Source organism: Herpailurus yagouaroundi, unplaced genomic scaffold, assembly GCF_014898765.1.
Source record: "Herpailurus yagouaroundi ecotype Mexico unplaced genomic scaffold, PumYag 160, whole genome shotgun sequence".
Taxonomy (NCBI): Eukaryota; Metazoa; Chordata; class Mammalia; order Carnivora; family Felidae; genus Herpailurus; species Herpailurus yagouaroundi.
Window position 1 is genome coordinate 32,535,054 of NW_024412401.1, and position 72,089 is coordinate 32,607,142.

General features: G+C 44.0%; 1 long non-coding RNA gene across 1 annotated transcript; it reads left to right on the forward strand.

Annotated features, from left to right (window-relative positions):
- Positions 1–5,437: 5,437 nt before the first annotated feature.
- LOC121034800 (uncharacterized) lies at positions 5,438–30,768 on the forward strand. Its single transcript, XR_005792622.1, has 3 exons — positions 5,438–5,844; positions 24,842–29,523; positions 30,318–30,768. It is a non-coding gene; the product is annotated as an uncharacterized LOC121034800 (long non-coding RNA).
- The last annotated feature ends 41,321 nt before the right edge of the window (positions 30,769–72,089 follow it).

Below are 72,089 nucleotides of genomic sequence, written 5' to 3' on the forward strand. Positions count from 1 at the left end.
GACAAAGTGCTTGTTCTATATCACAGTTTCTCACTCCAAGGTTCTGCCCCTATTTTAATAAAGCACAGAAAGAAAAGGGCCGAAACATCCCAGGACAGTCTCAGTAACATAAAAGTGCAATTGCTCAATAGTTATGCTACCATTTATTAAGATTTTTCAACATGTCATCCTGTATTTGACACTGTATATATTATTTCTTCCTCTCTTTGTTCTTCCCCACCCTTCTTCTTCTTCTTTCCTCTCCTTCTCCCTTTCCCCTTCACCTTCTTATTCTTATTTTTGGCAGGAAAACACATTGTCACATCAATTTGTGTTTTCTATTTGGCAGGAGATTGGAAACCTGTCTGAAGTACACATTCCCTCACCTTGGCAAATTTATTAAAAGCTTTTGTGTTGCATCTCTGCAGAGAGAGGGCTTCTAAAAGATACCCTCATATCTATTCACACCCTCAAGGCTTTGTTTGAGATACTTACTGAGGGGGGTTAATATTTGGGGTGGAGAAGGAGGCAGAACTAGAGCTAGCCCCACAAGGTGAACAAAGGTTATCATCTCCAAGTTGGGGGGATGGGGGGAGATGCTGTGGCATCTCATGTGGCATCCTGAGAAGCGCCAGAGTCTCTGATGGGGTGGTGCATGGATGCCACAGAATTGACCACTGAGAGTTAACACCTCGGGATCCTCGCAAAACAGCCCAGTGCTCATGCTTAGCATGATGGCAGAGAGTCTCCGGTTTGAAAATGGATACATTTTCATTTTTACATCTCAGTGAAGAGCTATAGAGTTGAGAACAGAGGACATTCTGCCATTTTTCAGGCTCCATGAAAGACCCCTCAATCTTTATACATTGCCTAGAAAGAAGCTAAGAGTTCCCCCCTCAATTCCAGCTTACCAGAGTAGTGGCTTGCTTCTTTCAACTCAGTGTTAGGGAGAAAATTCCTGTCTTCTACCTATACAACTCTCATTCAAACCTCAGGAACTATTTTGGGTTTAAAAAAAAAATCATTATTCCCATTTGCAGGTAAAGAAACTAATACCCAGAGAGGTTAAGTAACTTGTCTAAGGTCCTGATATCATTTTAAGTTGTCTGGAGTTCAGAAACCATGGCTCAATAATTGCACTAGTTTGCCTTACTTTAAAAAAAAAAAAAGATATTTCTTACTGAAGGGACTACTTTGTGCCAGCAAAATGCTAAATGCCATATCTATGTACCTAGAGTACATACCCATAAATGGATATATAAATATCTACATTGATTAATTAATGTATATAATCTCCAATCCCTACAAGAAGATCTTCCTATTATATTAGTCATCTCATCTTATCATAAGGCAAAAGGTGGAGAATCATGCTGGTAGTGTCCAGCTCCAGTTCTGCTGCTGACTTTGCACTCTCGTTTCTTCATTTATGAACGTGAGAATAGCAAAACTTGCCTTTCCATGAATATTATGGGCACTGAGTGAGGTATTGGAAATAGTAGATCTTGTTAACTGTAAAAAGATGTGCACACGTGGACCTCGCCTTCTATCGAGATTGCAGCCTGTGTTGCTCATCTTGACTGAGAGCCTCTCTCAGCAGTTACCAGGATACTGAGACATACATTACAATGCAGAGGGGACCAAGACACCGGGAGTTGGACACCGGCCTTGGAAACTGATTGTTTACATTTGTTTGCAGTCTCCCTGAAGCAGAGGTTAGGTCATAGTTCTTTGGGCCTGGCAAAGTCAGCTGGAAACTGCTCGTGGTCCGGCACCCCTTCTGATCGCTTCTTTCCAGTCCTTCCCTGCATTCAAGGAAGACAGACAGCAAGATGCGCTCTCATCACCACACCGAGGAATCTCCTCTTGGCGGCCTTTCTAAACAGCAGAGGTGCTGAAGATCCGATGTATGCAGTCCATCCACAGGGCCCAGAAGGTGATCTTCCAGTAGAAATCAAGCCGTCACGACGAAGGTCTAAAGAGACTTGCTACGCAGGTGTCTGCACTCAGGATGACATCAAGGCACACGTCTATGCTCTGAGGTTGCTGCTTAGTGTTGGCTCCAGTGAGTCGCTCAGGACAAGCGGTCAATCCTGGGTAGTGAGGGAGGGGTCTAAAGTGTCTGTGAAAGAATTACTACAGTCAGCCTCATTGGGGTGAGAGCTCTGAGGCACCCCAAAAAGGCAGCCGTACTATGTCAAAGGCAAAGGGGGGTTCCAGGAGAAAAGCAGTAGAACACCACTGGGAAAGAAGGCATCTGGGAGACAACAATAACCACCCTGAGGATACAGACCCATGATTCGCTCTGCTCATGCTGCACTCCAAGGGACCTGACAATGCCCGGGTCGTACTGGATATGCTATCAATATTGGTCGGTCACTGAGTGAATGAGTATGTTGGCAGTGAGTGGGGTTGGCCCCACTTACCGTATGTCTTTTTATAAATTAACAATTTCTACTTGTGGAGGAATAAATTCTGCATGAACCCACAGTTTCTTTCTCATCAAGAATTATAATGCGAGGTATGAAAGGAGAAACAGTCCTAGGCGCAGAATCAAAAGTTCTGGGCCTGAATCTTGACTCTTCCTCTGACCAGCTGGGGGGCCATGGAGAAGTCACAGAAAGATTTTAAACTTCAATTTCCTTATCTGAGAGTTGAATGTAATGATTCCTACCTCATGAGGCCCCCACCGCCCCCCCCCCCTTTAAATAATTCGGTGACAAAATGTGTGTCATCTGCCAGTACGGTCTCTGGGAAGTGGCACTTAAGAGTAAGTGCTCTGGTATGAGCATGTACTTGGCCGCTTATCAGCTGAGTGTCCTTGGGCTGGCTATTTCACTTTTCTGTCTCCTCTTCTTCATCTCTAAGAAGAGGACAGTGATATCGTTCCATGGGGTTGAAGGGATAATTAATGCAAAGTAGTTAACATGCTGCCTAGACTATGACAAGCATACTATTATTATTAATATTATTATTATTACTACCTCTATTGGAAAAAGAAGCAATTTTCATTTGCAGATCAGCTTTTGATACGATAAAGATGCTTATTGTTTCTAAGGATTTTTCTTGAAAAAAATATATACTTTCAGGGGCGCCTGGGTGGCTCAGTTGGTTAAGCGTCCTACTTTGGCTCAGGTCATGATCTCATGGTTCCTGAGTTCGAGCCCTGCTCTGTGCTGACTGCTCTATGCTGATGGCTCAGAGCCTGGAGCCTGCCTCAGATTCTGTGTGTCCCTTGCTCTCTGCCCCTCCCGTACTTGTGCTCTCTCTCCTTCTCTCTCTCTCTCTCTCTCTCTCTCTCTCTCTCTCTCTCTCTCAAAAATAAACATTAATATATATACACTTTCAGGGGCACCCGGGTAGCTCAGTCAGTTAAGCAACGACTTTTGATTTCAGCTCAGGTCATGATCCCAGTGTTGTGGGATCAAGCCCTGCCTGGGGCTCCATGCTGAGCGCGGAGCCTTCTTGGGATTCTCTCCTTCCCGCTCTCTCTCTGTCCCTGTACCTGCTCATTCTCCCTCCCTCCCTCCCTCTCTCTCTCTCAAAAATAAAATTAAAATAAAAATATATCAAATATAATAAAAAATAAAAAAAATTTTTAAATATGTACTTTAAGAACATGGCCACCTCATACTTCTGAGTTTCAATGCAGCGTGTCATTTTTTGCATTTTTATTCTTTTGGAATAGAACCATGAAAACATGCAAGGACTTTACAAAGTGGACAACATCCTCTGCCTTTCCCCAGATCTTCAGGATATAATCCAAGTTTGTGATGCAATTAAGAAAGAAGTATAAACCAGGGGACACATATCACACTGAGACAGCACGTGGCTGTTTTCCAGCGTGATCTCACAGAGAATCCCTAGGTCATACCTGGTTTCTGCGCCCTAAGTCTCATCTCTCAAATGGGGATCCCTGATCCACAGTGTTAGGGAGTGGCTCAGAATATACCTTTGTATGGAAAAGCTCTTTAACCGGCAGAAGACTGATGTAAGTGCTATGATGTGGTCCTCGGGGCAAACCCCTCCTGCTCCCTCCTTCTGGGTCCCTGCTGGTTGAAACACCCCCTAAGGACCCTCCTCTTTCCTACTCACTGACTCTTCCACAGCCCTCAGAAAACATGATTTCTCTTTCTACCGTGGTCTCTGCCCAGGGGGAAATGGTAGCATTTTCATGACAGCTTCCTGATAGCTAACATCTTCCTTCTTTCTAATGCAAAGGGGCTGCTCACAGAAATTCTGAAGGTCAGAATCCTCAGTCACACAGTCCTGCTGCTTTGCAATCTTAATGACTTACAAATGGCATTCCCATAGGGAAGACTGTTCTTGCAAGAGCTGGCTGGAACCCCAGAGCCACCTCCCTTCCCTACCTTTTTTTCATTTTCCTCTCGCTTCCTGAGAGGCCCTGGGTGTTTGAATCAACCTTCAGGTTAAGGGGTTCGGGAGAGGAGGACGACCCGGAGGACCCAGAACTAGAGCAGGTTCCTGTCTGGGCCACACAGAGCTCAAGACCCAGAGGCTTCGGCAAGCCAGGCTCCGTACCCTACTGTTTTACCGGATGCTATGCTTTAGCTAACTTGATTCTCACAACATTGTAAGGTAGGAATAATCTGCCAAGTTTTCCAGATTAGAGAACGGAGAGACAGAGAGGTTGAGCAACTTATCTGAAATCACACAGCTGGTAAGTGGCAGAGCTGGAATTCAAATGCGAATCTGCCAGACACTCGACCTCAGGTTTTTTGCCCCCATGACAAACTACCTCCTGACGGTAAGACAAGGTAAGTCTGTGGGCTGAATCCCAGGAGTATTTTGCCTTGGTAGCAAAGACTTTTTCCAAATGCAAGTAGAGTATTAATGAATGATTTCCCAAGGAGATCTGCATACAGGGAGGGCTGGAATACCAGTGAGGGCACTCATGAATATCAGCAATTGCATCAGCTGGGCAGTGTTCCTCCTGAACCTTCTGGTCTCAAAGACCCAGAGGTTATTTCTGATTACATCAGCAGCTGCACAGATCCAGTTTAGGAATCTTGAAACCACATATGTGACTCACATGTCGTTGTTATAACAGTAGGAAACACATTAACTCAGCTTTAAAGAGCGTTCAATGAAAATCTGGGCTTCCAGAAACCAGTTTCTCGGTTTGCGAAGCACGCAATCTGAGCCTGTCTCCTGATGACAGTGTCATAGTGTTAGCCTGTACATTATGTGACCTGACAGCTTAACAAGACTATATTTGCTTTTGGAGACTCTGTGTTCCAGAACATTCCACTGAACTTATAGCAGGTGACTAATGAGTATTTCACCACCATGACATTTTGAGTTGCAAGCCATAGGGATGGTCATTCGATTGAATAATATATTAAAAATGTTTCTAAAAACTTGTCTTACAAAATCATTCTGTGGAAACCATAAACAAAGGCTCTTTCAGTCTCGTTCAAGACCAACGATACTGCTGGTCTGTCACAGACATTTCTGAATGAAGGAAGGTGTCACTTCTGTTTTCCAAGTAAATGCTGTTGATTCTTTTCATAGACTTTGTGTGCTTAAAATCAGAGTTTTTCCATAGTCGGATCACCAGTGTGGGGTCTCAGAAATACTTGACATTCTGAAGTGTTCGCGTGGGAGTTAAAGACCCGAAGCATATTCTAGGGAACAGGAACTGAGGCAGGACAGAAATGATTAGATACAGCCCAACACGAGTTCACCGTCAAGTTCTGCTCCTGTCCCGGCTGTGTGATCTTAGAAGGGTCACTGGACTTCTTTGTACCTCAGTTTCCTTGAATCTAAAATGAGGAAACTAATTTTACTTCACGGGGAGCCCTGTGAGGATGGATGGAAAGTGCCTGGTATATAGGAAGTGCTCAGGTATGTGGTTTTATTCATTTCTTTTCTCTGTGGGAGGAGGGGACAACCGGATAAATAGTGAAACTACGTCTCAAGTCACGACATAGGGGCTGCTACAGGAGGGGAAGGAGGGAGGAACCAGCAGCACACCCGTACTGAATGACTGCCACCATGCGCCAGGGATTAGAGTGGGTGTCAGACGAAACAGGGTAAGTTCTGTTAAAAGACATGAGAGTCTAACTTGTGCAGACTGGTTTGACTTAAGAGCTTTGCTCTTTGGGGTTTTCTGTCTCCTGCTTTTTTAGGTGATGTAGAGAGAAGGGCAAAGGAACATATGCTTTTATTTACTTGAGAAGGGGAAAAAAAGGGAGAGAGAGAAAACAGAAACTAATGTTGGGCCATTAAAACTCTGGTAAAAACTGAAATCGTGGTGCGTTGAGATTTCCTTGTCATGTTAATAGGTTCTTGGGTATAAATGATGGAGCACCAGGGGTCTAGTAGTTATTATTGGAAAATTAAATAAAAATATATCCACAAAGATAAAGACCTGATGTGATAGTTCTCTAGATTTTTGGTTTGTTTACTGTAAAGAAAGTAAAAGCAGCTTGATTTGAGTTTGTATTTGGCTTTGTAAGGAGTTTTATGTGGGTGATTTTGCATATACGCATGCACTGCCTTCCAAGAAACGTCAGCATCTGCACAACTGGGAGACAAGCTTTGGTTTGCTCATAAAAGTCTTTATCGTCTTTTGGGAAGTGATTCAACTGGACTTGATGGGCAGCTGGATAGAAATTCTAGTGAAAAAGGGGACAAGACCAAGCTCATATGCACACAGAGGCTCAGCAAACATGGCTTTGCAACAGCCTCTATAAAGCGGCTTCAAAAGATTTATTTGAGCAGTGTCCATCAAAATGTGAATGCATGCCAAAGAACCCGTGTGGACCTAGACTGCATTATATCTACTCGGTGGGGTGTATGGTGAGGCAGAACTTTTTCAGTCCCACCCTACCCTGAGAACTCCATTAAAAGTTTGTTGAGCATTTTCTCACCGTAGAGATACCACATTAGACATACATAAAGCCTAGGGCCAATCAAACTCACTGGTGGTGACATGAATGAATGAGTGGACATGTCGATGCTCTGTCCAGATCCCCTCAGATTCCTTTTACGTTTTTACGTCCTTTCTCTGGCTTCTGGTGCCTTTGTTTCTAACAGATGGCACCCTTGGGATGCTGGAGCCATTTTGCCCAACAGCACAGAGAACTGGATATACTCAGGATTTTACAATGTGCTGGGTGGCCCTCTGCCAATGATGAATTGTAGTGAAGAATTTGAACACTTAGCTCCATTGCCTTGAATCTGAATGAACTCAGGTGTCATTTCTACTTCAGAGCCTCCTGTGAGATCAGGCTGACATTGGACTTTCCCTGGAATCGTACCCTTGTTTGCCTTCTTCCCCTTCACTCACTCTTTTTCTTTAGGTTCTTCTGGGGACATTTCCCTGATAAATCACTTACATTTGAATTGTGCATCTGCATCTAGGCAAACTGACTTAAGGCAATTTATTAATCCAAATGCTTCATGTTGAAATGATGTGTCTGTATGTGTCTGAGTGTGCAATTTTAACTCTTTTAAGTTCTTCTCCTTGCATAAAAGGGGTCTGGCTGGTAGGGGGATGTTATGGCTCCCCCATGAAGGAAAAAGTTTATTCTTGCATCCATATGTTGGGAGTGAGACAGAGATCCCTAGAATGGGATTACGGACTGTGGGTGCTGAGAATAATCTCTACTAGGAGCTATGAAGAAGGTGGTACTTTGACTCACAGTGAATCAGGAGATTGCAAGAGAGAGAGAGAGAGATTTTGAAAGAGAGAGAGTGAGAGCGTGTGTGAGCACGCCAGCAGTGTGGAGTAGCACAGGTGATGTAAAGTGTCCTGAGACCCCGACAGCAGCTACTGTTTCAAGCAGTGATGGATGGAAGAATTCACATGTGTCTACCTTCACAAATGTGTGGAGCATACAGTTTTCCTTGGGAATTCTGAGGAAATAACGGGGACCATGAGATCCTGATATTTTCCGAGAGATAGCTACCAGCTCAAAAGGCATTCAGGCCATATCATCACAGGTTTCTAATAATACAAATGGTCCAAAGGAATATCATGCATGTCTATAGACTCAGCTGCCTCTGGGAGTCAGGGGCTCACTATCAGGGGAAACCCCCAAACAGAGATGGAAAGAGCAGCCGATAGGCACATTATAGCCGGGATTCCAGTGTCAACGGGGTGACAGGGGGAATCAATGAGGTGGTCCAGTCCCCTCCCTCACTTTTTTAACTCCCCGACTGATGACTGAATCTTTGAAAGAAGAATGCCTATTTGGGCCCAGATCTTACTCAAGAAAATGAAACTTCACATACATGATTCATTTTCTTTTAATATGAATGCTCACTCTGGGCTCTGAGCTGAGGTATCCGGTGCCTCCTCATAGTGTAGTGACTGGGACCCATTCTTTCTTTTGGAAATTGCCAAAAAAGCTAAGAACTCAGGGAGAGGTGGAAGGTAGGGAAGACATCGCTCCTCACTTGGCTAGTACTGTCAAAATTGAAGAAAGGATAACTCTTTCTTTAATTTTTTACAAATGTTTGTTTTGGGGGAGGGGGGAGGGGCAAAGAGAGAAGGGGATATAGAAACCCAAGCAGGCTCCAGGCTCTGAGCTGGAGCCCAACATGGGGCTCGAACCCACAAACCGTAAGATCATGACCTAAGCCGAAGTCGGAGGCTTAACCGACTGAGCCACCCAGGCACCCCAAGAAAAGGATACTCTTGACGGAGGTGATAAATGGTCCAGGAGACAGCAAGCAAATAGTTTCATGGAAAATGCCCAGCTCTAAACTGCGGTAACTTTTCACAAAACAGGGTGGTTACAGGAAGGAGAAAAAGACGGGTCCATGCCCTTGACCTTCCCTCGTAGACAATGTGGTCTGGAGAAGAGAGGGTTATACTGTGTGCAGAGGACTCACTGCTTTCCCTCTCCATTCACCCAAAATCCCACTGGGATATTCTAATCTCCTTGGAACATGCTGCATTATCTGTACTTTCAGCACAGCTCACGTTTCAAATGGCAGGCTGCGGAGCGATCTGATTGTTTTATAGGCACAGCCAAGAGGGGAGCTCCGATTCCTGTCTCTTGGCCAGGTGCCCTCTTTGAGGGAGAAGACCTGTGGTGTATAGAGACCAGCCAAGTGCTTAAAGATTTCAGGAACTTCAAAGGCAGGGGAGGGGCCAGAAACAATAAAATGGAAAATGATAAACATTCAGCTTCAAGACGAGCCGAGTTAAAATCCCTGAGAAATTACTCTGAGCAGAGTGAGGGGCTGATTCTCGGAGGCCCGTGGCAACATTCCACAGCATTACACAACGTTCCAAGAAGCAATTATTAGCTTTGTTTTAGTAGTGATTAGCACAGTTAATGACTCGTAGAGGCGGAAAGACAATGCAAGTGGGAAGGTGAGCCCAGAAAGGGGTTTCTGCTCCGGTCCCACACTTTCCAAATATGGGGAGCTCATCTCACCTTTCAGGGGTCTATGATACCTTCACCCATTTTGAAATTTCAGTTCTGAAACTATTGTATAAGGAGAACTCATATAAATATAACATATATTTTAGGTCAAAAGCCATTGCTGTAGAATAGCTGGATGAGATATGCACTATTAAAGGACTCAGCACTTCCTGTGAGCAAAGCTATGCCTCAGGACTCTATGTCATTAGATCTGGGGAGAGTCAAAGTGATCAGCTGAATGTTTAGGTCCAAAACATTGGAAGAACTCAGCCTGACTGTCCTGAGGGACTTCAAATAGCTCAAGCAGCAGCAAAAAAAAAAAAAAAAAAAAAAAAAAAAAGTCGATAGATGTAATTCAATTAAGCAACTCTATGTGAACATTTATTATGTGCCTGCCATTTATCAAGGAACACGGGGTACACCAGTGACCAGAACATAGAGCCCTTCTCTCATGCTGCTTACATTCTAGGGAAGGAGACAGACAATAATGAACGTCACAGTCATGAACAGTGTGCTCTAAGTTGATAGCGCTGTGGGAGAGAAGAAATGGTGAGCACGGGTAGGAGTATCGGCAGGGCTCAGACGTAGGCTGCAAAATTAAGCAGGTGGTCAATTTGGAGTCATTAAGATGGTGAGATCGGAGCAAAGACAAGAAGGAGGTGATGAAGTTAGCCTACAGGCTTCTGCAGGAGGAGCATTCCAGAAAAAAGAGAAGAGTTCCTTCAAAGAGCCAGGCCAGGAATTGTGGTCTGTGTGTGCTGGAATGGAGGGGAAGCCTACGGGGCTACCATGGAATGAGTGATGTGGAGAGAGGAGGGAGACTCAGAGAGGTGAGGGAGCAAGGGAGGTCCTGCCACGTCTTTGAGACCATTATGAAGATACTGTTAAGGTACAATGTTGCAAACACTAAGTCTGAATGCCTAGGGGACTTGAATAGCTCAGACAGAAAAATAGAGACAAAAAATCCTGCAGTCTGTCCCTGCCTTCAAGAAGTCGAGTAGGAGAGATAGATAAGTAAAAATATAATAGTAACAATCCATGAGATAAGCAGATAATGCAGTCAATAAAGTCTATGATGTAGGGATACAGAGCAAGGTCCATGACCCTGTTTGGAAGAGGCAGGGAGGATTTCTTAGAGGAGAAGATTGGTTGAAGAAGGGGAAACATTGGAAGTCCAGGTTAAAATCAAGGCTAAGTTTGTCAGGCCTCACTTTACAGATGTGCCCATGGGGACACTGAGACTTAGGTGGCTTGCCCGGAGGTGGCCAGCTAAAGTTGGCCTTCAGTCCAGGCTACTTTGTACCAAGGTAGCTGCCTCGCCCATGCATGGAGCCAGTGGGAGTTCTGTCTGAACTGATTCTTTTCCAGCTTCCTGCTGAGGTCCCAGGATGCAGAGCTTTTGCTTGGCTTGTTGTTGGTGACGTTACCAGCGGCATTCCATAACGGTGTCTCTCTCTTCTCCTTCAATAAAGGCTAGACAGGGGATATTGTTAAGATGATCCTGTGCAAGTGAATCTTCCATGGTGGTAAATCTTAGAGCAGAACAAGGAAGAACTAATCAAACAGAAAATATGTGGGTACTTTAGTTAAGGATTCACTAGAAACTTACAGTCTTCAAAGGTCAGCAACCAGAAATTGAAATGTATTCTTCTTGGTGGAGTAGACAGTTAGCAAAAGTAGATGTTAAGAAGACCTGGGTTCATGTGCACGTTCAATCACTGGCTAGCTGTGTGACCATGGGACCGTTCTCCTTCTTTGTGACATGGGATCATAATACTTGCCTTCCCCACCTCCCAGGACTATTCTGAGGATCATGGATATGAAAGCTTGTGGTAAACTGTAACATGCTATACTCACGTTGCATGCGTTCATTTCTAGAGGTGACACTTTTACAAATTTTATTGGCTTATTTGGATGATATGACACGCTCCTGCAATCTTTTGAATCCACAGCACCTTTGTACTAGGAATTTAAAATCTCACAAAGATTCTCTTCTAAACCCTTCCTGTCACAGATGGACAAATGGGCACCCATTTAAATTGCACAGCAAATTTGAGGCAAAGGCAGGCCTGAGTCCCCTGACTCATCCTTCAGTGTTCTTTCAGATAGGTTACAGAATGTAGCTGGTAGAGCATGTGAATGAATGTTCTTCCTGCTTCTGGCTGAGTCAGAGAGACAGGAAGTACCATTTCCTCCTGGGGCTCTTCCACTGGAAGCACCTTGCATTTCCTTCCCTAACAAGCACTTTCACTGGTTTTAAAAGCATGCGTTTTAAACTAAAAGACTATTTATCACACATCTGTTGAGCACTAGACTGATGTAGATGCTTGTGTGAAAAGTGTTCTCTCTCTCTCTTTCTTAATTGTTTAATGTTTATTTATTTTTGATAGAGAGACAGACAGAGCATGAGTGGGGAAGGAGCAGAGGGAGAAGGAGACACAGAATCTGAAGCAGGTTCCAGGCTCTGAGCTGTCAGCACAGAACCCAACGCGGGGCTCGAACTCATGAACCATGAGATCATGGGCTGAGCCGAAGTTGGATGCTTGACTGACAGCCACCCAGGCACCTCGAAAAGCATTCTCTTTAATCCCAGTAACCCAGTGAGTTATTTGTAACCAATCCCAGTTTGTAGAAGAAGAAACTGAGGCTCTGAGCTGGTGTGACTTTTCCAAGGCCACATGGTTAAGATGCAACAAAGCTAGAGCTGGAGACCGCCTTTGAAGGCACAGTGCCCAATATCTTTCCACTTTACCAAGACTGTAGATGCTACTTTCTCTTTTCTGTGGCAGAAGTGAGGAGTCTGGATTAGAAAGAACCTACGTAAAGGAAGCAACTGAAAAAGTGAAATTGTCTTCATGGACAGACCTCATTAGTAGAACTAACATCACAAATTAGACTTTGGGGATGACCTGAGGGTTTTTTTTTTCTTTATGAAGATGCAAAAAACAGAGTTAACAATATATTCCACGTACACAGTGACTTATCCAAAGCAGTTGCATAAACACAATGTAGATGAATCATAGGTAGAATTTACGAGTGAGTCCAACATGTAGCAATGTGGGAGGCCTATTAGAGACTGTGTCTATGTAATAACAGAAGCACTGAAATCACAACTGCTTAAGTCACAGACACATGGCAGATAGGATAAATTCATTGCTATTGTAAATACATCTACCTATAAAGAAAAGAGTGAAAATTACCCCAATTTAGTTATCTAGAAGCAATCACTTGTGACATTGCAATATATTTTTTTCCTTTCTGTCCCTGAATGTTGCTTTTCAAAAACACTAGCTGGAATTAGACTGTATGTGAATTTGTGTTTATGCTTTTTTTTACTTGGTGTTATTATTATTATTTACTGTGATAGAAAACATGCTTCAAAAGTAATGTTTAGTGGATAAATCATACTCTGTTACTAGAATGGAAGAAAAAAATATTGAAGAAATACTTTGGAGAGGTGAAAAATGAGGATAAAAACCAAATGTGGGAAAAGAAAAGGTTCGATGAGTTCCAGGTTTTTGAAGCAAAAGATAATAAGGTCTTTATGAGAGAAGACAGAAGGGACTCTCTCATTTCAGTGACAGACTGGGCTGCCTAATTCTAGTTAACATTCGTGTGGCAACATTTTGACTGACTTTGTTAAACTGGCTGGGTGTCACAGTGCAGGGCAGGTAAGTTTTCTGTCAAGGGCCAGATAGTGAATAGTTTAGGTTTTGAGGGTCATATGTTCTCTCTTAACTCTGCCCTTGTAGCAGGAAAGCAGCCATAGATAATACATAAACAAACGAGCATGACTGCATACCAATAAAACTTTATTTACAAAAGGAGCGGAAGCGATTCAGCCCTCCATAGGGACTTTATTTTATTTCACTTTGGGGGAAAATGGGTGATGGGCATTGAGGAGGGCACTTGTTGAGATGACCACTGGGTGTCGTATGTGAGGGATGAACCACGGGAATCTACCCCCAAGACCAACAGCACACTGTATACACTGTATGTTAGCCAATTTGACAATAAATTGTGTTTCAAAAAAAAATCAGTTTTTGTCTGGGCTGGGCTCTGTGCTAGACTCTGAATAGATACAGAGAAAGATAAACTTTTTGTCTTTGCCTTCAAGGAATGGGGAGAGATAAGAAAAGGGATCGTTACAACGCGGTATACTAAGAGAAATAAACAAGGTGCATAGGAAATGCGGTGAGATCAAAGGGAAGAAGCCAAGTGGCCTTCTCTGAGCGGTAAGGAAGCTTCACCGACAGCATGATGTGCCTCCTGGATTCCAAAAGCAGAGTGGGAACGCGCCTATGTGTGCCCATTCACTTGCCTGGGTTTTAGGTGTGGGGGTGTCTCTATGAAAATGCCTAAGTCCTGGCCCTGGCCCAGACCAGTAAAATTTCCCAAGAAACTGGTGGGCACTTTCCAGAGAAAACTTTACTAAACCATCGCCCTGGCTTATTTTCCACCCTTGTTTGATCAACCTACAAAAAAGTAAACACCAGTGCCTCTTTGAAATCCTTCTGTGTTGTGTTTGTTTGGTGTGCATACATGTTCTACAAGGTACTAAAGATTAAATCATGGGGAGTTGTTTCAGGATACAAATTCCACCCCCAGGTATGGAGCAACTATGGCCTCCATTCAATCCCATAGTGAGTGCCTACTATGTGCAAAAGGTGGTTTTCCAGGGCTCCTGTCCAAGGTAATTATCAGCTCTCAATTTCCAGTACTCCATCCACCAGCAGCTGAAGGACAATTGTCAAGGAGACAGTGGGTCCCACCATGCTTGGAGAGAGAGCACAAGGAATGAGGAAGTAGAAGGAAAGGGCAGTTGTGTTGGGGTTGGGTGATGACTGTTTCTCTTTTACCAGGAATTCAGCTGCGGTGAGTGTTAATGCTTCTATTTCTAGTCTTGTTAAGAATAACCAATCTCTCCAGAGATTCTTGAAACAACAGTGCTATCTAAATAGCCAGTGTTTTTCAGATACTTGCACATGAACCCCTGCCACCCCCCCCCCCCCCCCAGCTCTGCCTAAACAAGCTGCTAAGAAAAACTTAGCACAACCCCAACAGATAATCTGTGAGGGCACCGATGAGGGAAAGACACAAAGTTGGAGAATGAGTCGGTGTGCTGGAAATCCTTCTTCTCAGGGGTTAGGGAAATTTTTAAATTTATGTATAACTAAAACACAATTAAAATATAAAAAGACATTTAATTAAGTGTTCAGGTCTTCTGCTTTGAAAATTAATAGGGGACATAATGTTTAAAAAAAAAAAAAGTGAATATTAGATATGTACTGAGAAGTTGAGAGAGACCTATGGAGAGGTAGAGAAGACGACCATGATCCAGAGAGGAGTTGAAAGGAAAGCAGGGAGTGGAATCCATAATAAAAGAGCTAAATTTTCTGTAGATGGTGAAGGGAAGAGGGTTAAGCTTGAGCAGACAGAATCAACTCGTAGTAAAGAAAGAAAAAGAGGTAGAAGGAAGAGCAAATGATAGGAAAAGAATTACAGACATATAAAATGCTACAGGAAATTTCCATCTGGAATCTCCATGGGTAGAATGAAGGCCCAATGTTTTCAGCTCTTTACCTTCTTATCCTGCCTGAATACTCCAGAGGCTCTAATCTTGACAGAATTGCCACAGCAGCCCGTCCAGGGTTTATTCTGGGTCACTGTGGCATTTCTCAGAACAATATCATTTCAGATGCTGATGTGGACGTGGCTCTCTCAAGTGGACTGGTGATGAGCTTGTACCCAAGGTTACTGGCTATCAGCTTAACATCCTTCATGTGACTCATACACAAAAAAAAAAAAAAAAAAAAAAGGAGCAAGATGCTAAGTCCTAGAATTTAGGTTGAGCTGAAGAATGGGCATTTTAAAGCATTTTTCTGCACAGATAAAAGCCTCTCTTTGAATCAAGAAAAACTATATTGGAGCGATGAGGATACTTACATCTAAGTCCCCACATATTTACTGAGCAACTGTAGCGTGTCAAGCACTGCATTTGTCTTCTCACACACATGTTATCTCATCTAATCTCCAAAACAATCCTATGAAGTAGTCATCATTACCTTCATTTTCTTGGAAAGGACACTGACACTGAGCAAGCTTGTATGTGATTTGTCCAAGGGTCTGAAGCTAATAAGTAGCGGGGTTGGGTTGCTGCCCAACGCTGAAGTCCAAGAGCTGTCCACCATCTCAACATCACTAACCTCTCAGGCCTGCCACCGGTCCACTAAGAGAGAGAGAGCTTGGCTCAAGGGCCCACTAGACAAGGGACTCTCCAGGGATTCTCAGATATTCTTAGTAGTATCTGAAAACATGTTTGGTGTCACCACTGGTTGGAGGATGCTAGTGGCATCTAGTTCATGGAGGCCAGGGATGCTACTGTACATCATTGCACAGGACAGCCTCCACAACCAAGAACTATCTGGCCCCAGATGTCAATAGTGCCAACGCTGAGAACCCTGAATAAGACAGAGGCCATGGCCAGTACTACTCTCCTCTTTAGAAGACTGTCTGTTGCAAGAACACTCAGACTGCACAAATTATAGCACTTGCAGTACCTTGGAGGCCTCTCATGGGAGAAACAAGTGGGAAAGTTGCCTTTTGTTCTTTGTTGCATAAATATAAGACGTTTGGCCCTGCAATCCCCAATACATTCCTTGTAATATGGTGTATTAGGAACAAAAGAGAAAATGCTGACCAAAATAGTTCTGAAGCTTTCCTTTGACTACCACCTCCCTATGCCTATTAATCTTCTGCTGAAAATCTCTGCCACAGTGACTTGACTGTTCTCCCTGTCTCCCTGTCTGGCTTTCCTGGAATCAACTCCCCACTCATCATCATTCTAAAATCCAGGCAAGGTCATGCCATGGCTAATGCCTTCCAGGGCTCCTTCCTATGCCCAGAATCAAGATAGTCCATCCTGGCTAACCCAACATTTGGGGATTCTATGATGCTGACCCAATCTGATTCTCTCAACGTTATTCCATTATCTTTCCTTTCCAAATGTTCTTTATTAAAAAAAAAAAAAATTTTAACACTTATTTATTTTTGAGAGACAGAGAAAGAGCATGAGCAGGAGAGGGGGGAAAGAAACAGGGAGATACAGAATCTGAAGCAGGCTCCAGGCTCTGGGCTGTCAGCACAGAGCCCGACGCGGGGATCAAACCCATGATCCACGAGATCATGACCTGAGCTGAAGTCAGACACCTAACCGACAGAGCCATCCAGGTGCCCCTCAAACATTCTTTATATTCTGATCAGGTTACAACACTTACTCTTATGGGTTGGTGATGGATGAGTCATAACCTGTATTTTCTTGTCTCTGTCATTTGGCTAAAGCAATTCTTTTTTCTTGGAATGCACTCTGATTTGTCATTCATGACCAATCCTACCTCAGGACCAGCTCAAATGCCACCTCCTCATCAAATTGTTCTCTGATTTCCCAAACTACAAATAAATTCTTTTACCTCTGAAATCCCATCACCTTTTCTCAGTACCTCCAAATTTGAATGTGTGTGCAGGTATGTGGATTACATGTGAAATATATAATATGTAATATATATATAATATTATACAATATATCACATATGTTATAGTAATTAAGATAGTTTTTGGTACTGATGCAAGAACATCTATTTAACTCAATGGAAAAGAGAACCAAAAAATAACTCAAGTGTAGAATCTAGTAAGAATTTAGTATATAGTAAGAGGGACATTTTAAATCAGCAACTGACTATTTATTAAATGTGTACAGCACTTTCTACTGGTTCAAAACTAAATTCAGATGGATTGGCAGCCCAAATATTTAAAAACTGCTATAATAATATTTAGGAAAATATATTCTTGGGATAGGTAAGCCTTAAAGTACAAAAAAGAAACACACACACAAAAAACAAACAAACAAACAAACAAACAAAAACAAAAAGGAAAAGGGGAAAAATGACAAATGTGACTTAATTCAAAATAAAAAAAATTTTTCATTTGAAAAAGAACCTGAATAAGATTAAAAGATAGGAGACACACTGGTAAAAACAAAACAAAACAAGACAAAAAAAAAAAAAAACATTTGTTGCTCAGGACACAAAGGGTTAGTATGAGTTATACATAAAGAGCTTCAATAGTTCGATGAATAAAAAATGTTCCAATCAAAATAACAGGTAAATGACATAAGAAGGTAGTTAGTTCACAGACTAGAAAAGACAAATGGCTATTGAACACAAGAAAAGATAGTGATCCTCACTAGTAATTAACAAAACAGAAAACCATCTACTACATCCTCTTTTAGTCCATATGGTTTGCAAAACATGAAAAAGGCTAATCACATCAAGTTATGGTAAGGGTGTGGAGAAGTAGCAAACTCATATACCATGGATATGAATATAATTGATAGTTCTTGTTTTCAATAAACAGTAATTTATTAAGATTTACTACAATGTAAAATGTGTAGACTCTGGTCTAGCAATATCATCCTAGGAGCGAATCATTCAGAAGTTTATATGCATGTACATAACTAGATAAAGTATAACTTTTGTAATTTTGTAAATGATAAAATCAATACTTAAAAAGACAATTACAACAGCTACCATCTGTCAATCACCTAGTTCAAAGTATCATGACAATTTTCTTAAACCCATTATACCATGCAATTTATAAGCAGCCTGCTAAAGGTATGCATTATGTCATATTATGGATCAAGAAACTGAGTTTCAGAGAGTTAAAGCATTTGCTCTCTGGAAACATGAAGAGTAAGCCTTGGAGCCAGGTTGGAACAAGATCTATCTAATGGCAAAGCCAACAGCCACGATGAAAGAAAGAATGAGAGTATTTGGGGAGAAGGGTGCCCTGGCAGCAGTACTGGGAGAGGTGGGCTGAAGTTCATGAACCAGTCAAGGGTGGGAGAGCCAGGGAGAAATACAGGTACAAACCTTAGAAAGCACCAAAAAGCCACAAGTGTAGGGGTATGTGTGGGCAGCAGTGTGAGTCCTGCCCAGTGAGAGGCATTGTACCTGTAGTGGCCACGTGGTGGGGAGAGATGGGTCAGGTAGTTTGAAAGGCATCAAGTCAAGGCTCAGAGATTGTCCTATGGAAGAAACTAACTTGTTCCAGGATGGGGAGGGGAGTTGAAACGGGTAGAAGCTTTTGGAAGGCAGATTTCAATTCTATAAAAAGAACAGATAGATCAAGAATAGATTGCTAGATGGACAGATGGATGGATAGATGATAGATAGATAGATAGATAGATAGATAGATAGATAGATAGATAAAGATACATAGATACATAGATACATAGGTATTTTTAACATCCAGAGGATATGGAGAAAAAATGAAAAGGCTGGGCTGACTGGGTAAGGAAGGCAATCCCTGTTACTGGAGAAATCCTATCTTGGTCAGAGATGCTGTATGAAAACTGAAGCATGACCTTGCAGAATACCTCCAGGTGTCCAAAGTCTATATAAATAGAACAGTGGGATATACTTTCTCATGAAAATGAGCTGGTGTAAAAAGCTGCTTTGCTTTTTCCTGCCTAGCAGTCCTCTGTCCACTTCCCTTTTTTGTTTGGGGAACTACTTTTACTCCACTGGCTGCAGTCCTGGTAAGTCTATCAAGATGTCCCCACGTCTCCTAAAGTCCATGAAGCCAATCCTTCATTTTCCCTGGAATTTGAATCTTAAACAGAGTCACCAAAGGACTGAATAAAGAGGTTAAGAGTCACCCAAAAGACAGTGACTTGACCAGGCTATCTAGTTATCTAGCCTGTTCCCTGGAGTCTCTCAAAGTCACCCAATTGCAGTTCTCTGAGAAATTCTCTCATTCCAATAAATCTCATGTTTGACTTAGGGTGGCCTCAGTTGGTTTCCATAGCATCTTACCAAAGAATTTAATACAAGAGGATTTATAAGTTACTAGTGCCTGGAATGGGTCATTCATTCATCCAGAATCTGAGAGATATTAGGTTCTGTTCTTGGCAGTGGGGATATGGCACCCAAGGATCCTAGACTGATGAGAAAAACCACCTCAAGAAGCTGAAGGAGTCCACCAATGAGGTCCATAACCCATCCTGGGAGGTATGAGGAAATATCTCCTAGATGAGGTGACACTTGAATTAAGTCAAGGAATAAACCTGCTCTGTCTCTGCTTCTTTCTCCACCCGGCTGCCATTTCTATATTAGCAAGCATGTTTCCATCAGCTACTCAGTGCCACTCAACGTGTGTCCCTAAAAGCCCTGGTGAGAATAAAGGAGTTAAGTAGATTTTCACAGGAAAGTTTGGGAAGCTACTCATTTGAAAAGTTTCTTTGGGTTTGAGTTTCAAAAAAATAACCAGAAAATGAACTCCTGGAGTCCAGCCCAATTCTGATTTAGTGAGGCAAAGGTCACTACTCTTTTATTACAAAGATAACTGAATCATAAACTATAAATCACACTGGTAAAAGATACAGATATGACCCAAATGTGTCCACAAGGAGTAGCGTTGTGTCAATGACATGGAGAGGGGTGTGGTACCTCCCTGACTTCAAGGTTGTCCATCCTGCATGTTTTATACATTGTATATTTGTGTCTCATTAATGATGACTTTATGAAATTCCATGACACAGTGGAAGATATAAGTGCGAATTTGTGTTTATACATACAGTCATTGAAGGTAAGCAGGGTTCAGGGCAGGCCTTTGGAATGATAATGTTAAACTATAATATAAGTTATTTGAGCAAACATCTATTAAACACCTTCTTTGGGTGCCTGGATGGCTGTCGGTTACGTGTCTGACTTTGGCTCAGGTCATGATCTCACGATTCGTGGGTTTGAGCCCCACACTGAGCTCTCTGCCCTCAGCTGGAGCCCACTTCAGATCCTCTGTCTCCCTTTCGCAGCTCCTCTCCTGTTCATGTGTGCAGGTGTGTGTGCACTCTCTCTCTCAAAAATAACTTAAGAAAAACCACACTTTCTTTATGTCATGCTCTATTGCTACCATCAGAGAATTCAAAAATGAGAAGGGCATTCTGCCTTTGAGAAACTCTCTGTCTAGTGGGGAAGACAGAATCAAAAAGAGCTAACAATGTGATGGAAATGAGCTCAGGACTATAAGATCAAAGCAGTTTATTTCACCGAGGCTACCAAGAAGGCTTTACAGAGGAAGTAACATTTGAGGAAAGGCAAAGATCCTTGAAAGTGAATGAGCTCAGAGGACTTGCCTGTCACTGTGTGAGATGCAGAGAGGGAGTCAGGGGGCTTTACGTGCACCTGTGATGGTTTTCCCTGTCCTATTCTTTATTATGAGATTGTCACCGTTATGCTCAGCACTGTGTGAGTGCTTTGCTTCAATGCTTCATTCCTTTCTTACATAAGAGCACATCTTCACCTAACAGTGTCTATAAATTGGTGGGTTGAAAATGTTTAGGTTTTAGGGGCACCTGCATGGCTCAGTCGGTTGGGCTTCCGACTTGGGCTCAGGTCATGATCTCACGGTCCATGAGTGTGCTGACAGCTCAGAGCCTGGAGCCTGCTTGGGATTCCGTGTCTCCCTCTCTCTGCCCCTCCCCCACTCATGCTCCATTTCTCTCAAAAATAAATAAAAATTAAAAAAATTATTTACAAAAAAATGTTTAGTCTTTAAATAAACATCCTCCATATACACCACCGCATGGGTTTTCAGAATATTGTTCTTCAGGCCCAGTTACAGTTTTATATTAAGCAGATCACTTAGGTGATCACTGAAAGATAGTCATTAGAACCCAGAGGAAACAATGTGTGCAAAACATCGTTCATTTGAGGGCCACTGTTTTGAAATTTCCTGTTACAGTCAGTGACTGAAGATTTTATTTTGCCTTATCCATGAGAAAAAATTATGAAGAAGCAAATAATGATAACATGCACAATTATTAGATTGGTCTTCCATCTGATTGAGGGAAGAAGCTTTTTGAATGGCCAAAGGAACTATCTCCAAATAATTATACAAAAAAAAATTTATTCCCTTTCACTTCTTATCCACTCCTGAAGCAGGTACATGAAAGACTTTTTATAACATGTGTTCTAGTTCCTCCAGCTAGACTTGCATAGTCATTTAAGCACACACAGACCCACATCATGCCTCATTATGGCACATCACACACTACCTTGGGCTGTGGATGCTCAAATGCATCTGAACTTTTCTATTCTCCTATGATTTCTAATAGAGAAGAACTTAGATCTGGTTTGGCTGTGCGAGAGCTTTAAGTTATTCTATAATTTAATAATTTTTCATACATAGAGCTCTCTGAAACAGACGCATTATTTTTGTAATTATTTTAAGTTTTTATTCTTTCAGTTAGTTATTATAATTATTATTATTTTTTACTACCCCCATCATCCAATTGCTCCAAATTAATGGGTCTTTAGCCAGAAGAGGTTCCAACTGCAAAGTGTCTCCTGGTATAAATACCCCAGGAGTATTTATCTGCCTAAAAAATCCCGACGTGGTTTATAATTTAGATTTGAAGATTCTCCAATTTGCCAAAAAACAGCTGTATGAAAGACTTTGGACGAGGTATTTGACCTGTCTGAGGTTCAGTCTTTCTAACGGCTAAGTGGCAACCTATTTGCCTTCTTTGCAGGGCTGTAGTAGAGACGAAGACAAGGATGGATATGAAGAGTCTGACAGAGGAAACTTACGAGTTACTGTCACGAAATAGTAAACCAGATCGTATGCTTCAAGTTTGGGTAGTATTTCCATGGGCAGAGACGCACTAGGTCTTAAGACTGAAGTTCCTTCGATTTAACAAGCATCACCGAGGCTCCTGTCAGGCGTTGGGAACAAAACAGTGTGAACAAAACCCAGTCTCTGCTCTTAAAATTCTGTGGGCTCAGCAATTATCTAAGCCAATTACTGCAAAATATTGTGGTAAGACCTACAGAAGCAGCATATTTTCAAAGTACTAGGAGCACAAACAAAGCCCTTGTTCTGCCTGAGAAATTGGAAAATGCTCAGAGAGGTGATGTTTGAGATGAGGCCTGAAAATGTGAGGATTTAATAGGGGTTGCAGGCAGAATAATGCTCTCCCCCCCAAAAGATGTCGTTCATGTCCTAATCCCTAACCTCACATAGAAGAAAAGGGAATTTGCACTGTGACTAAGATTAAGGACCCCAGGTGGGGAGATTGGCCTGGATTGCCTGGGTGAACCCTGTCTAGTCACGGGAGTCCTTAAAAATGGGGAACCTCCTTTTCCTCGATACTGTCCAGGGGAGATGCGATGAAAGAAGTATGGTCAGAGGGATGCGGTGTGAGGACTCAAAGCCACTGCTGCTGCCTCTGAAGATGGAGGAAGGGGCTGGGAGCCAAGGACTGCAGATGGCTTAGGAAAAAGGTAAGGAAGGATTGCGCCCTAGAGCCCCCAGAAAGGAACGCAGCCCTATGTTGGACTTCTGACCTCCAGAACTATAACGTAATACATTTGTGTTTTTTCCACCCACTAAGCTTGTGGGAATTTGTTACAACAATAGAAAACTTACAAAATGGGGAAGGTTTACCAAAATGGAAGCGTGATCAACTGCCCAGAGGCACACAAGAGAACGGTAACTTCCAACAACTGCAAGTAGTCCACACGGCTTGAATGCAAACCGTATGTAGGGGGAAAAGACAGGAGAAGGGCTGGGAAGAATCAGACCCTTGGTGATAACAGCAGCAGTAACAAATAGCAGCAACAACATAGTTATGGGAACATTGGCTGGGCACCTGATGCGTGCCACATACACGTCCAATGTTACGTGTATTAACTCTAAAACTCAAAACCATCCTATAACACAGTGACTATCATTATCTGTCTGAAACCGAGTCATCGAGAAGGCTAATGTCTCACTCAAGCCAACACAATACCGCAGGGCCAAGCTAGGATTCAAACCCGGGTTCCAGCCGCCTCCCTAAACACAGCACCCTAAGGGGCAGGACGGAGGCCCGGAGGAGTTTAGGCAGGCAACAGACCATTAGAACTGAGGCTTGGGGAGTGCAGGGGAGAGAAATCAGACCTTCATTTCCGTATTATTAGTACGCACTCTCTGTGTGTTTATTGTAGATCCTTGAGAGTCAGCAACCCATGAGCAGAGAGGAAACTAGCAAAAGCTACGGGAGAAAAAGGGAGTTGAGGAAAATGAAACAGGGCCAGAGAGATATTTCTCAAGGATGGACAAATCTGCTGCAGATATTTCCAGTGAAATTTGCTGTTTATTTCACAACTCCCAGGACCTCTGTCCTTCCTGCTTTTTGACAAGAATCAGGAACTACTTCCTTTGTCCACACTTCCTGTCACTCAGGCAGTTGGAGAGAGAGAGAGAGTGTGTGTGTGTGTGTGTGTGTGTGCGCGCGCACGCGCCTGCACACTTAATTCTTAAAGACTAAAATGTCTGCAGATATATATTGCAACACCGTTAGATTATTTTAAAAGGAGCAGTATTGGGGCACCTGGGTGGCTCAGTCAGTTGGGCGTCTGGCTCTTGATTTCTGCTCGGGTCACGATCTTGCGGTTTGTGGGTTCAAGCCCCGCTTTGGGGTTTGCACTGACAACACGGATCCTGCTTGGGATTCTGTCCTCCTCTCCCTCTGCCCCTCCCTGGCTCTCTTTCTCTCTCACTCTCTCTCCAAATAAATAAACACTAAAAATATTTTTTAAAGAAGCAGTATCATTTTCTTGTCTAGTGGGCCCCATTAGATGTCCTATTTGGACATCCATCGTGCCACATGTGCAGACGAATTACCACAGGTCAAGGGTCTTCCACTTGCTTCTGACCCTTGTCTGCTCAGTGGTACTTTCAATGAGGAAGTGAATAAATGAATGAATGAATCCTTCTGGAAGCAGACTTTATGCTAGCTCCAGATGAACTAGGAACTCCTCTGAGCACTGTAACAAAACCAAACCAAATAAATAGGATCCATCTTAGAATCATCTGGAGATTTTAAGGTATTTCAGTGCCCACGCCCCATTCCAGACCCATGAAAACAGAGCCGTTGGGGTGGGGCTTGAGTATGGTTACTTTTTATTTTTTTAACATTTATTTATTTTTGAGAGACAGGGAGAGACAGAGCACGAGCAGGGGAGGGGCAGAAAGGGAGGGAGACACAGAATCCGAGGCAGGCTCCAAGGCTCTGAGCTCTCAGCACAGAGCCCAGCATAGGGCTCGAACCCACGGATGGTGAGATCATGGTCTCCATCAAAGCCAGACGCTTAACCAACTAAGCCACCCAGGGGCCCTGAGTGTGGATACTTTTTAAATGTCCTACTCCCCAGGTGATTCCAATATTCTCTATGATCAGGAAACCACCTCTCTAAGCCTGTGAGAGGTCTTTTACCTTCACGAAGAAACACTATGCCTTTCGAATCAGAAACACAGGTTAGATTTCTTTCTCTCTCCTTCAAGTAATTTGAGGAAGTTGTTCAGTCTTCCTGAGCTTCAGACCTTCATCTCTAAATTGTCATTTAATACTTCTCCTACAGAGTTTGCAGAAGAATTAAATGCCATCAAATATGGGAGGCCACTGGCACAGCCTGACACACAGTAGGTGCTTAGTACGTTGGAATTCTCACCTGCTTTCCTCACATTTCCTCCCAGATATCCAGGTAGGACGTCTGTGGGGAAACAAACAGTGATGGCTCTGATCATCTCAGTGCCTCCCTCCAGCCAGAAGACCTGTGCACCAACTCTGTTATTCACCACATCTCCAAGGGAGGTTCCCAGCACTGGCCCACACCTTTCCCGGGCAGCTGGTGCCCAGACTTGGACACACTGTCCCTCGTCTTGTAAGGGTATGCTCCCTCTGACCCTGTAACAGAGGGGAACAATGGAGGTTGGGTCCAATCACCTGGGGCCAATGATCTAATTACTCTGTTGGAATGCAATTCCACGGTATGTTTAACTGTGTCCCTGTCCAGATCACCTCTGCACTGGGCATTCGTGCAGCTTGCTGAGCCTTCTGCCCGTGAGTTCCAGCCTGTACCAAGTGATGCTACCGGGCATTTGCCAGAACCCTTTACTCAATACCATCTTCTCCAAGAGCTTGCCAGAGGCCACTGTTTGAAAATCTGGGCTACACAGATGAGCTCTGAGGCACACCTGTTCAACAGCTCTCACTACTCCAGTCTCCTGTGGACATCACGCCTCTCGTTTTCTGCCACATGCCCTATCTGTAAAAACTGCTGGAGACGCTCTATTTCTACTCCCAATTCCCTGGTGTGGGTTTCTCTCCATACTGAGCAATTCTCCGACACCAGCTGGGTGTCCTAAACTTCAACTCAATTCTGACACCGTCTCCCTGGCAATGTCATCCCAGGCTTCAGGCAATGCATTGTGCGTTTTGTTTATATACAGGCATGTTGACGGACTTTTACTCTCAACGCAAATGAGACAGGAAACATCACTCAGCGGACAGGTGTCATCATTGCTCTTGGAAAATGAAAAGTGCCAAACTCTGCATTGATGCAACTGGAAGGCAAGTGAAGCAAGGTCCTAGACCCATTTGTTGACAAAAGTTCCAGAAAACTGATGGACACAGTCATTCTTTATTTGCATGACAGAAAGAATACCTTTTCTGCAGTAACTCCTTCCCTGGCTGGACTCTGGGGCTCAAATCGCCTCCCATTCAGAGCTGCCCAGTGGCTTTCCTGGGATATATCTGTGTCTGGCGTGGTGGAGCGGATCAGGGCTTTCTTCCCTAAGCCCCAGCTTTGCATGCCCAAAACCACAGACTTCTTTTCGGTAAGACCAATGAGCAGGAATTCCTAGGGCCCTGAGAAGTACTTCTTTTTCCAGTTCTAACTACTGGTGGATTTGGGCTGGCTCTCTGGGTCACGCATTAGCCAAAAGAGAGAGACAGAGACAGAGACAGAGACAGAGACAATCCATCCCTTTGGGGAGTCCTGAACACCCGCCCGATTAGCTGTTTGCTGACAGTAGATCCTTCAGAGGAACCATTCAGATCTGAGAGATGCCCAGCTTCCCCGTGTCCCCATGCCACAGCCCACCTAGAAAGCCAGGTCTGACAGGTGAGGGAATCAATGACACTCCAGCTGCCTCCGAGGTAATCCTCGAGGAGAGACTTGCCAGGTGGACACTGATAAAGAAGACAGATGACTGAGTGCCTGACTCCACAGTCATCAATAAACGCTGACAGTTGGTGCAGAAGAACCAAGTTGCCAGAGAAAGAGGGGGAGGTCTGCAGCTAACTGTGCAGGCACAGGCCAGTCACTTGCGTGTTCACCTGGTGTCACTGACGTCACGCGTCCTCAGAAGGAGGGCATGGCGTCCCCACGCCTCCAATACTGACCAGGAAGTCAAAACTAAGCAAAATAAAACTTGCTTCATATTTTTAGCTCCCAAAGCCACTGAAGGCTGGAACATTGAAATGACTCCAGTTTATACCCCTTGGCAAAAAGTGTGCTGCATATTTTAGAAAATCCCTTATTGTTTGCAGAAATTTTGAAAGAACACCCAATTTGTGGCTATTTCTAAATGTGCTCCTATGCCATAGTTAGAGGCATCCTCCGGAGTAAGCTGCCCGATGCCAATCAGGAGTAGACCTGAAGCATTTTTCTTAATTTTAGCAATAACTGATACAAAAGCTCAAACCACACTCTCAATATTTTATCATCAGTTGGTAAAGCATCCACAAGACAAGGCATTCTTGTTATCTCTTCTCCCACTCACGGTCGTCGGTTCCCTGCCTCCTGGTCTGTGGGGAAACGTATGGCAGGAGGAAAGTGAGGGGCCTCGCTGAATGTGCTTCCCAGGCTGTGGTGTGCATCGAACAAGGTGACAGATTGACACTGGAGGCCATAAGCTCCAGTGTCCTACCCATGCTGTTCGTTAGCAGTAGGAGTGCTTTTTCTATCATGCCAAAACTGGAATGTCTTTCCTGAGCTCCCCAGCCTGGGTGAACCTATTCTAGAATGTTCTGTGTGCCCTTCCATCAGAGCACTGTTCTCACTGCATTATCATTGTCCACCCCCACCCCCACCCCGAAGGAAAACAACATAACTTACAGATCCTTTGAGCCACAGTGCCAGGAAAGGGTGGGTGTTTTAAGTGCTTTAGATAAAGACAGACTGGAGGAATGAGCAAAGGAAACATACAAATGTGAAGAGACCCTCCTGTTTCCTAGTCCAGGGGGGCAAGCGGGCAGACTGTTGTTCTCATCAGACTTGGTCAGTGGAGATTCAGCTGCCCTTCCCTGCGGAAGGCCCTCCCATATCAACATCACTGTGGGAAAGGGACTTGCTCGTTCCTGCAGATTCCCTCACATGCACAGCACAGGGGAGGATTACTCTCTCGGGGTATCCCTTACTGCTTTAGTCAATCCGGGTGCTCTGTTTGAAATCCAGCACGTGAGAAGGTCTGGGTAAAGTTGCTGGGATGGAAGAAAACCTTGGTATTGACTTAAGACGGTGGTGTGCCAGAGCCAGCTCATACTGGAGGGAGAGTGAGACAGAGAGAGACACAGACAGAGAGAATTGCTAAATTCCCAGGAATTTCACTAACCAGTTGATATCATGCTGATATCTTGACATTGGCAATGGTTGGCAGTACTCACCCCCTGAAAATTGGTCACTGCTGCAACTGAGACCTCTTCTTTCCTTCCAGGGTGCTTGTTGTTAAATATTTACCAACACACCCCTAACTTAAGGTTGCATTCAAGTGTGGAATTCACGATTTTGCTGGTGCTTTCTGAATTATATTCTTTTCTCCTCCTCCCAAGGTGCCTTTGAATTCCACCCCATCTGCTCTTTGTGTGTACTTCTGGAGAAATCCTAGTGTTAGGTTCACAGAAGTCAAAGCAATAGATTGTTTGTTTGTACAAAGCCTTTCTATTGTTTGAAGTGATTTCACAGCCGGTTCTTCATTTTGATCTGTACCACAACCCTGAGAAGGACAGAGTTCATACTCTTATTTCCATTTTGCAGATGGGAAACCTGTAGTTCTGAGTGGATCTATGGGAATGATGGGGCAAGGTAAGGGAGAGGACCCAGGGATTTTCCCACCACTTTGCTGCCTCCTGAAGTCACTAGACAAAGCAGCCACTATTCCTAGGACAGACTGTGGCCGGGGAGAGCCAAACTGCAGTGAGAGCAGAAACAGCTTTTATGTGGTTTGGGGCTGCATTCTGTGATTCTTTATGTAGAAGCAAATTGTCCTTTTAATTATTGTGTGGGCTGTACTGAAATAGAGGCACATTCCTTGAGCCACTGGCAGCAGCCAGAATGGCCCAGGTGTTCAGCCTGAAGATCCGCCAAGTTTCAAACTTGATGCTTATAATCGCGAGTGGTATCTGGGTTTCTACGCAGAATGTTTTGTTTTTTCAACTAGGACTTTGGAATATTATAAATGGGAAGCACGATGGAATCACCAAGCCAGTCACAGTGTATTCTATTATGAGAAGGAGCTGGGGACAAGGTAGTAGGTAGGGGACAGTGATCAGAGGGTGTTCACTGAGCCATTGAGGGACCCCGTCCTGTCCACCCTGATCCATTTCAGCCCTGGGAACCTCATCACCGTTTCAAAGGGTAAGCTCACTTGGTTGAATGGCTGGGACTTATTTTTTGAAAATGCCCTATTTTCTCGCATAAGGTTGAGGCAAGGAAGCATGTTGGCCTATACAGAACTGGGGTCTCCAGACAGTCGAAGCAAAGAAAAAGCCAGACCCCTATCACATATTCCTCTTTATCCTTCTACCTTGGGGCCGGGGTGACCCTTGCCTACTTGCCACTGCATATGAATGACCTGCCAACAAGATTTCACCTTACCCTCCTGGAAGATGAAGAAGGGCCACACAATTCCCAGAGTGGGGGTTGCTGTCTCCCTTGTGCCCCTTCTCTCCTTTTTCATAATGTCACTCAAATTCCTCGTTGGGGAACTTCTGCTCTTTCTTGTCACGTTGTATTTGTGGGGCTAAGAGTCAGTCTTAGTGGGATTTTTAACCAAGAGCTTCTCCCCTCTCTCGGCTAAAGGGAGACCCCGGACCCCCCTCCGTCACTCAGACTCTCTGGCCTGAGATCCAAACACAGTTCCACGAGGGGAATCGATCAGTGCTAGCTCATCCCACAGGCCGAGACGTGAGCTGCCCATCCGCAGGTTCCTGAAACTTTGCCCTGGATCCTGGTTTATCTGTGGACTGACTATCCTTCCTGTGAAGTCACTTAATACTTTTCCAATAAATTCTTTTTTGGTTTGGTCTTCTCAAGTTACCCAGTTGGCCTATCGTTCTAGTCTAACTGGTAGAATCCTAAGTGGATGAAAACCTTGCCTGCTGAGGCAGGGGGCTGTAGGCACAGACCACTGGCATCTCTGGGCAGGTCTGAGTGACCTAGTTATGGCATATCCCCGTTGAGCTACAACAAACCAAAGTCAGTGGCATGGGGAGTTGAGAATAAACCTGAAAATACTGTAAAACTTTGGGTTACAGATGACCAAGACCTTTTTCTGATATCGAATGAGCACAAACTGGGAACTTGTATATCTTCCCCCAATTTGTTTCTGAGCTCACTCGGCTGGGGTATGATGGAAATGGGCCAGGTGGACAAATCCTGAAAAAATTTATGATGTCACCATGCTGCTGTTCTCATTTATTCAGTAACTCCAAACTGAGCACCTTCTCTGTGTTAGGAACTGGCCCAGAGAGACAGGTAGGATGCCCTCTTGCCCTCAGGTGACATGGTTAGAAAAGTGTCTGAGGAAAACAGCCCAGGCTGATGCCCTGGCATGGAATAATCAGGGCTATAGTGAGCCATGGAGGCATAGAGGGCTCCAGTGACCTACTGAGTAACATAGGGGGAGAAGCCCACATGACCCTATTTCCTGACTCAGGTGACAGTATGTCCCTGAGATATTAATGGGCCACCTTTTTTCCCCTGTGGTGGGTGGTTGGAAGAGAGTTGGTCTATGAAGGCTCAGAAGTCAATGCCTTTTTATTTTGTTTCTCAGGAGAGTTGCATTTCTCCTGGCCCCCCGAGAAGAAGAGCCCCTCCACTCCGGAGTACTCAGAGACCACACAGCAGACCTCCCTGCCACCTGCTTTTCTCATAGTCCTTGGACTTCTCAAGACCACAAGAAGCACACACAGGAGGAAACTGCTTAGCAACTGCACGTAGGAAATTAGGAATCCAAAACATTACTGCGAGTTTCTTCTTCCCTACTTCGTTCTCCTATGTCGTTTTCGGTTGTTCGCGATTCAGTCATTGTTCCATCACACGACACGCTAACTGGTTCTGCAGGGTCCAGGATGGGAGCTGCACGGAGGCCCTGCTTGCCTTCCTGGGGGGCTGCAGGCAGAGGTCCTAGGGCATGGCCCCAAAGGGCTGGCTGGCTGGGGGAGGGGGATGCAGGGGCTTGGGCTTGGGCAGCCCTAGAGTGAGGCTGTGCTCAGGCCCCTGGGGTTCCCTGGAGCTGACCCTGCTAGGGTTCCCCTCACTCTCATCCCTTCACCTCTGCAATCTGGCCGTCACCCAGTGCTTCTGTGCTTTCTCTCTTGGCAAGATGGGTCCCTCATCCCTCAACCTCTGTCTTTGTCCCTCTGAATATGTGTCACCATCTCTGCATCTCTCTTGCTCTTTCCTTCTCTGTGTCTAAGTTACTGCCCTCTCTGTATTTGCTCTCTGTATCTCTAGCTGTGTCTCTCTCTGCTTCTTTTTATTTCTGATTCTCTCTTTGGGTATCTCTGACTTTGTCTCTTTCTGTCTCTGATTCTGTCTTTGTCTCACACTTCTCTCTGTATCTCTTGGTTTTTCATTTTCTTTCCCCCTTTTCTCCGTTTGCTCCCCGTTCTTTCTCTGACTCCATCTCTGCCTCTGTTCTCTTTTTCTCTCTACCTCCCTTCCCGCCACTGACACTCTCTCTTTTTGAAGCTCAGCAGCTTGGCCCACATCCCAGACAAAATGGGCTCAGTTAGTAGGATGGCTAATATTGCACATTGAGGGTTAATTTTTCTCCCTCATCATCAACTCCCCTTCCATTTCAGAATCCCTGAGTCTGGCCCAACGGGCTTCCTGGGAAAGTGCCCACGTGCCGTGGCAGAAGCCACCCAGCCATACTGCACCCCAGAGAGTGCTGAAGGAGGTGAGATTGACGACTACAGTGTGCAGCGTGCAGGGATCTCTCTGGCAGTGCTCCAACCAGTCAGAGCCAATTAATATGAAATCAATAGGCCAAATCGACGTTTTCAGAAGTTAGCTCAAAAAAATCCCTGAAGATTAACCAGCCTGTGGCCTTTGCTATGAAATTGTTACCACACCACTTTCTTTTCTTTTGAAAGTCCAGATGGGCAGATAAATCCAAAGTGGATCAACCACATCTGTCATTCCTCCACACAAATTACACCCCTCCCACCACTTCCCTCTTTCCTCTCCAACATGCGACAACACTCAGGGTCTGGGCTGGATTGATATTTTATGCCGTACTGTATGGTTTGAATTCCCCATTGTATTAAGAGGAACCGCATCGTGACCCCTCTGAGCCAAAGAGCTGGAACATTCTGAAATCTGCCTTTTCCAAAGGCGAGAACTGCAGGGGCAGAGGGGGCCGCTTTCTTCCAGGTTCAAAACTGGCCAACAGTGAAACCCAGCCACATCGGCTTCCTTCCACGTTGTTCTGAACCAGTACTCAAACCAGAGAAGCTTTGGTGGCTATTCTCCATTTACAAAGCCCCCTTTTCTATAATTGCCAGGTAATGTGGTATCATGCCCAATTGACATGAGGTTACTACTAAGGTCATTCTCTGAGAGGAGAGTGGGGAGGGGGGTTGGGAGGAGGCTACAGGGCTCCTTGGGTGACAGTGGCTCTTATGCAGAATGGCCCGTGCTGTTTGAATTAGGGTAGTGGGGCAGGGGGAGTTGAGCCAAGCCTGAAGAGGTAAGACTGGTACCTCAGGATGCCTATCTAAATGGGTCCTTGGAAGAAGGTAGACTTGAAGCAGGTGTCAGAAACTGAAAGGTTTGGGAAGACTCAAATCAAGACGGTACTGGGAGCACAGGGTTGAGAAATGCTTAAGAAACTGATGTCCATGCTGGTTGGTGGGTGGGACACACAGGGGTGTGAAAAGGTTGAGGACAGATAGACAGAATCTCCAGCCAAAGTCAGGAGGCTTTTCAAGCCCAAGCCCTCCAATTCCAGAACATATGCTCCTCAGGTACAGCAGTGTTTGCCAGTTTCTTTAGGAACAAAGCAGCCAAGTGAATACACATGGTTTCAGGTCAGGGGCACCTACTAGAAGCTTACTTTCCCTTTAGAATTATTAAGAAAATTATAGGAATATGTTCTATTTTGTGTGAGCTAGGACTGTTAGCATGGAAACAGAGGTTTCACATTAAAAAAAAAAACCCTAAATTGTAGAGTCCCAGAGTTGGAAAATAACTTAAAGATTGATTGATCCATCCTCCTGGTTCGACAGACGAGGAAACAGAAGCCAGGAGATGAAATGGCCCACACTCTTCAACTCCAGCATTGCAAGTTGATTGTGTGGTTGTGATGCTTCTTCATGCCGTGCTCTGAGGACTCAGGGGATGGAAACGGTGTTATTTGCATAGGTTGGCCGTCTTGGGGTTTGAGGCTATACAAGATGGTTGTTTGAAAGGTTAAGAGAGCCTAGACTTACAGAAAAGTCTGGGTCTGTACGGCTGTGTCATGATAAGCAGCAGCCCTGGTATGGTTCTGAGGTTCCAACACTGGTGACCTTCAGAGCAAACCTGCTCTGAGCCCCGCTTTGCTCCTGACAAGAGCATGGCTTGGGTAGCGTCCTGCTCCCTGCTCTCCTGCTCACCTCCACAGTGGACCCTGAGAAGCCCTGGCTGTGTCAGCAGCTGGCTTGACCCTGCAGACCACTTCCCCGAGAGATGGAGAGACACAGAATTGGAAGTAGGCTCCAGGGTCTGAGCTGTCAGCACAGAGCCCGATGCAGGGCTCGAACTCACAACCGCGAGATCATAACCTGAGCCGAAGTCGGACGCTTAACTGACTGAGCCACCCAGGCGCCCCGCCTGCTACTTGGTCCTTATCTTGATGTTGGGCTTGAACTGGACAGTCTCTGTTGGTGTCCCTGACACGTGTTCAAGGATACATCGGGAATCCACACCTTTTGCTACATGCCAGACATCTGACCTTAAAGTGCTGAGAGGTCTGACCTCAGTGTCCCCCCACCCCTCCTGTCACCCACCAGTTGATGCATGCACGCACACACCTGGGTGCACATTTCATAGATTAGTAAGTAGAATATCACGAAGAGAAGTGACTTGCCCAGAAGGACACTGCCTGTTGTGTGAGCGTTTTGGCTCAAGGGAAAGACCTCACTACGCTAAGGCTCCTGTCCATTTTCCTTTTTCACTTCCATGAAGAGAATCCCATTGGGTTGTTGTTTCAGACCTACAATTTATGGAATCACATTCTTAGCTCCAGTCTAAATGTTCAGTGATATCAGCAGAAGAACAGCAAGGCCAGGTCTGTGTCATTTCCTATAACCACAAAGTAATTGGTATACAAATATATTTTTGAGGGGTGCCTGAGTGGCTCAGTTGAGCAAACAATTCTTTTTTTAAAAAACTTTGTCAACGTTTATTCACTCTTAAGAGACAGGGAGACACAGAGCACAAGCTGGGGAGGTGCGGAGAGAGGGAGACACAGAATGTGAAGCAGCTCCAGGCTCTGAGCTGTCAGCACACGGCCAGACTCAGAGCTCAAACACAGACCGTGAGATCATGGCCTGAGCCAAAGTCAGAGGCTCAACTGACTGAGCCACCCAGGTGCCCCTAAGCAACTGATTCTTGATTTTGGTTCAGGTCATGATCTCACACTTCGTGAGACTGAGGCCTGAGTTGAGCTCTGCGCTAAGTGTGGAGCCTGTTTGGGATTCTCTCTCTCTCTCTCTCTCTCTCTCTCTCTCTCTCTCTCTGCGCCCCCCCCCCAAAGTAAATAAATACACTTTAAATGGTTTAAAACCTATACTTGAAAGATGTTAAATGTTAAAAAGCCAATACTCATTAAGTGTTCCCTAGCACTGGGTCTTGCGATAAGCACGTTGTATGTACTAACTCATTTAATCCCCACAAGAGACCCATGAGGTATCTATAGACGATCCCTGACTTATGGTGGTTTAATTTATGAGTTTTTGACTACACAGTGATGCAAAAGTGAGACACATTCAGTAGAAACCACACATTGAATGTTTAATTTCCCCCAGGCTGATGATATGCGGTGCGATCCTTTCTCCTGAGGCTGGGCAGTGGCAGTTGGCCATGGCTCCCAGCCAGCCACGCAATCACAACGGCAAATAACCAACACACTCACAACCATTCTGCTTATCACTTTCACTACAGGATTCAATAAATTCAAATAAATTTTAAAAAAAATGTATCACCCTGTTATAAAATCAGCTTGGTGTTAGATGACTCTGCCCAAGTATCGGCGAACTTTAAGTGTTCTCAGCACATTTAGAGTAGGTGAGGATAAGCTATGACATTCAGCAGTCTAGGTGTATGCAATGCGTTTTTGACTTACGATATTTTCAACGTACAATGGGTCTAGTGGGACATAACCCCGTCGTGAGTCAAGGAAGATCCGTACTAGCATTTTCCAGCTTTATGGATGAGGAAACTAAGGGACGTGGAGATTAGGTTACTTGCCCAAGACCACACTGCTAGTAAATAACAGAGCTGGAATTCAACCCGGGAGGTCTGGCTCCAGAGCCATACTTTTAAGTGCTATGCTGGGCTGTCAAAAATATCGCGGCAGCTGAAGAAATAGTCCAAATCAAATACAACTCGATTTGTTGAGAATAGTCACTGACCTCTGCACAGCTCCCTGCTCATGGCTTTTATCTACTCTTTCAGTGAACAGTCTCTCACCGGTGCTCCGACCCCACAGAGGATGTGGGAGACTCAGAGAGGGAAAGTGACTTATGCAGTAAATGGCAGCATCAAAATTTGAGCCTAGTCCAAATTAGGGACTCTTATTTTACCTCCATTTTATCAAAGGGAAATTGAGGCCCAACGGGGTTAAGTGAGATACACTCTCTCTCTCTGCAGGAAGCCTGGCACAGCCATTCGCATGGGGCTAAACATGTGTGAACTCCCAAGTCAAACCCTGTCTCTGGACTGAATGATTTCAGGTTACTAGACTCCTCAGACTCTTGGGGGAGCCTAGGGTCTCCGCTGCACTCACGTCGGGGAGAGGAGATTTACCCACGACTCGGGCAAACACTGCAGGAGAATGAGAAGACAATTAGGGAGAGGAGTGAGGCACAGAGTGAGCAGGGCTGAGGCTGTCTGAGAATTTGGGGTCCAGGCTCCTGTGTGCAGGGGTGGCTATGGACCCATGATCGGGACACCTTTGGAGAGGAGCCAAAAGAACACCGACTTAGTCCTGCAGGACATAGCATTTGCTATCAGTCAGTGTGGTTCCAATCCTAGATCAGCTACTCTGGAGTCTTGTTTGCTTCATTTATAAAATAGGGTTGAAATGCTACCAATCATGCTAAATTGTTCAGTGAGTACGATGATATAGTATTTTCTTATTTTGTTTAGTTTGTTTGTTTAGAGAGAGAGCACGAGCAGGGGAGGGGCAGAGAGAGAAGGAGAGAGAGAGAATCCCAAGCGATGCAGCGCTTGATCTCATGAACCTTGAGATCATGACCTGAACTGAGATCGAGAGTCAGACACTTAACCAACCAAGTCATCCAGGTGCCCCTATAGTATTTTCTTATTGATGACACATGGTGGATCGTCCAAATGTTTTTCCCCATCTTCTCTGTTAAACTCTATCCTCCTTGATAGTGATCTAGAGAGGCACTGAGGGGATTTTATTTCCTTATGAGGATGAAATGGAATGAAAAGCAATTTTTAATGGTTTGTGGGTGTTAGGGGTTTTCCACTGCCATGTACAGCAAAGGTGACTTAGACAACGTGTTAGTTTTCTAGGGCTGCTATACAAAACTTACCACAAACTAGTTGTCTTGAAACAACGGAAGTGTATCCTCTTACAGTTTCAGAAGCCAGAAATCCAAAATCAAGATGTTGTCAGGGTTTGGTTCCTTGTGGAGGCTCTGAGGGAGAATGCACTCCGAGCCTGTCCTCATTTCTGGGGCCGACTGGTACGCCTTGGCGTTCTTTGGCTTCAACACGCCAACCAGTCTCTGCCTCCATCTTCCCAGGGCTGACTTCTCTGTGTGTCTTTTCCTTTTCTGTCTTGTGTAAGGACACCCATCATGGGATTTAAGGCCCCCCCCACCCCAATCTCATTTTGAGATCCTTATCTTAATTGCATCTGTAAAGATCCTTATACAGAAAAAAAAAAAAAGGTACATTCTGAGATTCGGGGTGGAATGAACTTTTGGGAAGTGGTCACTATTCCACCCACGACAGACCAATTCAACAAGAGAAGAGGCTATAAACAGACAGCACTGGCTGTGGATCTTATCTTTGCCACTCACCACTCATTTGCTGGGTAACTCTGGCCACATTGCTCCCCACCTCACCTTTAATGGGACCTTGTGGGAAGAGAGTTTTGTAAAGTGTTGCCTGAGACTGAATGGTTTTATGACTGGACAGTGCAGGAATAGGAACCCAAGGCAAAAAGTAACCCCTGGCGGAGTGGGGTTTTGCTGGCATCCTGTAAGAAGCAGCTGGAATTATTTCCCCAATGTCTCTACACAGTTGGACAGCCCTTTACTAAGTTGGCCATCTTGACCTCCTCTTGAGTTGGTTGCTCTAACTTTCTGGAACTCGCATCTCTGAGGCTTAGGCCGGAAGATGATGCCCGAGCTCCTTGCCTGCTTGTCTGCAGTCCCTCAGACAAGCATGCAGATATCATATAACTGCATTGACAAACAGCCCTGTGACCTGAAACCCATTTCTGTGACTGTCGGCAGGCTCTCAGTATAGACTAGAACTGCTGAAATGCATGTGCTCCAGATGTTTATCTCCTAATTACAAGTCTCTGATGTGCCACTTACAGTAATGTACTTGTCCATGCTGATATTTTCTCTACCTCCAGAGGATCTGCCAAGGCAGATTTGATACAAGGAGAGACAGAGTGTCTCTAGCGTGTTTTAATTAGGCAATTGCACCCCAGTCATGGCCAGCACCAGGTGCCAGACATATTGCAAAGTAGTTCAGACCAACAACCATCCACTGAACTGAAATGCATGAGGCAGAATTAACTTTTGAGGGGCACTCAGCCTCTACGGACATGACAGGCATGGGCCACTAATTAGCATGGAAGGTGATGAGGGCTCCAAACCAGTCCTGGGGAGCAGGCTGCGGGCTAAGGACTCCATCAGAGGCATGGGTGAGGATGACATTTTATCTGGGCTTTTCAAATGGGACACGGAGGAAATGATCAGGTAGACACAGAGGAGGACAGCATTCTTGGCAGAGGACACCATTTGAACAAAGACATGGAAGTGTAAAAGGCACAGATATTTGACACGTGGCTGGTGCTTGAGCTATGTGGAGAGAAGAAGAAGGCATGAGGCCAGAGAGGGAGGCTGGGGGCAGATCACACAGTGCCTTGAAAGTCAGGCCAAGGAGTTGTTCCTATAAACACCAAAGGAGGCATGGCCAGGTTTAGTTGGGAGAGAACACAGAACAGTACTGTAGGTAAGTCACCTGCTGCCGCCCAGGAGACTGATGAGGGGAGGCCAAGGGAAGGACAGAAGGAGAGAAGCTGCCACAATACTCTAAGTTCAAGATGGTGGCGGCCTGAATGGAACAGTGCCTGGGGAATGGAGTGCAGGTAGAGCTGAGGAAAGGGAACTGTCCGTGGGAGGGTGAGGCAGGTGGGAGTAAAGGATGAAGCTGACACTTCTGGTTGGGATGAGGGCTTCAGGAGGAGGTGCGAGTCTGGGGAAGTAGAAAAGGTACAGGGGAGATGAGGTAGGTCACGTTTGGAGCCACCGGTCGTAAGAATGTAAGCTCCCTCCAGGCTGGGTGGGCCATTTCAGGTGCCTAAGGAGGAGAATCTCAGTTTGCATGTTCCAGAAAGCCTGGTCTGACCATCGACTGGAAGGACTACAGCCAGTGTGCCAACCCACAGCTCCAGCCTTGCCCTCACCAGCCCTCACCAGCCCTCTCCACATCTTCCTAAGTGTCGGGGAGAGTTGTTCTCCAGCCCTGGACTCCATCCTCAGATCTCAGCCTCCACTCCTCCCCCTCACCACAGGTCGTTTGCCCAAACCCCTTTGAGGGTCCGCCTCCACCTCTGTCCCTTCAGCCTTCTCTCCTCACTCTGCCTCTCCCTCTTGTTCTACTTCCACGTCCGGGGACGCCCTGAGCCTTCCACTCTGTGGGGCCCATGGTTGGGGTTTGGTGGATGGTGGAGAAGCCCTGGGCAGGAAAAGGATAGCCCTCTCTTTCACTTCCTGCCCGGACCTTTCTCACCACCCCCTTCCCTGTTTTTCCCTTTGCACCTTTCGGAGGAAGACCTTGTGGTTAGTCGGGGCTACAGGTTGAGGCTTGCGGAGAAACAGTGAAGATCCTTGATGGGCCTGGGTGATTTAAGGTGTTGAAAGGCTGGCGTCCCTGTAAGAGGCAACTCCACAGTGAACCAATTGCCTGGTAGACTCAGCACCTTATCAAGTCTTCCCTATCTGCAGTCACTCATTTTCATTTTCTCTATTTCTCCTGTCTTCCTCCTTCCCTCTTTCATTGTAAACAGAGCACTTCCTCTGTTCCAGCATGGGGCCAGTCCCTGGGGACATGGCGGTGGGTGTGGCTTTAGAGGAGTGCCCACCAGGAGCACTGAGCCTAGTGGCGGAAAAGAAAGCAGATGCTCACTCACGGTCCCCATCCTGAGGTCCATGACAGAGGAAAGCCCAGAGGAAGGGAACACGTGGTTTCAGAAGACAGCTCCTTCCCTGGAAGAAATGACACTGGAGCTGGAACCTAGGGGATAATCCTTCCCAGGGATAAGGGGAAAAGAGGAGTCTGTCCTTTTTCTACTTTCCCTCCCTCCTTTCCTCACCTTCCTCACACCCCTCTTCCATAGTCTCTTCCCAACAAACTGCTAATGAAATACTCTGACTCTAGTGTGCCAGGTTTTGTGCTAAACCCTTTACATGTATTTTTTATCCAGTGTTGCCTATGATGTGAAGACGACCCCACTCTCTTATTCCCACTCTAGGGTTGAGGGAAATGTGGCCCAGGGATATTAGGTGGCATCCTAGTCAGTGGCTAGTGGGACATAGACCGTGGAATTGGATGACAGACTCTATTCTCCCCCTATCATGTATATCACCCCCTTCTAAGACACTTGGAAAGGGATGTTTCATCTGATCTGTGTAAGTAAATGCCTTCTTGCCTTGAAAGGAGAAAATAATGCAATTTGGAGTAAGAAGTGCACTAAAGAGAAAGCCAGGAGACCTGGTCCCATTACTTTCCCATAGTGGGCATGAGGAAAGGTGTTTCCCTGCACTTCCTGCCCTACACAGCTTTGGGGTTCCCCCTAGCAGAACAAACAGGACTGACCATACAGCCTGAGGTTTGGTGCAGCTCTTACATTTGCCCAGGGCCCGCACGTGGTAGAACGCTCAGCTGACGCCATCTTAAAACTCTTAATAATTTTAACAAGTGGCTCACATTTTCCTTTTGCACCCAGCCCCGCAAATTATGTAGCCAGTCGTTCCTGGGAAACCCACTTTCCTGCCCATTCCCTGTCACTCTCTGGCTGCCGCCCTTCAAGCGATTCCCCAGCAGCTCCCCTGCGGCCCGGACTGCTCCTTTGATCTGAGACACGGGCTGGTTCCTGGGTCCACACAGAACAGCAGAATGATGGTGTCCAGCACCAGACGTGATTATCCAAATCATTTCCTCCTGTGACCAGGACCTGGTTTAATACTTCCCAGGTACCAGGTGTTCCCCAAATATCTGCATGTGGAAGGGTTTGGGTGGCTCCATTCTTTTCTCTTTCGATAAAACAATTAGGTCATTTAGAATATGAAAAGCTTTGAAATCATGAAAGTACTTTATTTGAAGTTTGGGGAAGAAAGGACTTTGATGGTGAAAGAAAAGACAGCTATTTCCATTTTAAACAAGGAAACAGCAGGACAGATTTCTGTAAGAAGGTAATAACCCAGGCTCCATTGTCCAGGATACTAGTTAGGGATTCTACAGAACCACTCTTTTAGTCACCTGGGACTAGGCCCAAAGGTAGAAAGTATGGAAAGGAATCTTTGGACTCAGAGTGATGAGATTCTAGCATTCAGAAATTTCTGGATGGCGATTTGACCAATTGCTAAGGGAGTGAAGGGCTTGTCTCTGGAGACGTCAAGCACACTGCACGTTCATGGCCATTCCACAGAGGGTTGGAGGACGAGCTCCAAGCATCGAATGGGCACTTGGACCAGATGGGGTTTAAGGGTCCTAACAACCCTGGCAATATGTGCTTAGTTGATTATAATGACTCTGGGACACAGAGATTTTCTGACCTGATGGTTCTAGCATTCTTCATGTTTATACCTAAAGGCTAAGGTCACTAACCATTTTTCCCCCATTTCTGCAGGAGACAAATGTAGAGTGCACATTCCTGTACCTACTATCTGAGACATAAACAGGAGAATATCGATTGCTTCAAATTCTGTTAGGATTTCTTGAAGCTGGGGACGTTCTCTGAAGTGGATGAATGAATGCATGAGCAGAGGCAACGGCAAACGATGCAGAGATGGGCAGCGTGGCTCCTTTTAAGAGTAACAAAGCCAGAAAGAGTGCACTCTGGTAGTGGTTCCCCCAGAACATGGGGCCCCACGATCATGGCCAATCCTCCTGACCCAGCTGCTGCAGGGCCCACTGGCCTCTGGGGTGTCTAGCTCCTCCCTGGGTGGCGCTAACAGCATTAGCACACAGCAGGCCGAGGACCTGGGGAGACGATATTCCTGAAACCTTAAGAGACATGTTCTAGCAGCATTTGCTCAGGCGTCAGTCACGTCCCGGAAACAAGCCGTGTAAACGTACGTGAAGATGCAGCTGGAACATGCCTGTGTTTATTCAGTTGAAAGCACGGAAAACACAGGTCCGCGGGTCCCGAGGCCTGGGTGCTCATCCTGGCTCTACCTTTGAAGACAAAGGTGGCTGTGGCCAAGTCCCTCCCCGCCTTGGGGCCTCACCTTTCCCATTTTTAAAATGTAGATAATAATGGTTACCCACACAACAGTTATAAGGGTTGAATTAGTTAACATTTGTAAAGTGCTTAGCCAAGTGCCTGCAGCATTGTAAACAGTGTATACATCATGAAAACGGAAGGATCACTAGTCTTTTCAGCAACCTGTTAAAATAGCCATTCCCACCACCCTTTCACATGAGGAATCTGAGGCTCAGGTAGCTAGTGATGTGCCCAAGGTCATATAGCTGGACCCACTCTTCCACTGCTGCCAGGGCTAGAACAGCTTTGTGATGACTTCCAATTCTGATACTCAGTGGTCCTGTCTTTATAAACCGAAAATTTTGCCTTTATTTCATGTGTCCCTTGGACACCAGCTGGATGCATAAAAGGTTCACTTTCAAGCACTTTTAAGCATCTCCTTCCTGTTGCTGTAGAAAGTCATTTTCAGCATCAACATTTTGCTCGGTGTTAAATTTGGCCTTGGAGGTTCTGACAGGCCCTGGCTCTGAAACAGGACCCAGGACAGCTGGGTCCACTTCACCTCAGTGATATGGAGCTCAGTTCTTCCAGCTCAGCAGCAAATCTGAAGACCTTCCAGGGTTGCCCAAATAAATGTTAAATCTTGTTTCCCCCCATGTAGTCCCTATGTAGGTCAATGGCATCAACATCCCACAGCCTTCCAGGACACTAGATTGTCAGTGCCATTCTCTTCCTTCATCTCTCGTGGGCAATCGGTCACAATCCAGTCTGAAAAGAAAGTCCCATCCTGCCACTTGAAACCCCTGGACGAATCTCCATGGTAATGGACTCAACCCATCATTCCAGGCCCTTCAAGTGTGAGCCCCTCTCTGCCTTTCCTACTCTTCCGTTCTCCTCCCTCATCTTCTTCCAGCCAATCTGCCAGCCAGGAGAACCTCTCACTATAACCAGAATACACCCAGCCCTGCCCAGCCTTCCCGTTCTACGCCAGACACTTCTGGGGAAATGCCCATCCTTTCCTCCTCGGCTGTTAAGTACCCTTCCTTCTCTCTGACATTGAATCCCATCCTCCTTTGCTTTCTTAGACACTTCATCTTGTCTCTGATTTCTTCCTTTTTCACTTGTTCCTTTCTATAAGTCTAAAAAGGCTCACTTTCTCACTTTAACAAAACTTCTCAATACCCACGTTCCCCTCCAGCTGCCACTCTTCACAGCCAATACTTTCTGTCTGTAATTCTTTTCTTCCTATCTATGTCTCCACCCATTTTAATCTGCTTCTGATCTTTCTGTTCTCCTTCCCATGGTTTCCCTAAACCATCTTTCTCTTAATCTAAAAGCCTAATTGCTCCCATAATTTGACCTCTCAAAGGTATTTTTTCACTGTTGATTACTCCACACTTCTTGGAAGACTCTCTTTAATTTTGAAGTTGGTTAGTGTTCCTTCTAACTCGCTGGCTACCTGTCAGTTTCCATTGCAGGTTTCTCTGCCTTCCCTTTAAATTCCTTTCCCCTGCCTGATAACTCTCCTGGTCAGGATGGGCTAGGTTACACTGCACTAAAAAGCAACCCTTAAAATCCAGCAACATACATTTATTTTCTGTTTGGGTTACATGCCCAATGCAAGGCAGTAGGGCAGATCCAAGAACGATGGAGAGTCAAGAACTATTCCTTGGCATGAGTAAGACTGAGTACTAATAAAGGAAATTCCAAGATTTAACCAGCTAGATTTCAGAATTTCTCTGGTGATCTTTTTTGAATAAGAATATCTATAACAGTTACCCTATGCCTGTCCCACCCTTGAGTCCGAGGCAGATAATTTGTCTCTTTAGTTCGATAGGGGTACAGATCAAGAGGACCTGCACTCCCTGGAGATTCCGTTAAGGAATATACCCAAGACTTTTATCTCCACCTAAACCAGATTTAGATGATTAGATTCTGGACTTCAATCTGATGTTGTAATAGAAAGAGATTTGGGAGAGCCTCAGGGAAGGGTAAGTATATTTTTCATGTGTGAAGGACATGAATCATTGGGGACTGAGGGGACTGAGGTCAGATTGTCATCGCCAGACTCCAAGATAGCCTTCAAGGATCCCAGCCTTCTGGTATTTATATTCTTGTATAGTATGACCTCTTGCTCCATTGGATAGGACTGCATGCCCAATAGGATATTTCAGAAATGATGGAGTGTGACTTTTGAGGCTAGGTTGTAATACAGAATCTTGTGTTTTATTCTCTCTCCCCTACCTCTCTCTTGGATCACTCACTCTGGAGGAAGCCAGATGCCGTGTCACAAGGGCATCAACAGCCTGTGGAGAGGTACACATGCCAGGAAATTGAGACCTCCTGCCGACAGCCATGTGAATGAGGCATGTTGGAAGAACCTGCAGCCCAGTCAAGCCTTCAGATGACAGCAGTCCTTGTCAACTTCCTGTGACAAGCTCATGAGAAACCCTGAGCCAGAACCTCCAGATATGCTGTTCCTGATTTCTCGACCCACAAGAACTATGTGAGATGTGGATGTTTATTATTAAGGCTTCATTATCACTACTTTTGTCCTGTCCATGTTAACTCTTGTCTAAACTACAGTAGCTGATTCTCTAATGTGTCACTTTGCTTTCAACTACCTTTCTTTTCCCAAATTCACTTTCCTTACAGGGACCTGAGGATTCAGGTCAAAACATGAATCTTGTGAAAACCCCCAAAGGATTTCCCACTGCTCTCAGGATAAAGTTCAGAATCCTCAGTATGGCCTATAGGGCCTGCAAGATCTTACATTGTCCAAGCCTTCCAGACTAACCTCTCAAGGCTCTTTCTTTTCTCTTCTTTTCTTTTCTTTTCTTTTCTTTTCTTTTCTTTTCTTTTCTTTTCTTTTCTTTTCTTTCTTTTTTCTTTTCTCTTTTTTCCTTCCTTCCTTCCTTCCTTCCTTCCTTCCTTCCTTCCTTCCTTCCTTCTTTCCTCTCTCCCTCTCTTCCTTCCTCTTTGCCTCCCTTCCTCCTTCCCTCCCTTCCTTTCTTTTTTAAAATAGAATAAGCCTTCCTTGGTTGTATCTCTCACACAAGCTACTCTCTGCCTGAATTACTCATTTTTTTTTCCTCCCCAAATCTTTATTTATCTCCAATTGACCCCTATCTCTGATAAGACTGTCCAAACTTACTTGTCCAAATGTGAAAGATGACCCTCACTGTGTTCTAAGACAAGCTATAACATATCCCTTTCATGGTATTAATCATTCTGTAATATTGTTAACTCATTTAACAAGTAATATTAATAACAGCTACTTGTAACAGCTGTCTGGGCCTGCCTCTGAGCCATTTGCAGACATTTCCCTTATTCAAGAGCTCCTTGTGTCTCTATCTAAAAAGGTTCTTTGGTCACAGAGCCCGTTTGATCCATGCCCAGGGCAGGCTGGAAACTCTGCAAGGATGACCTCAGTCACAGAGGCATATGAGTTGGTAGATAAGTCTTCATAGCTCTACTGGGAAAATCCTGAGGTGCTCTCCACTGCATCTTAGAGAGTCCCCGGTGCAAATGAGTACCGGTATCACGCAGAAAGTAACCTGCTCAGTCATTAGCTTTATACTCCACTATCCTCTCACAGTATCTTGCACTCTTTCCCAAATAAAGTGCTTGCACATGTAATCTTGTCTCAAGGTCTGATTTTGGAGTAACCCACACTAAGTCAGCACGTACCATGAGCTGGACGCTGGGTCAAGCTCTTTATTGGGGATTATATGTTTTAATTCTCTTAGCAACCCAATGAGATAGGTGCTAATCCATTCAATTGGGGTAATACTACTTACTCAAAGGATTGTTGTGAGGATTAAATTGGATAATGCATGTAAAGAGCTTAGTGCTGGAAGAGAAGATGAATTTGAAGAAGTTTGCACAGTCCTCTGCATAGTAAGCAATTGGTCATCTGCCTGAGATCACACACATGCTAAGTCCAGTGGATTCTTACCAAATTCAGCCAGACTCCAGAGCTCTCAATTATTATTCTGTCTTATCAGTTATAATGTCTTATTGAACTACCTTCCACGGGAGATTGTAAGCTCCATTGGAACAGGAACCATGCCGGTTATCTTCAATTTTATCCACAGAACCTGGCATTTAGTAGATTGCAAGACATTTGTATAAAAGGAATTGATTCTTCCCTTCCTCTCGACTAAGTGTGTTCTATATTCAGTGTAGGGTCCTCTTTGCTCAAAATAATTCTTTGAGGCATCAGTGAGAGTAATCCTACGAATTATATACAAAAAGTATGTCTTCCCTAAAAAGCCTAATTTTTATGTTTATTTTGTCCTCTTTAAGAAAAGAGTACATTTCTATCATGGGAAGGCAGCTTATTCAGTGTAAGATCATGATAGTTTTGAAGCAAAAAAGATCTAGTTCAAATCTAGTATTTTCAACGATCTGAAAATACTAGGGTATTCAATGGTCTGAAAATACTAGGGTCTGAAAATACTTGGGGTGGGGGGGGCAGGAATGTAGCTTCCCTGATTTGTAGATTTCTCATCTATAAAAGAGGAATGATCATACCTCCTATACTTGTTATCTATTGTTGCACAACAAATTATCTCAAAACGTTGTAGCTAAAGACAACCAACATGTATTCTCTCACATAATTTCTGAGAATCAGGACTCTAGGAGTAGCTTAGCTGTATGGTTCTAGTTCAAGAGCTCTCTTGAGGTTGCAATCAAGTCATATCCTGGGGCTGGAGTCATCTCAAGGCTTGACTGGAGCTGGAAGATCCACGTCCAAGTTCACTCACATGGTTGTTGGAAGGAGTCTCAGTTCCTCTGTGTCAGCCTCTCAGCATGGCAGCTGACTCCTCCCAAAGCACAAGATCTGAGAGGAAGAAAGAGCACCCAAGATGGCAGCCACAGGGTCTTTTATAATCTAATTGGGAAGTGACATACCATCACTTCTGCCATATTCTGTTGGTCACAGACAGCAATGCTGGCATAGTGTGGGATGAGGCTACAAAAGGATGGGAATAGCAGGACACAGGACCCTGGGGGGCCATCTTGGAGGCTGAGTATAACACCTCCCATATATAGTTGTAGTGGAGGTCTTCATGTGCCTGGTATGTGGTTGTCTCTCAGAAAGCATTAGTTCCACTTTGTGTATTCAAGGGAAGATATATTATAAGTTCTGGGACTTGAAGAATACATTCAGCAACCCAGAGATGAGCAGTTACCCCAGAACAATTAGCTTCAAAGAAACCTAGTTACTACAGCTAACATTCTGCTGAGGATTAAGCCAGTGATATTGGTGACAGCCAACATCTATATGCAAAGCTCCTCATAGTCTCCAACATTTATTTACATTTAACACCCAGTTGTTCTATTTAAGTTTATTTATTTTGAGAGGGAGAGCAAGCACGAGCAGGGGAGGGAGGGGCAGAGAGAGAGAATCCTAAGCAGGCTCCACACCGGCTGTGTGAAACCTGACACAGGGCTCAAACTCATGAACCGTGAGATCATGACCTGAGCCAAAACCAAGAGTCAGACAGACGCTTAACTGGCTGAGCCACCCAGACGTGCCTCTTTTTTTTTTTTAATTTTATTTTTTTTTATCATCTAGTTTTAATTTTCTGTCATCCTATATTTATCCTAACAACTCTCTGGCATATTAATTATTATTGTCATACTTTCCAAGTAAGGACAATGAGGAAGATCGCATGATTTGTTTAAGGGCAAATAGCTACTAAGTGCTGAAGTCAGGATTCAAACCCAGGACTTCTGACCAAAAAGTCTATTCTCATTAGTTCTCTTGTGCTGCAATAGCAGCAAGTAACTCTTATTATTATTTTTTTTTAAAAAGAAGATGAGACAGTTTTGTTATTTTTACCCTTTAGAGCAACTTCTGCATGAGCACACAGCAGTTTCCTTAGGGTTCTCTTGACTGTGACTGTCAGTGGTTCAGAGGCCCAGCATCTCCCAGAGCACAACCAGGGTAGTGCACAGATCCCTGCAGTGCTGATAGGATTGCCTTAGGGAGTTGTTTTCATTTTGCAGCACCACAGGTGGCGGCTGGTGCATTTTGCTTGAACCTTCTCCCCATTTCGCCACTTAACTACCTGCCACACGTACAAACCCAGGGAGAAGAGGGCATGTGGATAAAAGCTCTCAGCCTGCAGACTCCCAGTAATTAATAGTAGGCAAATGCTTTCTGTCGAGGGCCTGCTGAGAGGCGGTATGGTAATTGAGGGCTGTGTGTGTAAGCAGCATGGGCCTCCAGCCAGCAAAGAACCTGCATCGCCAGGCCTCAGGGTCCCGAGAGCAGGTAAGGACAAGATGCAGACCTGAGGGTGTGGCACCTGTTCCTGGGACTGGGACTCGCTACATTCACGGGTCATGACGACAGCTCTGGTGGTGCTACAGGGGTAGGCCTGCCATTCAACCGGCCAAGTGAAGAATCAGGGAAGCAAGGGCCGGAAGATATGGCGGCGTACTAGGCCGAGAGACTGAAAGTGCTGCCCCCATCGTGCGGGCCTCTTCCTGAGCACCCTCTCACCGGGTCTCCCTGCGGCCTCACCTGTAAACACGCATGGCGGCCTGGGAAGGCTGTTTGGTCTTCTCCCCACCTGACAGATGAGGAGGCTCTGACTCGGAGATGTAAATGACCTGGCCGAAGTCTAACAACTAATAGTAACCACAGAGCAATGGTTTCGAAGCTATTGATGAACTTTCTAACCATTTACGCGTAGGAGGCTAGTCTCTTGGTTGGAATTCATTTCTGAGTCTCTGTACTTCATTTACCAAGGATTGCTATGCAAAGCCTCTGCACCCTGGGCCAGATGCTGTCAGTCTTTCCCTCCTCTCATAAGTTAGAGCACCATCTGAGGCCTACAACTCACCCACAGCAGCTGGAAGAGGCCTGTCACTTAAAGAAACATGGCAGAGCCACAGTGATGATATCAAGGAGCAGTCTCAGGAGGGGAGAGACTGAAGTAGACCAGATAACCAGTTATCCTGTCCTCCCTCCCCTATCTCCTCTCTCTGCAGGGCCTCTGTACTGCAATTTAAAGAAGCGGTCTTCTCCCACTGCTCCTTTGGCAAAAAATAAATCAAATAAAGGAAGAAAGTGCTTAATCGAAGGAGGTGCTTGGAGCAAACACAGACAATCTGCCCTGGAGGTCAACCACTCCTTTCTCTCTTTTTTTCTTTTCTTTTTTAAAAATTTTTTTATGTTTATTTATTTTTGAGAGAGAGAGAGACAGACAGAGCATGAGCTGGGGAGGGCAGAGAGAGAGGGAGACACAGAATCTGAAGCAGGTCCAGGTTCTGAGCTGTCAGCACAGAGCCCGACATGGGGCTCGAACTCAGAAACCGCGAGACCATGACCTGAGCTGAAGTCGGACACTTAACCGACTGAGCCACCCAAGGGCCCCAACCACTCCTCTCTTTAACTCACCAGGAGGGACACCCATTTGGATGGAGGTCTCAACTATCCCCTCAAAACACCATGTCAGACTGACTAGTGATTATCTAGGGGAACATGAACACACAGGCCAAAGTAACTAGACAGGTATAAGCAGTATGAAAGAAAGACAACATTCATTATACGTAAAGTAGAACTGCAGAAAGGACAAGAATTGGAGGGTATTATGTTAAGTGAAGTAAGTCAGTCAGAGAAAGACAGATATCATATGATTCCACTCACATGTGGAATTTGAGAAACTTAACAGAAGACCATAGGGGAAGGGAAGGAAAAATAAGTTACAAACAGAGAGGGAGGCAAACCATAAGAGATTCTTAAATACAGAGAACCAAATGAAGTTGATGGGGGTAAGGGGTGAGGGGTGGGGGAGGTGGGTGATAGGCATCGAGGAGGGCATTTGTTGGGATTAGCACTGGGTGTTGTATGTAAGTGAGGAATCAGGAATCTACTCCTGAAGCCAAGACTACACTGTATGTTAGCTAACTTGACAATAAATTAAAAATAAATAAATAAATAAATAAATAAATAAATGGTAATGCTATGATAGCATATCAAAAAAATAAAATAAAATATGCATTAAAATACCCTAAAAGATAAAAAGAATGTTGATAACACAAAATACAAATAAGTTAAAAAATTCCAAGTAATAATTTTAGGAATAAAAAATATAATAGTTAAAATAAAGAAACTAAGATATGGGACAAATCTACTGGGGGAAAATACCAGAATGATATAGGAGAAGAAGGATTTAGAGGATGTGAGGATTAGGTTCCCTTTAAAATAAGTCACCATGGGAGGTGGGGAACCATAAAAGAAAAGCTAAGGGATGTGGAAATTGGAAATGGAATTGCCAGTATTTGAATGATAAATAGCAGCTTGAGAAACAGGGAAGTAGAAAAAAAATTAAGGAAAAAAAGAATGCTTTCTGAAAATCAGCAGACCGTTTCTAAGAAGGCCCCGCCTCTGTTCTGAAGTTCTATTCTGTCTGAAGCAGTAACAAGGAAGAGTAAATATTTTGGATCTACAGCTCATTTTTGAGATAATGTATCTAAAGTTTCTCCATTATGTGTAATATTTACAGTTGATTTCTGGTCTAAGCCCCCAGTCCCTGGTTTGCTAAGAGTTGGGTTTGTTTTTGTTTTCTCTTGTTTTGTTATCATAAGCAGACACTGGACTTCACCAAATGATTTTTGAAGAAATAACTGTAACTCTTCATCCATGAGGTAATGGTACAAAATCTTTCTTTGGTCTATTAATATGGATAAATTATATACATAATAATGGGGAGACTTGTTTCCATTCCCCCAAAGCCTTACTTAATTGTAAGATATATTTTTTAACCCACATTTGATTTGTATCATTCAGATCATTTATTATCTGTTCTGTTTTGACAGGATGTGTTAAAAAGTCTATAATTATAATTGCTGATGTATCTATTTTTCACTATAGTTTTATAAGCTGCTGTGGTAAATATTTGGAGGCTATATTGTTAGGGGACATGTGCTTATGACGTGTTTTTCTTCTTGCTCTGTTGTTCTAGAATATGATATCCCTCTATTTCCTCTGAGATGCTGTTTCCTACAGCTTAAAAAAATACTTGTTTTTTTTTTTTTTTACTGTGGCAAAATACAGATAACATAAAACTTACCATTTTAACTATGTTCAAGAGTATGATTCAGTGCATTAAACACATTCATAATGCTGAACAACCGTCACCACTAACCATCTCTAGAACTTTGTCATCATCTCAAAAAGAATCCTTCAGTTTTCAAGACTGCTTTTCCAGGGGCACCTGGGTGGCTCAATCGGTTAAGCATCCAACTTCAGCTCAGGTCATGATCTCACAGTTTGTGGGTTCAAGCCCTGTGTCAGGCTCTGTGCTGACAGCTCAGAGCCTGAAGCCTGCTTTGGAATCTGTGTGTGTGTCTCTCTCTGTCCCTCCCCTGCTCACACTCTGTCTCTGCATTTCAAAAGTGAATAAATGTTAAAAAAAACTTTTTTTAGGGGCTCTGGGTGGCTCAGTTGGTTGAGCGTCCGACTTTGGATCTCACGGTTCGTAAGTTCGAGACCTGAGTCGGGCTCTGTGCTGACAGCTCAGAGCCTGGAACCTGCTTTGGATTCTGCGTCTCCCTCTCTCTGTGCCCCTCCCCTGCTCACGCTCTGTCTCTCTCTGTCTCTCAAAAATAAACATTACAAAAAATTAAAAAAAAATTTTAAGACTGTTTTCCCATATTTCATTTGGTTTATATTTGCCTGATATATCTTTTTCCATCACAAGATTTTGAAAATCTCTTTCTATTTAAGGGTGTATATTGACAACACAATTTTTATTTTTTAAAATCTAAACTGAGGCTCTTCTAGTTAGTGAGTTTAGCCATTTATATCTACTATTATGTTAATACTTTCTTGCCATTTTATTGTGCTTTCCATTTATTAAAATTGTAACTAAAACTCATAAATCAGTATATAAAATTTGATTTATCCAGTAGAAAAATAACTTGGTTCTTTTTTTCTTTTCTCTTTTACAGTTTTCACTAGGTTAATATCAGTACTTTATTACATTGATAGTATCTTTGGTGAATTAGTATTTATGTCTTCCATGGAGGAGAAAGATTGCCTAGCACATTCTTATGTTAATTTTGTCCCTATCCACTACTCTTATCCTCATATCAGTTGTAATTCATTGTCTAAAACTTTAATTCTCAATTTTTTTAAACGACAACTTTATTAAGTAACTTGATTGCTCTTCCATTCCATACCTCTGAATTGATTTTTTTTTAATGTTTTATTTATTTTTGAGTGAGAGAGAGAGAGAGAGACAGAGCATGAGCAGGGGAGGGACAGAGATAGAGGGAGACAGAATCTGAAGTAGGCTCCAGGCTCTGAGTTGTCAGCACAGAGCTTGAACTCACGAACTACAAGATCATGACCTGAGCCAAAGTCAGATGCTTAACCCACTGAGCGAGCCGGGCACCCCCTGAATTTATTTTCTGTCTTTATGTGGGACTTTATACCAGAAGTGTTTTGAAAATGAGGTTTTGTGGACTATAACTCTTGAGGCTGCTGCAGAGATTTTGTTCCTTGATTTTTGTTTCCTACCCTACTCTTAAGAGTGCTGGTGGGATGATGTCTTCTCTGCCCTGGCATCAAAGTCCCAGTAGGCCCTCACTGTTCACTTCCCTGTGGGTCAGAGCGCAATGGGCCCTTATTTTGAAATCACAATCTCAACTCCAAAATCCTAATGTGTCCACTTTCAGAAATGGGTCTTGATGTTAAATTTCCATGTCACACCTTCTCCCTGCCCTGTTTTGAGCCATTTGGGCCTGACGCCTGCAGTGGAATGAAGGGCATGTTGGCCTCCTCATGTCTCTGCCTTATACTTCTCCAACAGTCCCGGACCCCTACCCCTGCCATCCATCAGTCTCCTCTCTTGCTCACTCTCCCTCTTGCTCTCTTTGCTTTTTACCAAGATCCCAGGTTGAGGAGCAACAGGAAGGAGAGATAAGAGGACAAGTAAGTTGTCACTTATAGCTATCTCTGGGCTCTCTGGACCAGGTAGATGTCTACATTTCCATAGATCTTTTAGAGGGTCCTTCTTGGGCCCCTCTATTTTTCTGTTTCTAGACAGGGATGGACGTAGCACACTTCTAGCTGGTCTCTTTCAGGTCTTTTCTCAGTCCTAGGATTCTAGTGATCCCAGTCTCCCAGCCACCATCACCAGTTTCTTCAGCCACTCAAAATGACACCACTCAGTAGATGGAAAGATACATGCCACTGCTAACCACCCCCCTCCCCACCGCCATTCATACACACTACAGAGTTTTCCTTCCCACATGGCCCACAACTGGGGCATGGAAAATACCCACAAATCCCTTACTCCAACAACCCAGGAAAGCAGACTGATGTCCAAGCAAACATGCTCTCCTGGCTTTGGTCCCAAAGCTCTTGGTCGCTCTTTTCCCCAGAGACACTGATTTCTGCATCAACCAACCACAGGTAATACGCTTAAAGGTTCTCCAAGTGGCCCTACTGAAGTTCTATCATTTGTGTCTTCTTCTGGTCTAACTCCAGGGTATCTGGTTTTTGCCTGGCTTTATGGCCCTGTTGGATTGAACCCTCTGCCCTTATCTTAGCACTAGACAGTTCTCACCAAAGAATTCTCTTAACAAAATCCACCCACTCATATTCCAAAGTGGTTGAGGGGACTGAACTAAGACAAACAACAGTTTGGGCTCTTAGTGTCAATTTGCCTAATGTCAAATGATCGTGCCAAATGGTCTTGGGGGAGTTACTTATTTTCTCTATGCCTCAGCTTCATTATCTATAAAATATGGGTGATAGTGTGACTTAGCTATAGACTTTCTGTGAGGATTAAATAAGATAATGCAAGGAGAACACTCACAAAATACACTAAAAGTGACAGCTGTTATTCTCATAACAAACTAAATCTCTGTATAAATAGTAAGATGCTATCATTATAACAGAATGATCCAATAGGTTCCTCATTATGATTTTGGAATCAGAGTTTATAAATTTCCCTGAATCTGTGAGCATGAGTATGAATCAGCTTCAAGAAATACCTAGCTAATGTTATCATTACTTCCATATAATTTGCTGACAAATTGCAAATGATGATCAAAATTGCAAATTGTAGTGATAACATTTCCACGGAAAATGAACAAGGCTGCTACTCCCTCACCCTCTGGTGTGATCATTCATCTCCTTGGCTGCTAGGAACACTGATGACAAGGGCTTGGGGATACCCTGTTTTCCTTTGGAGACTGACAAGTACACATTCATCAAAAGTCAGTTCAAGTTTCATCTCCTCAGAAAAAGCTGACCTTGACCGCCCCCTACAAATAGAATTATTTCCTCCTCACCTGGATTCCCATAGTATTTGGTACAGCTCCCTCTTCTTGTCTAGTTCCAGGATATCTGGGGCTCCTGCCTATTTAGATTGAACCTTTTGCCCTTACCTTAAATACAACTTTGAGTCTGGGTGCTGTCCTTCACACCTCCACGTCATCCATACTCAGTGGCTGCTGTGACCATACACTTTGGTTTGTCTCCTCTGCCTATCCTGGTGACTTAATTTTGGCTTTCAGACTCCCTACCTGTATCTGATACCTCAGGGTCTCCTTGTCACTAATGAAAATTTAGAAACTCAACAGAGGTGGAATCAGAAGCTAAGAGAGCATAGAAAACCGTTCTTACATCTGGGAGTGAAGAGGGTGGGGAAGAGAGGAAGGCAAATGGCCCAAGACCTGTGTCTTGAAGGCAGAAGTATTTTCCAGGTGGAGATGTATGAGTGTAAGTTTACTTAAGGCAGATGGAACAGCATTGGCAAAGCGTAGAGAGGCGTAGAAAAGGTTGCCATAACAGGAGCCGGGAAGACAATTGACGTGTGGGAGTATAAGACAGGAGGGTTGGAGAGAATGACAGAAGGTGACACTGGGAAGAAAGGATGAAGGTCAATGAATGCTGGCTTTAAGAGTTTAGGCCTTGTTATTTATACACTGTGATGACATCTAAAGCTGTTAAAAGGGAAAGGGTAGGGGTACAAAGTAGGAGACGTATTTCAGAAAGATCACTCTGTCATGAGGTTGGTTTGGAGGGTATACTCAATAGCATCGGCCTGGAAGGTCTAGTCCTTCAATCTGTTACAGCACAATGGGTGTCTCCTCTCCCTTTAACACCCATCTGTTATGGATGAGGAATGTCTCTAGAAATCAAATCTAATGAGGAGGATTCTTTGCATGGTTGTGGGTATGTGGGGGCTGGGGGAGGCAACAGGGGTGGCAGGGAAGAAGGCACAGGATGTTTGATCCTGGCGAATATTGGAGAATGTACACAGCCAAGTCTGTGGGCTTTACTCAGGAAGAATACAATGTCCAGGAGGATACTGCTGTGAGGTAAGAGATAGGAAGGGCCCAGGGGCAGCAGATGGGCAGGAGAGATACAGATGTTATCCTGGGTCTTTGTGGCATGAGGAGGAACTGCGCTTCATCAGTCTGCTTATTTGTTCTGAGTTTGGCATTTCCCCGGGCCCTCTTCCTGCTGCTTTGCCGGCAGGAGGATAGTCGCTGTGCCCCTCCTTCTGGCCAGAATCCTCTGGTCTCGGTTGAAGGCCACAGCCCCCGTCTAGCCTCCTCTGCTCTTTGCAAGATGAGATGGTCAATGATAAGGGTTTGCTCAGCAGCCTGAGTGGAGAACTGAACCCTGGCTTCCTAAATTTTTCACTTCTTCCTCTGGCCCAGGACCTTTAAGGGACTTTACAGAGAGGTGGGGCCCTTGGTATGCTGCTAGTTTTTTTGGCTGATACTGCATTTTGCTTTCAAGTTTGGAAATCTGTACAACCAGACCTGGTCTTAATAACTGAAAATTCATTCTCTGGTCTCCAGAGAAAAGGACTTAGCAGAAAGCATTTCACCAGTATGGAATCCCAATTGTGGCCCCAGGTCATTAGGTTTTAATAAATCGGTGTAGCTGACTGATGGCTTAAGACACTTTCTATTTCCAGGAGAACTGACAGGATTACGAGAAAAGCTACTAATGACCAGTATCTCATGGTAGAATCTTAATTACCACCAAATTCATAGGAAGCACCTGATAGATAGCTCCACAGATGATTCAATTAGAAACCACATTTTTAAATCTCTTCTGGATGAGTCAGTGATAGCATCCTTTGAGAGCCAACTCTGTGTGTAAGGTCTCATGCATGCAATAAATCTCAACACTGAAGAAAAACAAAATTCCCTCAAAACCTCCATTTTCGATTTCTAGCCTAAAAAAAATTACTACTTTTTTTTTTTTCATGACCAGAACTTTCTAGGCTAAGGATAGGTTGGAGTTAAAATGCTAATGTACTCAATATTTCTTGTCATTTTTCAATCATTGTAGGTAGAGATCACGTAACCCCCATGGCATGATATATGAGGAATCATACCGGTATGAACCCAACCTATTCGTTCATGTATATATTTAGCAACTGATAGCCACTAAGCCCCTGGGACAGCTACATCCTGAATGCAGGAGCAGCAATGATGGTGAGGAAAACCAAGCACAGTATCTTGCCTTCTTGAGCTTATAATGTATTGGAGCAGTTATACCTAATCAAAAAGGTATCCCCCAAAGCTACCCAAATATACATAAAGGAGCAGAAACTGATGCCATGAAACCAACAATGCATAGAATTGATCTATATAAATCAGAGAAGCCTGGCTTTCAGAGATAATGATCATTGATCTGAGATCTAGAAGAATAGTAGGGGGTGATCTGGTGCAGGGAGGGCAGGAGAACGGTTGAGTGGCAGAGGTGGTTAGGAATTGCATTCTGAAAACAGGGAAAAGAAGGCACAAAGGCCGTGGGGCAGGAAGGAACTGGAAGATGGTCAGCATGGTTAGAGATCCACGGGGGGTATGTGTAAGATGTAGATACATAGAAAAGAAAGTGATTGTAACAACCATGTGTGCTATGCAGCCAGATGAATAATTCCAACAATAAATGTTAAAAAGAGAAAAAGGGTTGAAGTAGTTTAAAAGAGTATCAAGATATGGGCTTGGGTGTGGATTGAAAGAAATTAGGATGGGAATGGGGAGTGATAGGTAAATGACTTGTAATTTCTATTGGAGGCTCAAGGAGGACCTCCCAGAGGAGGTGGTTTGTGAATTGGACCCGAACAGCCAGGAATTCGTGGTGAAGGTGGGGCCTCTGGCAGGGGACCTGCTTGATCTATTCACAAATTTAATTTAAATGAGTCACAGTGGTAGCTAAATAAAATCTACCTGGAAGTCTTTAAGTTCTCCCCTTGAACTGGAAAATGGTTCCCATGAGAATAAGTGAGCAAAGGATAATGTACTTGGGAAAGGGAAGGGGAGAGGTGTGTGAATGTGTGTGTGTGTGTGTGTGTGTGTGTGTGTGTGTGTGTATGTGTGTGTGTGTGTGCAAGTGTGTGCTTCTGTGTGGAGAACAGGAGTGGGGGGGGGTGGCGGGGAGAAACCTGAGAAATGGTTTCAAGGATGGGGCAGCCTCTAGACCTGGATAAATATGCCCTCGGAGATCCTCTCAATAGCCAACAGAATGGAAACTAAACTTCTCAAGAGTGCAAGTCCTTTATCCTCATGTTTCTAGATATCTTTCCCACATTCCTGTGTTCTCCCTTGTCACCCCAGTCAAGGTGGGTCACCTGCCATCTCACTTCTCCACCTGGGTTGTTCTACCCTAGGCATCACCAATCCCTAGCTACCCAAATCCTTCCAAGTATCACCTGAAACATTATTTCCAGGAAACTTCCAGATCCCCACAAGGAAAGATGTCCTTTCCCTCTGTGCTCACATGGTATTTGCACTCCATTCTGTCTTATATACGTGGGACAGTGTCTGAGTCATAGGCCCCAGGGCAGGGTAAACAGGGTAAACATATTTTCAAATGAATGGACAAACATTACAACAGTAATGCTCATCTTTTCTTTGTACTTGGAATAAGATCTCAGTAGGTGTCTTATTCTTCTCTGCAGCCTTCACAGCCTGTGGACACTTAAAGGTGCACGATACGATTTACGCTTTGTTTTTGTAAGGTTTATATGAATGAATCAATAATTGAGACTCAAAACCAAACCACTGACATCATCCAATGGTTCTCAATAGGGGATGGAACTGTTGCCTTGTGGGTGGGTATTTAGGAAAGTGTGTGGCATTCCCGGTCATCTCAATGACTGGTAGTGGTGCCACTCACAACAGCGGCAGGGAGCAAGAAGGATCAACACACTGGCAATCAAGGGAGAGTCCATTATGACAAGAAAATGGTTCTGTCCCAAGTGCCATCTGCACCACTTAGGAAGAACTGCCTGCTTTAAATGTTGAGAGACTAGAAAATGTTTTGAAGAAAGTTGTAGATCCTTTGCCTCTGGGGCAATGAAAAGAAAACAAGAGAATGTTGTCCTGATGGCCTTTCTCAACCCTGTCCAGTCCTGTGATACTAAACTCCTAGGGAATGTAAAATCCAGGCCAAATGGTCCAGACAGAGAAGACCCACCCCTCTGGCTCATGCACGGGCAGTCTCAGAGATTCCAGCTCCCAGAAGAAAGGCTTCAAGCTGGACAGCACTCCCTCTGCCCAGGAGAGAGGCTGCCCCCTGCATGTATTTGACTCCTGGACAAATAGCTCAGGGGAAGTGCATACATTTATATTTGGCACACAGGTAATATCACAACTCATGCTACCAGCTCATCCTAGGGCTTTTTCTTTTTCTTTTCTCCTAACTCAGCAAAGAGGAGTCAGCTAGAAGAAGCAAGGCACAGAATGTGGGGAGGAATTGGAGGTGGTGGCAGGGATAAGGGTGGAAGAATGTTTGAAAGGAGAAATGACAGACCTTGCAGGACTTTGTGAAGCCCTCTTTCCCTTTCACCATGGTGGAACCAATCATTCCCTTCCTTTATCATGTACATGCAGTTTTATATGAATATATTTATTAGAGATATAAATATTATACTTACATAATAAATTTATCAATACAAATAATATATAATAGTTATATTCTCAATAACCAATAATTTTATTACAAAATTTTATCTTGATGTTATATTTTATATAATAATATGTTAATATTGTTAAGAATATAGTTATAATGTTAAACTAATTTTATGCTCCCTTCTAGTCCTGGAGCTCCCTGAGAACAATGGTAATATTTTTCATTCCTGTGTTGCCCATACCTAGAAGAACACCTGACCACTACCTCCCTCATACTTCATATGCATTTCTGTTTTATTCCAAAGCACATGATTTTTTTTTTATTTTTTTTTCAACGTTTTTTATTTATTTTTGGGACAGAGAGAGACAGAGCATGAACGGGGGAGGGGCAGAGAGAGAGGGAGACACAGAACCGGAAACAGGCTCCAGGCTCTGAGCCATCAGCCCAGAGCCCGACGCGGGGCTCGAACCCACGGACCGCGAGATCGTGACCTGGCTGAAGTCGGACGCTCAACCGACTGCGCCACCCAGGCGCCCTCATATGATTTTTTTAAAAATTACATCCTTGCCACAATCTATAGCATAAAATCATGAGAGCCTTGACTATATTATACTCACTTCTGTGTCCCCAGAACCCAGCTGAATTCCACACACTCAGCAAATTTTGGCTGAATCAAATCAAACCGAATCAGAATAAACTTCATATTGAAAGGCCTAGTCGGAATGACCTGAATGATGCATGATAGTACTATTGAAGAAAAGGGACTGATTGGGCTGATGGAATAAAGGGGCCCTAACAAATATGTCAGGAAATAAATTTAGCTACCTTGGAAGAAATGAGTTTTGTTTTTTGTTTGTTTGTTTGTTTGTTTGTTTTGACAAAGCAAATGCTCAGGCAGAGGGGTGGAAACCTTGGCCAAAATATTGAGAGACTCAACCATCAGTCATAGCAGGTGTACTCATTGTCTAGAGACATGGGATTGAAAACATCCCAGGAGCTGATGGAAACATAAAGGTGGTTGTTCTACAAATACAGATTAATTCACAGAGTTTCAATAATATCCTGCTCTATTAGCCCAGTTCAGCTCAACACACTTTAGAAGATACTAGGGATAAATAGGAAAAGAAAATATATTCTATACTTTCAAGCCATTCCTAAGTCATCTCTTCCTCATGATTATATAAGCCAAGAAAGTCTTTCACTTAAACTCTTTAGATTTCTGTGACTTAAAGTCAAGACAATACGGGCTAAGAAGAGCACCTACCATTACTTTCCCCAACATACCATTTTTAATTTTTTTTTTTTAACGTTTATTTATTTTTGAGACAGGGTGAGACAGAGCATGAACGGGGGAGGGCCAGAGAGAGAGGGAGACACAGAATCGGAAACAGGCTCCAGGCTCTGAGCTGTCAGCACCGAGCCCGACGCGGGGCTTGAACTCACAGACCGCGCGATCATGACCTGAGCCGAAGTCCGACGCTTAACTGACTGAGCCACCCAGGCGCCCCCCCAACATGCCATTTTTAAAAAACATCTTTTGATTTCTTGAATGAAATATAAACATAGTCCATTTCTGGAAGAGAAGGGTCCAAAATTTTGTTTCCCTTCCTTTTCCCTATAAGCAGCTAGCTGGAGGGCTAGCAATTCCTGAGTGTGTTTGAGAAAGGTTGATTGGTTTAGAAGTCAGACTTTCTTAACAGAGACATTATTGATTGTCCATTGATTCTTCTTAATCAACAAGGAGCAAGAAGAGCTGCAGGCAGAAGGCCAGTGAGGAATTTTCCCTCTCTCCTGCCACAAGTGGGCCTGTTCTGCCTCTTTGAGACGGGTATCAAAACTTGATTGGACTCTCCTGGGTTTTCATTCTGAGTGAAGGGAACAGTCAGTGAGCATAGAAACCAACCAGTCCTTTCTTCACTCCATAGGAGAAAAGATAATGATATTACTTTACTGGGTAATGTCTCTGCGTTTTATCGCCTGTCCCTCTAAAGATACAGGTTCTTTGCGGCAGCAGTATCTCTTCCCTGTTTTGACCAACACTTTAAACATCAGGAACCACCTTCTGCGGTCAGAATAACACTAACTCCCTATTGGCTTAATGATGACAAAAATATTCATAACCATGATCTGGGTAGACATGTGCTTTCCATGGAGAGTATCAACATACTGTTTTCACAACATTTCTATGGCCCCTGGAGAATTTTGTGTCTTCATGAATCGGTTTACAATGAAAGCTTGTAAAAAAAAAAAAAATGGTTCACCAATTCTAGCCCCAAACAGTTACAATTCTCTCACGCCTCATGTATTTTTGTCTTACAGAAAAGGGAAAGACAGACTTAACTTGTTTGATCTTCTGGAAGCCAAATCTAGGAGAATGTGCAATAGAAAGGTCTCCGGTCAAAGGCTGCATCATCTAAAATATGTTATTGGAGACATCTCACCACCTGCTGTGGCTGCAAGTTCTTCAAAGTATTCAGTCACATTCACCTCCAACAAAGAGGAGTTGGAAGCAGTCCTGATCATTTATGTTGACAAATACGAAGGCCTGAACAATAACTTCCATGGAGCACTTACCCTATTCCAGACACTGCACCAACACTTTTGTAAATATTATCCCATTTTCCACCCCACTCCCCCCCCAAAAGCTCTGTCATTTCTAAAGAGACAAATTACCCAAGGCCCACCAGCTAGCAATAGTGGAGCCAGGGTCTGAACTCCAGTGTCTGTGCTTCTCACATAACAGAGCAAAGGCTCTTCCTGATTTCCTTCACTTACACCTGGTACAGCCTTCCAGCAGGGCAGTTCCCACAGTGGACTGTCATTATTTACTTAAAGCCTTGACTACCCCACCGTTTCCAAACTCTTAACTTTACCAATCTCTCTGTGTCTTCAACATTGCTTGGCCATCAGTAGGGACTCAGTAAATGTCTGTGCAGTAATGGAACGAACACATGACTGGATAAATGCATGAAGAAATGATATAACAAAAACACCTAAAGTAAATGGATACTTTCTTCCTTAGATTCTTATTTGAAGTCTTTCCTAGACCTTTTCTGATTTGCTTTACCCCAGATGTACAGAAGACTAGGAATCATAATTTGTACAATTTAGTGAAACTTTATAGAATGGAATTCTGGGCAGGTCCTTTGGTGCAAACCTGACTTAGGCCAAATCCTACTCAGAAATTCTACTCAGATATGCTCATTATGGGGGTGTCTGGGTGACTCAGTCGGTTAAGGGTCCAACTCTTGATTTTGGCTCAGGTCATGATCTCACAGTTCATGAGATTGAGGCCCACGTTGGGTTCTGCACTGACGGAGTGGAGCCAGCTTGGGATTCAGTCATTCAGATTCATATTCTCTCTCTCTCTCTCTCTCTCTCTCCCTCTCCCTCTCTCTCTCTCTCTCTTTTCCCCACCCCTGCTTGCATACACACATGTGCTTGTTCTCTCTCTCTCTCTCTCTCTCTCTCAAAAAACAAAATTAAATTAAAAAAAATAAAGAAATGCTCATTACGTAGGGAAGCAGGCAGGAGTATAATCCTACTACCATTGGTGGGTGCCAAACAAGTTTGTAGGAAGAATCCATTTGAGCAGGAATAGGTCGGTATCTGAAGGTTTCACAGAGCAATTAATGGTTGAGGTAGGCCTTGAAGGATGCATAGCATCAAAAAGCTAATGTTTTGCTGTCAGAGAATTTCTTTCTTTTTCTAGGCATTGCATTTGTCCCAATTGCTCTACAACATTTCTCATGGGAAAGGGAAAGGATTGCCAGGACCGTTTCTGATGTAAGAAGCTGGACCAGGGTAACATGGCTGAGAAGAGTCCATATTAAAGCCCTGAATTCTGGGGTGTGAGTAAACTTTCCATAGCACTAGACTGTCTCTGAGAGCATTGTTACATTCCTAAGAAATAGTCTACATTCCTCACCACAGTGTACTCAGCAACTCCCCCTGCAGAGCACAGCTCTTCCTCCTGTCAATTGTGAATGGAAGTAATTTGTTTATGGTTAGCAGAGATCCTATCAGGCAGGGAGGAGACAAGGAACCACATCTTATCATCCAATCTGCCACTGCCTTTCTGCGGTATCTACAACCCTGTTATACCCATAGAACCCAGACACTGGGAGCAAAACAGATGAGTGGGCTGGCCATATAATCCTCCTTTTCCATATTTCAGTTGCCATGGGTGGAGAAGGGGCCAAGTGAGATATACATCTGGTTGAGCCCTAATGGCATGACAAAACAGGCTGGCAGGGGCAGGGAGACTACAGAGAGCTCACATGCACTTGGGGATTTGCTCACACCCTCAGAGCCAGGGGAGAGGCTTGAGGATTGAGGTTTTAAGCCCAACGGTGCTCATAACTGGAGGTGAGACTGATTTTTTTCCCCAACTCCCATTAGATCACAACGGAAAAATTGCTTGATAACCATGATCTTTGGTCTTTTGATACTTCATGAGCTACAAGAATGTCTCAGTTCCCTCCTGCATAGTGACAGTCCATGCTCCAGTTCTGGTTCTCATCATCTCTTTCTAGAATATCACAATAACCTCCTCATAATTTTCCCTGTCTCTGCATTACCCACCCCAAATCTATTCTACACATTACAGACAAATCTACCCATGACCATACTCTTGAAATCCATCACTCCTTTACATCATATGTAATAGCACTATCCATAGACTTTTCTGTCATAATGGAAATGCTCTGCATCAGTGCTGTCCAATGTGGCAGCCACTAGCCATGTGACCCTATTGAGCATTGAAATATAGTTAGCAGAATGGAATATTACACAGGCATGAAAGGATGAGATCTTGCCATTTGAGACAACATGGGTGGTCTAAGAAGGCATTATGGTAAGAGAAATAAGTCAGACTGAGAAAGACAACTACCATATGATTTTACTTACAAGTGAAAATCAACCTTTTAAAAAAAGAATAAAAATAAAAATGAGAGTCAGACCTGTAAATACAGAGAACGGACTGATGGTTGCCAGCAGGGAGGGGAATGGGGTGTTGGACAAAATGGGTGAAGGGGAGAGGGAGATACAGGCTTCCAGTTACGGAATGAGTAAGTCACAGGAATAAAAAGCACAGCATAAGGAATATAGTGAATGATATTGTAATAGTGATGTAATGGGGGCAGATAGTAGCTACATTTGTGGTGAACGTAGCATAACATATAAACTTGTCAAATCACAGAGCACCTGGGTGGCTCGATCAGTTAAACGACTGACTTCAGTTCAGGTCACAATCTCACAGTTTGTGGGTTCAAGCCCCGTGTCAAGCTCTGCGCTGACCGCTTGGAGCCTGGAGCCTGCTTCAGATTCTGTGTCTCCCCCTCTCCCCCCACTCTCTGCCCCTCCCCCACTTGTGCTCTCTCTCCCTCTCTCTCAAAAGTAAATAAATAAACATTAAAAAAAAAAAAAACTTGTCGAATCACTACCTTAAACACCCGAAACTAATGTAACATTGTGCATCAACTATACTCGGGTTAAAAAACAAAAGAAATATCATTAGTACAATTGAGGAACTGAATTTTTAATTTTGTTTAGTTTTCACTAATTTATATTTAAAGAGATACACATGTCTAGTGGCTACCATAATAGACACTGTAAATCTGTAGGATGGTGTCCAAGCTTCTTAGCCTGGCATTGAAAGCCCTTAATGATCTAGCCCCAATCACCATTACCCATCCCATTTCCTATCACGATTCCTATCTGATTTTCCCCCCAAAAGAATCTAGACTGTTTACTTTAAGCCTAGCTATTCCCTCTATTTGAGAATCCTTTTCTTCAACATTTCCTTCACACATTTCTATTCAGGTTTCAAGATCTAAATTAAATGCCACAGAGTTGCCTGGATGGCTCAGTTGGTTAAGCATCTGACTTCAGCTCAGGTCATGATCTCACAGTTTGTAAGTTCCAGCCTCAAATCTTTAGATCTTCTGTCCCCCTCTGTCTCTGCCCCTACCCCGCTCTGTCTCAACAGTAAATAAACAATAAAAAAAATTCTTTACAAAAATTAAATAATTAGTTAAATGCCACATCCTCTGGGAAGCCTGTCTCAACTTCTCCTCCCTGATATAATGAGTCCCTCCCTCCCCTGTGCTCCCAAAGCTCACTGTATCTGCTTCTACTATAGCACCTATCACACTGTCTTGTAATTATGTATTTACTGGGGCCTCTCGTCCACTAGTCTGGGAACTCCAAAGGGCAGGGACTAACTCTTCTTCATCCCGGTAACCCTATCACCCAGGGAAGCCACGGTGCTAAATGTGTGGTGAACAGATGCAAACCCACAGAATGAATTCATCATTTAATCAATCAGCGTTTAGCTCAAAGAGCTCCCCGAACTGACAGAGACATTAGTAAACTGTTGGAACATCAAAGCCGCTGGGGCCAACCGTGATATCAGGGACAGATTTGTATCCGTGAAACGGTGCCTCTAGTTATGTGAAGGGTCAGCACGGAACTCTCAAATCCACTTTAAATCTGAAAACACTTGGGCTTGGGTGGATGGTGCTCAGGGCGGGGAGGTTAAGCTGGAAGATGTTGGAAACTGCAGATGCCTACGGTAAGAAACAAGAATCTTCAGGCCCCTGGGTACTCAGGATCTTTGAACAATTATTTAGAGCTGCTTTAAGAAGCCAGACACAGAAAGACAATCCTGCATGATCTCACTTGTATGTGCAGTATCACAAATAAACAAAAAATAACTCATTATTCTTTACTAAAGAATGGGAGGAGGATCTGTTGCAACAGACAGCTAGAGTTAACAGCATCGTATTGTGCACTATAAAATATATTAAAAGGACAGATCTTGGTAAATGCTCTCACAGCACACATAAAAAGAACACAAGGAAATTTTTGGAGGTGATGGATATATTTAGTACCTAGACTGTGGTGATGATATCATAGGTGTATATATATATATATATATATATATATATATATATATATATATATATGTTCAAATTCATCAAGATGTATGTATACATGAAATTTACAATTTTTTGTATTTCAATTATATCTCAATCAACTATAGATATATGTGTACACATATGTATATATGTGTATGTGTGTGTGTGTGTGTATATATATATATATATATATACAGAAAGGGAGAGAGAGAGAGAGAGAATCATATACTTAAAAAAAGGTGAGAGGAAGGGAAGCATTACATTTTCCTCTGTAAAGAGAACTACTATTTATTAAGCTCCTACTTTGCTCTATGTTTTATATATGTTACCTCCCTGGACCTTTAAAAAAAACCCTGTCACATCAATATCTACCTTCTGTGGAGGAGGAAACCAGAGCTCAGAAAAGAGAAATGATTCTGCATGACCTCCCATACAGTAAATAGTAAAGATAGGATTAACACCCAAGCTGACCTCTTAAAGGAGACTTCCCATCTACTTCCATATGCAACTGGAGATCTCATGTGTAAACTTCTCTAATTTATGTTCTGAGCCACCTACTGCCTGAAGAGGTTTTATGTTCTCCCAGAGTGTCAAGGAAAACTAGGATTGAAAAAGCCAACACGATCATCTGTTCTGCCCCTACATTTCACACTTGAGAAAACTAAGACCCAGAGAGAGGTGAGCACTGCCCCCGTGCCACACAGGGCCAACGGCAGAGCGGGGACCAGGTTTCTAATCTCAGGCCAGGGTTTTTCTGGTTTGTTTTCAGGTTCACTGAAAAGATGAGCTTCTGATACCCTCTTGGATGTGCATCACTGTATTAGCAAGGCTCTGAGACACCAGCAAGCACGTGTGCTAGTCCTCAGGTACACTGGTGCCAAACTTCTAGAAAGCACTTTTGCAATATACATCAAGGGCCTTAAAAATGGTCAGAAGAATTGACGAGTAACTGGTCTCATTTCCTGGAAGTCGTCTTAAGGCAATTATCTGCAATGTGGGCAAAACTAATCATTTCAGCTTTACCTATACTGGCAAAAACAAACCAGAACACCCCCCCCACCCTCCCCCCCAAAAAAGGAACAAACCTAAATGTCCTCAAATTAGAATATGAATAGTTCCTACCATATGGTAGTGTTAGAAGAAATACTGATATAAAATATACTTAACCCAGTGCTCAGCCCACAGTTAGTGCTGGTTAAATTAGATCCTGTGGGCCTTCACAGTTGTCACTTCTCCCAGATAATAATGAATACAGGGACAAAAGCATGTGAACTGAGCCAGACTAAAGAGATAAATTCCAGGTTTGAAGATTGCCAAAAATGGAAATTCAGACTTGGCCAAGTTTCCTTTCACCAGGTAAGGAGGAATGCTCAAATACACCAGGGAGTAAGTCTGCTTCTGGGAGCCTCCCTTTACTCTTTGTAAAGATATGCCCAAGTTCTCAGTCTCCCGAGATGGTGCAGAGTGAAAACTAGGCCAAGCCAGAGGAGCCCAGGCCAAGGCCTTACTGCTGTTTTTTATGCCATTTTCAAAGGAGCAAGCACTTGAAAGTCCACCTTATTACCTTAATAAGAAGGAATTCCATCCATGCCCCTGTTACTACCCCCATTTTCTTCCATGATTTCTTTCTTCCACTGTCTTGAGGTTTGCTGATAGTGAGCCTATCCATGGCTTAACTCTTTGTGATACATTAGAGAAGCCACTGGCTTTGAAGTGTTATAAATATCCCTCTTCATTAAGAGCTGCATTTAATCTCATGGAGTCTCTTTGTCTTTTCTGCAAAGCAGGGATAATACTAACTATCTGGTGGTTGTCTTCGGATGGTACACGTGTGAATGTGTCTGCACACAGCCGGGCACCTAATGGGGAATCTAACAAAGGGAAATGAACCCATTTTGATCCTTAACAGCTTATGGAAAAGAGAGGAAGGATAAGGAAATGTAGGGTTGGCACACATGATGGGGAAGCAGACACAAGGCATGAGTGGTGTGCCAAGATACCTAGTGCCCTGGGTATCCAGGTATATGTGGTGGCAGAATTAGACCAACTGGTTAATATTCGCCTACCTCACAAACCATTTGCACTTCTGTATTATTGAAGTGTCCTTTCTTAGTCGGTCCTACATGGTTCATCTTTTGCAAATAAGAAGTCCCAGGCTTTAAGAGGCTACCCGGGCCATGGTGAGTGCAGAGCAAAGCCAGGACTCATGCTGGGTGTCCTGGCATCACCAGCTGTTGTCTTTCTTCCACACTGAGTTGCTTCTGCATTAAACATGTCCAGGAGGAGGGTGCGTCAGGAATAAGGTACATTTGAGGTTAATAATTAAAAACCAAGGGTCTATTGGAGGTGGCTTTGTGTTTTCTCTGGCAGCACTTACACAGAAAGGAGCCCAGCTAAACCCAGGAAAAAGCAAACAATTGCATATTGTATAGTCACATGTATACATATATATTCATCTATCCACAGACGTGTCAGAATATAAAAATGCCTGTCATGGTTGAGCTGTCTTCATTTTTCAACTATGTGCTTTACAGTAGTCACTGTATGTTACAAGAGCAAGAATTTAAGACAAAACGTGACTGTCAGAGTAGGAACTAAGTTATTTGATTATTCATTTGTGCATTCCATTATTCAGCATCACTTTACTGAGCACTTACTCAACGTCATGCTCTATGCTGGCAACTGCAGATAGAAATGGATAAGAAAGTAAAAAGAAAACCTCATTATTCTAAAGGTCTCCCAGTTCTTATTTATTTATTTATGAAATGAAATAAACATTTCTTGTCTCTTTGTACGGTAGGTCCAATAAACAATAAGCCATAATTTTTTTGGCCCTGAAATGGGCCAGGTGACTCTTCCAATAAAGTAATATTCTCCAGTCAACGAAGTCTTAGCTCATGAAACAATGTGGAAAAAAGGAAGGAAGAGGTCAGAGAAGAAGACAGAAATGAACAAAGAAGACTCCATTTCTAAAAGATATAAGAATTGGAATTTCTTTTCCTTGGGCTAAACAAAAGCCATGACAATAAGCCAAATATTTTTATTTAAAAAACGCAGGGGCTGGGGGGTAAGGGTAGAGAGATGAATAGGTAGAAAATAGAGGATTTTTAGGACAGTGAAAATACTGTGTATGATACCTTCTTGATAGATACATGCCATTATACATTCGTCTACACTCAAAGAATGCACAACACCAAGGCTGAACCCTAGTGGAAACTATGGACTTTGGGTGATTAGGATGTCATGTAGGTTCATCGACTGTGACAAGTGTACCATTCTGGTGGGGGGTGTTGATGATGGGGTTGGCTATCATGTGTAGAGGCAGGGGGTATATGGGAAATCTCTGCACCTTCCTGTCAATTTCGCTGTGAACCAAAAACTGCCTCTAAAAAACTCAAGTCTTGAAAAATGCATTTATACATTTATATCATTTTAGGCTCTATACAATAAGGATTTGAGTCCATTTACAATAAGGGCCAGACATACGGAAATTCACTAAAAAATAAACACTAAAGTTGAGCCAAAAGCAGGAGGGGAAAGGAAAGTTTGGGAACTTTAAGGGATAACATAATTCACTTGAACATGGTGAGGCATCACACTGGGATCTGCATCTCCCAACAGCAGGGAATACAGAAATATGAAATTCTGTAACTCTTTTAATCTGAGCAGCAAAAAAGCATAAAAGTTGCTTAAGGAAGATAAAAGGGTTTGTTTTGGGAACTGTGGTAGTTCTGCTTTTTTGTTTTTGTTTCTTAATTTTCCTTTTCCCTTTTCCCCAAGGGTTGCATTTTTAAAGAAACACCTTATTTAAACTTCGTGTAAGGAACACTGAAGAACAGAGTGGACAGCTTCTCACACTTGGGAGTGTGAGCTTTTGGGGAAGGGACCACATTATTCCTCATCTTTAGATTTCTGGAGGTCAGAGGGGTTGTTGGCTCTGAGGATGAGCAAAGCAGAGGACTGCTGGTCACAGACTCTTGACTGTAGTCTTACCATGAATACAAAGCAAATTTCATACAGACAATGCTAATAACAATGTTTGTAAAATCACAGCATGGGGTCCCAAAGAGCAAACTGAGGAAGGTAAGGGATGTGACCTAAGTTTACAGAGATCCATCCATCTAGTTTTGAATGAATAAAATGTAGAATATACTAGAGGCAGTACCAATATTCAGACTGAACCTGCCAGTATGGCAGACCTTCTTGCTTTCAATCAGAGTCCACTGGGAGTCACTGATGGATGTTCAATGTTCTGAATACCCCTGCAGTGGGGAAGGGGCACACCACTCTTTGTGTGAACTCTTCTTGAATTCACTTCTTTCACTTGAAAAACTTGCATAATAGAAACCTTGAATGCCATTTTATGATGCCACTATACTGCTTTATAGTGTGAGATATATTATCAAGTGGGATGGAGGCTTGTGTTTGTCTAACAGCCCATTGTCTATACAGACAGCTCTCCTGTATTGGGCAGTCAGAATACCAGAAAACTGCCTAATGACTCTGGAATCAGAGTAGGTACAGTTTGCTGAATTTTGGGTTTGACTGCTGATGTTCCTCTCCAATGCATTAGAAAACTTCCAGCCACGAAGATGTGGCTCGTATGACTGGGTCAAGATATCCTCTCCCTTGGAGCCTCGCTTCTCAGGCCAAGGTTTTTGGACAAAGTGCATGGAGATTATTCCAGATCACTTAATAGGTACTTAATAGGCCACCTATGTAGGCCTTTTTTATGAGTAATAGAAAACCTACCTGCCTCAATCTTCCAGAGTTGGTAATAGCAATAGAGGATACGCATGCTCCACTGAAGCCCCTGGTTACTGTTATTTGCTTCTCTCTGAGTTTCCATTTAAGCAATATCAAGGAGAAGAGAAGAAGTATAAGATTTGGCTAAAGAGCTCACCAACAAACTATTTCCCAAGAAAGAGGAGAAACCATAAAATCTTTAAAAAGCTTTTACAGACAAAGGGTTTCTAAGCACGGCGGCACTCCTGAAACATTCGATGGTCTTGAGATGCAGGGTGCTACTGGAGTTTATCCAAGATTTCAGATTCTCTGAAGATTGGCCTTTATCCTTGCCAGACAGCCTTGTCCATCTTCCCATCAGTTGCAAGACATTTAATAAAAACAGGCTGCATTAATTCATGCTTGTTTTATGGACTGCTCCACGGGGCCTCAACTCGGTAAGTCTGCAAGACCCAGCCGTGCATGGCAAATGGCTAAGCAGATGGTTTCAGTTTAGATAGTGGCTGTCAATGGTTTGGTGTGAACAGCTCTTGCAAACCAGCATGAAGTGAACAGATTGCATGGTGGCTGGGAGAAGCATGTGTAATTGGAAACAGTAGCCACTTACAATGGGGGCACATTTTCAATCTTGATCAGAGTGGCTCCAGTTTAGAAAAAAAAGGTTGATTAACCAAATGTGTTTTTGGCTGTGATAAACCCAATACTAGGAAAGTTTGGGTAGCGTCTTAGGCGTGTGCTGGGGCATGGCTGGTCTGCTGCATGAATCAAGGACATCGGGGTCCCAGAACTAATCCTGTCCCCTGGAGCCTGGGAGGCACTGAGAGAAATAGGAAGCAGGCTCAGAGGAGCCCAACTGGCAAGATTAACATTGCAATAGCTGAAATTGTGGTGGTCGAGGAGGTCAGCTAGCTTGGGCAAACTGGCTGCGTGGGCATGAAAGACCAGAAGAGGTAGAGATCCACGTGGGTCCCCTGGGGAAAGAGAGCAAGGTGGGGTGATTTGGGGAGACCCCACAGGGAGAGGACAGGTGAAAGTCTGCAGCAGGTGAGCTGGCGGCAGGCTCCAGGCCAGGGTTAGATCAAAGACTGTGGATCTTGAGGGAAAGTACTACGAGCAAGACAGGGAAACTTCCCAGAATGACAGTGACATAAAAATATTTGCTGGAACAGTTACAAGGCGAATGGACCAAGGTGGGGACTAGATCCTGGCCCCAGAGCCAACCGTAGAAAATACAGCCTCGGTATTTATAAACGTTTATGGAGTAACTCTCAGGGCCTAGGCCCCAAGATATCTCGGGGATACAAGGATGAATGAGACATGGGTGATCCTCCTTGGTCTTTGCCCTGTACCTGCAGCTCATCCTCAGCTCTGTCAGCTCTTCTCTAGGGAGGCTTCCACTGCCCTCCCTGACTGTATCAAAGTCTCCTGCCCTTCCGTGTGCCGAGTGGTTGCGTAGCTGTCGTTCCTAGACCCTGTGGGTTTGAGTTCCTCCCATATCAGATAAGGGATGTCAGATACTGGACTGTATATACCATGACACTGAGGACAATTTCTGGGGTTGTTTTCTTCAATATTTTGTGTCTCTCAGGGAATAAGCACACAAGATTATTTGCTTAATTGTTGCACGGATGAGTGACGGGAAAAAATAATTTCTTTTCTCAAGGTTCTCAGAACCCAGGAAATAAACAGAGTGATGACGTCAAGGTAGAAGGAAGAACCAGGCTCGGTGCCCAGCCCAGACTATGGAAAGTCAGGGGAGGCTTCCTGGAGGAGGTGTACCCGTGAGCTAAAGTTTGAAGCTTCAGGTGAAGTTGGCCCAGCAAAGGTGACAGGAAGACCTGGGGAAACTTAATCCAGCACCTGATGATGGGCTAAAGCTGCTTCCATGCTTTCTATCCCATGCTCCCTGATTCTGAGAAATGGAAGGCAGAACAGAGTGAGTATGGGGTGGCCCCTGGCTCAGCAATAAAGTGTCCAGGGTATAAGGACAGTGGTCCAGGTAAGGTCTGGACAGGACAGAGAACCTATAGGTATAGCAGAGTTTTTCTTAGGGGAAAGATT